Raw genomic sequence first — 72,089 nt, forward strand, 5'->3', positions numbered from 1 at the left:
TCAAATGACAGCATTTGAAAGAAAGTAGAAACAAAATACTGCCTTGTACAAAGTACACCCATGAATGACTCTAAACAATTTCAAATATTTCCATTTTAAAATCAAAATAATACAACTGTAAAAAAGAATGTATTCTTTCCTAAATTATACCTTCTTTCATATTCACGCAACAAGTTTGAAACGGGGTAATCTTGTTGGAATGTTTGGGTTTGCTTTTAGCTGGAGAAACAAAACTAGGGAAGCAGCAAAATCAAAGGATGCACACACTGATAATGTGTGCAGAGACATACAAGAGAACTCAGAAGTCTTTTTTGAATCGTGGCAATCTTGTAGGGAAAAGTGAAAGCAAAAATAAATTTCAATATCCAGATATACTCAGTGGTTGGAATAGCACCATAGCTATCAAATAAATGATGTTATAAATAGCATTGAATAAACTAATAGTGGTAAATATAAGACGCTACTTGACTGGCTCTGCACTATTAATCAAGATTCAAATAAATGCTTTGTCAATATATGCAAATGTTTGGATCCCCTTTCATTCAAATTTTGAAGAGATATTAATAAAACCCACAGAGTTTAGAAGAGAAGAATAGCAAGAACTCCCAGAAGGTTCCTGTATGAAAAATAAGAGTACTAACTGTTCCTGGAGAGAAATCTGAATCTATTTCAATATTTTTCCTAATTATGTACAGCAAGTAACGTGTTTTGAAAATTATGTCAAATGGGAGGTAATTGTTGCCAGAAGATGAAAAGGGTTCATTGTTAAAGTGGTACCGTGTTAAAGTGGTTTTATGTTGCCAACACTAACCTGAGTGCTCCAGACACTAAAAAAGTCATAACCAATATAGAAACCTAAATTCTACTAGTGGAATGAAATAACTGTGACTCTTTTTGCACAGATGCAAGAGCTGTCTATCATAAAATTCTGTATTCAGCTATCTTAACAGTGGATTTTTATTTTAATGTTCTGTAACAAAGGGATGATTTTGTTCATTTTGCAAATTTATCTTACTCTATTGATTTCAGTCAGCTGAGCTGCCAAACATGGATAGTGAAGTCTGTGCACTGAAAATAATCCTTTTTAAGAATATATAGGAATTAAAAGAATACTATATATCTGCACTACAGGAATCTGATTTAAAATGTAGAAACTCAAGTCTAGTTTTGGTGTTGTGAGAAACTAAAAGTAAGCAGATTAGGTCACATAACATTGATATCTATTAGATGGCAAATGCTCACAAATTTTTGCTTGATGAGAAGAGTCAGTCATTTGAAAGAGAACACCTTTCAAATATCTTTTCTTTGTTCATCTGTGTAACTTTAAAATGGCTGCCTTTCATATTTCAGTTAAAGATGATTTTTTTCACAGGTTAATGCAGCCCTCTAAACAACATTTACTCACGAACAGCCAGTAGCTATGTGGACAGAAGTGTATTTTGTAATGTAGACTCTACTACATATTCAAGAGGAAGAAGCTCCATAGACATTTACTTTTCCAAGACATGAATTTGGAATACTTTAAATTTGAAGTATTTGTCAGATTCAGTCTGTCAGCTTCAATACACTAGTTTACTCTGTTACAGAAACATAAAAGAACACTTCATATCTCAGTGCAAAGTAATCTTCCCTTTGTACCACATTCTCATCTGGTACCGATCAAGATAACTGAGGGAATCTCATTTGATGCCAGCAGATAAACCGGCTACAAGTTTTCTTCTTCCTGGTATATCAGTGAAGAGGAAAGTACTGGGTTCTGGACTTTTCTTCTTCCTCTTTTTCTCCACCAAAACTACATTATATTTGCAGTGATATAGTAGATAACAACACTATTTATATTGTTTTTAAAATTAAACCCTTTAAAGATTTCTATTTCTTTCTTATTTTCTAAAATAATCCCATTTTCTTTTCATGCTTTACTTTACGATTCGGATCTTCCCCTATATTTTTTTTTCCTTGACTAGTAGTAGTGTCCTTTTCCTACTGTCATTGCTATTGCTACAGTGAAATGTACTTCACGAAGAGTCACTCACATTTATTTCCTAATTGTTTTGCAGCTGCATTTCTCTTTATAGGTACAATGCAATATGTCTTTCAAACCTCCTTATTCACAAGTTTGAAATTTCTAGCATGCTTTGTTTCCTTATTTTGAAGTAAGAGTCATTTTAAATTAGGGCCAGAAGAGTCATGTCAGTACTGAGCTCTGTTGTATCACAATGCTGCATTTATACTTGACAGCATACAGTAGGTTGTAGGAACTGAAATGTGTTTCTCTTTTCTAATGTGCTTTCATTCCTGGTTCTTACTCTTCACAATTTATTTTACTCCCCACGGTTCACATTAATCTAGAATTTATCTAGTCTCAGCTTGACTTTGAACTGTCTGTTGTCTGAATATCCTAACTCCATGGGCTCAGCTTTTCACTTTCTTCAGCTAGTCTCTTTACTCTCCACTGGTTTGTCATATAGATAAATGCACTTAATGCATTATTATGGCTGCCTGGTGCAGCGGTGCTAACTTCCCCTACTTCCTAAGGCTAGGATATTCAGTATGTTCAAAAGTGATGCATTCCCATATTATCATTCCATGAGTATGATGAACAGGGAAGGGAAGAGCTGCTTAATGGCACTGAGAGCAGTGCCATTTACTGAGGAAAACACAAACACTTGCACAGAAGTAGATGGATATAGCAGTCCTCTATTTTATTTTTATATGCAAAAGTTCCTTTCCTAAGTTGTAACAAGCTTCTCCCCAAACTGTGCTGTATTCTTCCCACAAGTGGCTTCTGTAAGATGTTCTACAGAGTTTTGGACCAAGAACTCTAGGATCTTCTCTTCAACTTAGGCAAGATAACAAATACTTAGTAAAGAATGGGAAATAGATCAACAATGTAGATCAGTAATGTTGATCTATTTCAATAGATCATACTATTTTCAATAGTATTGCTTCTCACCTTTCAATAGTACAGGCATTATCAGACGTGGAGGCTCCATCCAAAGTCTTGCATTTAATGGACATCATGGGAACAATTCTCCATGAATTTACCTTTTTCTTCCTAAATCCCTCTATGCTTTTGATTTTATCCTTTGCCTGGTAATCTCATAAGAGGCCTCTTACATTTTTGTGTAATGAAAAGTATCAATCAGTTTACTTGCCTTCTCTATTTAGCTTAAATAGCTCATAAAGCAGAAAAAAACTAGCTTTTAGCATGAGCTGGACACAACACGTATTTGAAAATGTTAGGACATGAATTATCTGTGCTCACATAAAGCACAACCAGAATTATTTTTTAAAAAACAAAATTACTAGTCAATAAATATATTTATATTCTCAACTGTTTGACCAAAGTCATCATGCTTTCTGAGCTAAATGTTATAATCAGAGGTCATATCCAATTCTTAACCAGTTACTGCACACAAATAAAAATGTAAACTAAAATCCTTATAAACTGAGTACCATTTGTGGAAAACAAACAAACAAACAAGCAAACAACTTATTACACACATTATGGTTGCACAAGCTAATTTCTTTGTATCATAGTCTTCTGAATGGAGTTTTGCAAGTTATCTACTTTAAGCTCAGCAGTTTCCCCCTTGTTTCCCTTATTTGCTGAGACAAGAAAATTACTGGCATGCTAATACATCAGTATTTTAAATGCAGATTTTCAAAATCCAAATAAGGAAAGAGTTAACAGTTATTTTCTATTTATGGTGAAAAGTGCCAAGAGCTTGAAGAAAATGACATAAAAGCAAAAACCATAATTCTTGATCAAGAAAACAAACCTGCTCAGTGATAAATAGCCAAAACATCAGTGAGGAAAATGAAGAAGAGAAGGGATATAACTAAGCCAGAATCATTTTTTAGATAAATTCTACCTAACTACACTGACAGTGCAGCAGCATGTAGGAAAAGACAGATCACACTTAAAGGAATATTACTGCTTCATATAAAACCACTTCTTTTTCCTCCATACAAAATTCAACACCCCCCCCCCCCCCATCTCCAATCAAAAGCCTCTTAAAGTTGGCTCATAAAGTCAACATAGGACTTGTTCCTTCATCACTGCAAAGATGTTTATTGAACTCTCGAGTCCTAATCTTACATGCTATCAGGTTGCTAGTCACTCAGCAACCAGTCTGTCATCTTTACTCTAGTTATAAAAAGTTTTATAACCTTTCTGTCTTTAACTAAGGTTTTCTATCCTTTCACTCTGCTTCTGTGCTGGGAAATAAACCAGGAAACCCCTACACAACCCTCCAGCTTAAAACACTTAGAACTTGTATAGCAAGTACTTTATGCCCGGTACAGCTGCTGGCAGAGAAATTGGCTCCGATCTTACCTCCCACGTCTCCTGTAGCTCAACCGCTTCCGCTGGGTAGTTGTTTATTTCTCTTTTCCTTTCATATCCCTGACCTTTTTTCTAATGTGTTGAGCAGAGTTTGGAGTCAGAGTGATGAATGAGATGTGATGATGAGAATCATAGTGAGGGTGCAGCGTGCAGGGTTCTTTCTCGGGCAGCATAGTAGCAGACGGAGGAGGGGGGGAAGTGGAAATCTGACAGGTTTAGCTTGCTGACAGCCCATGTTTATAGGCTCTGTAAAGAATACAGATGAGACAGAGGAAAGGCAGAGACGACAATGACATAATAAATCTTAGCTACAGTGTTTTCAACCCGAAAAAGTGAAGAAATAAAATCAAGTTTGGGATGCTGTTAATGGTTAGGCTGTCACTGAACAGAACCTCTTCACTGTCTGTTTCTTTAGATGAGATTAATAGATACACTACACTGCTCTGTACATACTTCTGCCATCTGCACAGAAAATTGCAACCCTCTCTCCCCTTTGACAGACAAATACTTTAGGTAATGAGTTAGGCATTCCGGTTCTGATACACAGGGTGATGTATCTGCATACTTCTCCTAACCTAGAGGAGAATCTTTAATTAATGTTTCACAATGCTTTGAAGACTAAAAAATAAAAATAAAGAGAAGGGGTAAGAATAACAACCAGCCTTCATTATGAAAGCAAGAATCGCCTCTTCAACTGCTTCAAACATTGTATGTCTGACTTTAGTAGAGCTATGCCAGTTTATACCAGGTGAGTTTCTGGCCTCTAGTTTTTACTTGGGAAAAATTCCAAGTAAACTTTCAGTAAATTCCAAGTTGCTAAACAAAGACTTCAGAATTAAAGCTAATACCATTTTGTTAAATGCTCTGTTGTGTTTCTTTTTTTTTTTTTTTCCTCCAAAGCTTAACTACCAGATACAGTGAAAGTTGCCTTCACTGTTTTGAATACATGCAACATGAAGATAGCTCATCTGATGCAACCTGACCATCCACCTTAACTCCAAAAGGCTACATCCTGCAGACAGATTTTTGCAGTTCCATTTATTCCTGCAAGAGCTACAGCTTTTCACGATTCCCACAAGAGAAGAGAAGAGAAGAGAAGAGAAGAGAAGAGGAGAGGAGAGGAGAGGAGATTAAGCATGTAAACTATCACTGTAAATATTTTCATTATTTTTTAGCTATTATCATTATCATCACATAGCAATGAAAGACAGTGAAGGTAAGAGCAGCCTTATACCTAACTACTGGCAAGGACAGAGCAAAGTTCCTTCCTTGTCAGGACCTGTAAAATCTGTGTCCCTTTTCATTCATCTGAGTCCAGTGCTAGGAATGGGAATTACAATACTCTCCTTCCCGCTCTTTGAAGATTACCTTATTGTTGAATGTATTAAAGAAAAGCAAGTGGCCATTACACCCAACTGAACTAACAGAAGAGGTCAAAGAGTACTTCATGAATTACAATTTAGGCAAAAGAAACACACTGCAATATGCATGTGTTTTCACTGCTGTCTTCCAACAAAGACATTTACTTTCAGGCCAGCTTTCATGCTTTTAATAGCCGATTTGTTATGAGAAAGCTGGTTTGGCCTCCAAAATTGTGCCTGCCAACCTACAGGGCTAATCCAAACCAGGGCAGCTGACCCATCCATCAACATGCAAACAGAATACCCTTAGTTTTACACTGTGTGAAAGGAAGAAGCATAGAGGACAAAAAGTGTTGTAGCTGCTCATTAGACCAATGTACCCTCATTGAGCCAGGGCTGCGTGCTAAACTCATACAAAGTTAGACTTGTAGAAAGGGTAAGTTTTCATGATAACCGGACTTCTTTAAGGCACAGAAGAAACAGCACAATAATCACTAACCATTTCTGTGAGCAGGAATGATTCTCTTCCTGAACTTGGGCGGGGGGGTGGGGGGGGGGTGGGGGAAGACTTTTCATGTTAAGATCTCAAATAATGATTTTGAGGTTGCAGTAGTCAGCAATCTACCATGTATCACTTTGATAACATACATTAACAGAGTCTGTAAACTTGCTTAAATCTGCAGGTTAAAGAGATTTGTCTAGTATCTCTTAGAAAGACAAGAATCAGAAGCTGGAAACTCTGCTTTCCAATCTCCTGACCTAATTCTGACATGATGTTGCAGTCATGTGCCTGTTGCTTTTTAGCTGCTTGTCCTGAACCACCAAGTGCTGCATTAAATGGTGTATATTTATTAGCTCCTTTATATTTATGTGGAATGATGTTATTTCTTCTAATCTCTCCAGATAAACAGTAATAATAAAACAAAAAGAAAAATATTTACAATTACATTTATTGTAATTATTTATTTTGATACATTAAAATGCTACCAGCTCTTCTACCATAAAAATAAAGAGGATATAGAAAAGAAAACATTAAAAAAATAATAGATTTATAAACAGAAAGAATAATGCAAATGTATGAAATAAAAAGTAAAACGCCACAGGATTAATCAATGTAAATATCTAGTACACACCAGAGAACCAACCCTGTATATGTTCTCTGGAAACTACTGACAATACAGATTTTTCATGGTAGTTACAGTTCAATTTTTCCTGTATATCCACAATAGAAAATTGTCAAATTGACAAGCTAAGCTCCAAGCTTTTACTGCCCCTGCCAATCCATAGAAACACAGTGGAATAAGCAAGACTGATTCTTAATTTTGGAATAGGGAGTGAATTTTTTACAATCAATGTTGTATGGTATTAATTTTAGCTCTTCTGATCTGCTAACTTGTGACAACTGTGGCCTTTAATGCCCATGCTTGACCTTGCCCTACCCTTCATAAGTGTCATGTTCCTCTGAGATACAGAGCACCTCAAAAAAAAAAAAAAAAAAGGCAGCACACAAAAAAACAACAACAAAAAACTCTACAGTCAAAAAATCTTTTTGTATTGTTTCTTGCTTCTCAAATATTTCTCTCTGGGGGTGTAGCTTAATAGTGAGAAAAAATTTTGTGGTAGAAATATAAAGTGTCTACCCACCAAAAGTCAAGCTGTCATCTCAGCTGGGTGATGCTGACACTCCATGTAGTATTCAGCTAAATATATAATGAGCAAGTTGCTGCCTAAAAGGAGTATCATCAGTGTAACTATTTCATCCTAGACCTGGAGGCTACTTCTATTCTTCTTTTCAAAATAGGATTTTCACTCTTTTCAGACTTCTGCCTGAATAAGAAGTGACTTTCTTAGTCACTTCTTGATTTTTATTTTTAATCTATTACATTTACCTATTATACCTTGGTTATTTGCAGCTGCTTCTTCATTTTGTCTGCATTAATTCCCACCTTGCTAAGTGGGATTTTAAATTCTAAAACTGCAAGTCTATTTATATAATTAGGGATTAGGATGGCTCTGTTCAAGGTTTAGAGTAACTGGTGGTTCAACTTTAAAAAGGTGGATAGCAAAGAATTCTACCTGAGTGAAGTTTAGCTAATATCTTCTTAACATGAGGTTGGGCCTACCACAAGCTAAGTTCCCCCCGCAGTGCAAAGTCTAACAAGTTGGAACATCTAACAAAACTCAGTAGCTAATTAAAAAGTAAAAATTGTACCTTTTCTTGGTAGCATGATGTAGGGCCACTTTCTACATCAAAGACAGCAAGTTTCATGCTAACTTCTAGTTCAGAGTGGAATCAATGGAAATTATATCTGTGTAATGAAGGACATAATTCCAGTACTTAACATAAATCAAAGGGTTGGTTTGTCCCTGTATTGGCTTATTTACACTACTCGCTTGACATGGAGGGAGTAGCAATCGAATTTGGGAACCCAATTGTTCTGGGATAAGTTATACATCTAGCAAATTCAGCTCCTGCACTACCTCCTGTACTTTTGTAACATCACTAGAATTCTTTTCTTGTGAAGACCAAATGATCTCCCTCATGGGTAGCCCAGGAAGGATCTCTTGCCAGTTGGTGGTGTGACTGGATATTGATCCCTTTCTCCAGCTTTCTATTGCTGGATCTGCAGGCAATTTCTGATTTGTAGCAGGGAATTAGGCCGGATGCAAATAAAAGAACTCCTAGGGGAACTTCTCAAGGCTTCCTGAGGCCTTCCTCTTTTCACTATCAAACAGCACAGGGTAAATTAGGTTCCAAGAGGGAACCTAATTATCTAATCAGAGAGGCTTTGTGTCAAAAATCATAGTTTTAGAACATCACTTTGACCCTGTGTTCAAATATGTCAAACATACAGCATGTTTTTTTTCTGCCTATATTATCATGCAGTTTACTTGATAAGCAGCACAACTGTTTCTAGACCATGCATGGTTCGATAGTAATATCTGGTCTCCAAACAGAGAGTCAAAAAAGGCATTTCAGCTAACTGAACAGAGTCTAACCAGTTTAGTGAGATCTTAGGATAAAGCTAAAACCATTAGACAATAAATCATGCCCTTATTGCACTGATCTCCTAATCTTTGAAAACACTGAAGAGCTAATGCAGCCAGTTTTCTTGTGAAAAATCTTAGCATTGTCAAGGAACAGAACAGTGTAGCCCCTTTCTGCTAAAAGACACACTGTGAGAGGAATAGAGCAGAAGGACTCAGGCTGTGTATATGAGGTCTGCAAATGAATAAAGGCACCCTCAGAAGGGTTCAGAATTAAATAGTGAATTAAACAGTTGTGCAGTGAGGATCTCCGTATTCTACTGGGTCTAGAAAGTTGGGGTAGAACAGAAGTGCGTGTAAGAATGTGCATAGACTTTCTGAGGCATTTCACAGCCTGAAGAGAGGAGTCCTCAATGCTTCCTTATAAATCCCATATGACATATGGTTAATCCAAGGAATAAGATTTAGTTATGGAGGAAGAAATGCTAGGAGTCATCATAACACATAAAGGTTGGACTAGATGATCTTAGTGGTCTTTTCCAACCTAAATGATACTATGGTTCTATGATAAAACTTTGATAAGTTTTATCTGCATTAAATTGTAATGATTATATATATATATATATATATATATATATACACATTTATATATATATATATATATATATCTTTTTTTTTCTGAATTCCTAAAGGACATATTTTTGGACTAGTTGTAGTTTAGAAGAAAAGAAAGCTTAACCTTCCAACTTCGTTTTAGGAGAGAAGACTAATTTATCTCTCTCTCTCTTTTCTTTTTTCCATACAACTCAATATTTGATTTATAGAATATAAGCATACGAAAACTGAAAGAAATCCAGCAGCTTTTGAAAGGTCATGAAAAGGGAAGCTAGTTGGTTTGTGTTTCACCCACGCTGCTAAGACCTGACCTTGCATTCCTCTCAGTGCCATATTTGATATCGTTATCAACAAAAAGAAAAGCAGGAGTATAAAATTTATTTACAGTGCTTTATTTCTTATACAAATTACCAACTCTCAAAGATAAAACAGAATCTGAACTCAAGTCTTGGCAAGAAACATAGTGTTGCAGCTCATTAAATCAACTTGTATAATATAGCAGGATAACTGTTGAAAAAAATCTGAATTTGGTGTCATCATCTTTCTCAAAATAAAGTGTTAATGATTCCTCTTATGAACTTCTAGCATATGAAACTAACTTAGACAATCTGTTTTCTCTAGGACTAAAGACAGTAATTTCAAATATATAAAAAGGAATAAAACTTGGACAGCAACTTAACATTTGTCTCATTCTATCACTGGGTCACTGGCTCTTTATTTTTTTAAAGAAACTGAAGAAAGTACTGTAATAATCATCTAAACACATATGACAATCTTCAGAAAAACGGCTCAGTAAGTCAGACCTCACTCAGCAAAACTTTGCCTGAGTGAGGAAATTATGATCTGTCCCACTTAAGAATAACAATGCATCTCCACACTAATGAAAAATAGGTATTATCTATGTATATTGTATGTTTGTATATATATGAAAAACATGAACATGTTGTGTGTGTATATATATATGTATGCGCACAGACAGACATATACAAGTTCTAAGAAGAATCAAATACCTACAAGTTAATATATTAATATATTAATAGAAGATCCTGGCTAGGTTAGTAATATGCATGCATAACCCCATCACTAACCCAGATCTGTGTTATTGTGGAAAATGCCTTACCTAAGCTTAAAATACAGTATGCAATAGTACAGAACAGATATATGAAACAATTGTGTAGCACATCCAGCCTCCATGTCATTTTAGAGTCTGAAGCAAAAAGTGAGTTTAAAGGTAAAGAAGAATTTACCAGAAACTGTGGTAAAAACTGCAGCAAAAACTATAGTACCTCAGTTTCCAGTTGTGAGCCATCTCCACTTTACGAAGATTCAACTCAACCCTGAGCAACTTGCTGGAAGACAAGGGCTGCTGAAATTGCTCTTGTTCTAAGCCCTTCTCTAGTGTATCATGAGGATTACTCCTGTGCTGTGTGTATTTTAGCACACTATGTTTAAATCAGCACGCTCACACTCAGTATTCTGCTTTTGAACACGAAAGTTTAAGACAAAATACATGAAAAGAAGAATATGAGGGGCCTTTTCTGGTATTTAAATGCATATATTTCAACTTGCAGAGATGTATCAGCTTCTTATTGCAGCTTGCTTATTCTGTTTTCTATAGTTGTGTTTTCTTTTTCCGTTCCATTAATGATAAATGTCTTGAATGCCAACATGAACATACTAAGCAGAGTTATTAACATGAGAAGACAGAAATACTTAAAGCAATTTTGCTAAGTAAAGCAATGTTTTTATGTAGCTGGAAAAAAGTTTGCTTCTCACCCTTTTTTACTTAACAATTTTAGAATGCTCGGCATAACTTATTGACCTTTACACATATCCTATCCTTTGAATATCTGGAAAGCATAAAAAGATTGTAGTGTTTTTTAGAAAGTAGCTATGAAAAACTTTAACATAATGCATAATTATCTTTTTTTTTTTTTGAATCTGTCTCTTCTACCAATTTCTAGCTTCTACTCTATATAGATACAAAGCAAAAGTGAAACTATTTCTTCATGCTTCTATTATCTGGTTTATTCTTAACAACTCAGTCTCCTGACAGCTCAGATAAAAGAAATAACAGCCTATATATAGTCCCATAATTTATTGGCCAAATGACCATACTGATTTTGTCCTGCCTGGTTAATCTCTGAGGTGTCTCACAGGGAAAAAAGTTCTAGAAATCTCCAGAAAACCCATTACAGATGACTCCTATCAAAATAGAAAATTCTTCAGTAAATGCCTTTTCCAGTCATATGTGATGGCATACAAGGAAACTGCTGAAATTTTACCTAAAAGTCAGTAATTAATTTTGTACATTTTTTCATCCTTCATTGATGGTGTTAAGGACACTACAGCATTTTTACTGATTGCACCCAAACTTGAAACAAGCTGTCTTTTTTGCTCACACTGTTTGTTACCTGGAAGTTGTTGTCACTACAATGCTTCCCATTGGCCACAAAGCACAGAGCAGCTCTTACGCTCATTTTTTTCTTGAAATGAAGGAAAATGAAGGAATGTGTACGTGTCCTGAAGATAATATGAGATAAAACCCAGGGAGCTGATAAAATAAAATATCTGGGGGACTTTTGTGTGTTAAAAAAGAACAAAACCGGAAAACTTTGAAAAGAAGAATCAGAAACAAAACCTCTTGGTGCAGGGACTGAAGGACATTGCTGCAATTTGCAGTGACCCCTTCACAAACTCCTGAACTAGGGCTATAAAGAATGAGTGGAAAATGGCAGCACTGCTCAGACAGTCGGTCAAAATTCTGGCAATAATTAGACAGAGTCAGGCTGCCTTAGATCAACCAGGCTCCTGAGTCTATAATCTCATCCTTATTTTGCAGCTGTTTAGGTGTAAAACCTATACTCCCAACCCATGTAATCAAGCTTTGAGAAGAGTTACTTCTTTTTATTCAAGTACTTTACTCCCTATTAATATTTACACTTGATGTATGTCACACACAGCTAAAAACTGTACTCTTGGATGTACAGATCATGTATCTCTTTCTCAAGTCAGAGAACGATTTTACATGCTTAAGCAGGATGTACATTTCTGGGGTATCTGTAGGACATTAGAGAATCAAATAGTTGACTGGACATATATCTATTTGGATAGATAACTAAAAGAAGATAAAAACACGCTGTGTACTGGCATTTACTTTGAGGTCAGTGAATCAGTGAACCTCAAATCAATTAAAATTTAGTGAGCTGTAATGTTCAAACCATCAGCACTTAAACATTCAGGAAAGCGTCTGCCTTACAGGAAAGTTATTATTCAGCCACCACTTGTCAAGTCTGATAAATGACCATCCCTTTTAGCTTACTAAAATGTGTAACCACAGACTAGAGCTAATATTATCGGACTAAAACTGGTAAGAGCTATGACCTACACAGAAGGAAAAAGAGACATGCGTTTCTCTGTATAAAGTAGGCAAGAAAGAAGCAGCAACCATTTACATACTTCACACATCATGTATGGAGGCAAACATAACTATATTTCTTAACTATAGAAATAATTAAGTGAATGAACATTATTTTTAGAACTCTATGTATACTGTTGCAACAGTTCATTATGACTTCACTGTCTCACACATCCAGTTTTATGATATGTGAGAAATGATGTAGCTGCATCTTATTAAATTAAATTAGACACCACATGCAGCTTAAGCAATTGCTGTAATTACTCTGTAATTTCTAAAATATGTATAACAGGAATACACAAATGACATAAACCTCATTTTTATGTAAACAGAGTAATTAATACAAAAATCTCAAACTCTCCTGACTGTCAAAAACAATATGCTTGCAAACTTTAGGAAGGGCTGGCACAGTGCCTTGAAAGACTTTAGAAGAAATTGGGTAATCAGCTTTCAGCATAATAAATATATGCATAAAGCATGCAAATGAAATTCAATAGGTATTATATAACAAACACTTTAGGATATGAAGCTATGATTCACCATTTGTTTTTTTTCTCTGGATAATAAAGACTAATTGTGACTGTGCTCATTTAAATTGGAAAAAAGCCATCAATCTTATTATTAGAATGCAAAATGAGGGAGGTGGCTCCTACCACATCTATCCTTGCTGTACATTGGTGGACTGTTCTTCATTTATACTCCTACCACATACAGTTCAAGCTGGACAAAAGTTTGGAGTAAAACTGCTAAAACTAGGAATCTGAGTTACTGCTGAGTTCTTCCACTCTCTCAGAGGCAATAACACCACTGGTTTCAACAGTGTTACAGCTACATAAAATTGACTAATGCAATATAAAGTCAAAACTTTAGTGTGTATAAGATAACAAATTACAGTCATTTAAATGAAATTTGCATATTAGGGCCAAAGAAACTGTGAATATGATGAAGGACACAAACAGAGCAATATACAAATCTCTTATATTAAATATAGGGTGCATTCCAAATATTGCATATGCTAATTTGCATAAACATTGTGTTAGCTATTGCTAGTGAAACCCCACTAGTCATTACTTAGTCAATCATATTTTTGAGTTAATGGGGACATATGGAGATTATCCTGCCTGTATATCTTTTCTTTGTTGTTAATTTTCTGTACATCTTTCCAAGGATTGCAACACATAGGAGTGAATGATTCTGCTTTTTCTAGCCATTAGAGTGCTTTGAGGGAAAGGACAACTGATTGGATGAATTTCATATTGATTTTCTGTATCATGGCCTAGAAAATACTCATAGTGCTCTTTTACACTGATCTTTTAAGACTACATTAGGGGCAGCAGCAAAACTCAGGGACAATTGTTTTTGAAACTTATTTAATAGTAGCCTCAGGGACATTCAAAATGGGAATTGTTTATACTTGTTCTATAAACAATTCTTGTTCTTCCATATAATTTGTTCAGGAATTCATGATTATGGAGAAAATTTCCTTGAGCAGAATGCGCTGAAACCTGCAATTAGGAATAGGGCCACATCATTTTCTACATTTCTAAGACATTTCAATTAATGATAAACTGTATAGATGAAATAAAGTACATGAAATTTTCCACAAAAATCTTTCTAAACAGGAAAAGCTTTATGAAACACATAAACTATATTTTATACAGCTTATTGCTAGTATGAGTGCTGTTTTCAGAGACAATTCCTTTAAAATCACCCTAGCCTTGTTATCTGGTGGTAACCAGATTCCTGAAATCTCATAATTATTTTTATTTGCGTTATTGTAGTTCAGAAGAGTGCCCTTCACAGGCATGTCCATTGTTTACAAGCACTTCATGCTGCACTAAAAAGCTTGTAAACCAAATTGAAAAAAAAAAAAAAATCATCTTTATAATGATTTTACAGACATATAAGATGTAATGCAGGTAAAGATTAACCAATTTATCAAAACTCTTACAGAATGTCTCTGGTAGAGCCAAAATCATGACAACAAAACTACAAACCAGTGCCTTAAATATAATATGAAAAAGAAATTTCAAAATTCTCATTAGTGTCCCAGCCATAATGCTGTATAAAGACTGATCATCATTGCTTTCTTACTTGATTTCCAAATTCAACTATAGTTTGTCAGGGAAAAGAAAGACAGAAAAAAAAAAAAAAATTTGCTTTCATTTGCAATTATTCTATCACAGAATCACAGAATCGTCTAGGTTGGAAGAGACCTCCAAGATCATCTAGTCCAACCTCTGTCCTAACACTAACAAGACCTCCACTAAACCATATCACTAAGGACTACATCTAAAAGTCTTTTAAAGACCTCCAGGGATGGCGACTCAACCACTTCCCTGGGCAGCCCATTCCAATGCCTAACAACCATTTCAGTAAAGAAGTTCTTCCTAATATCCAACCTAAACCTCCCCTGGCGCAACTTGAGCCCATTCCCCCTCATCCTGTCACCGGGCACGTGGGAGAATAGACCAACCCCCACCTCTCTACAGCCTCCTTTAAGGTACCTATAAAGAGCGATGAGGTCACCCCTGAGCCTCCTCTTCTCCAGGCTGAACAAGCCCAGCTCCCTCAGCTGCTCCTCGTAAGACTTGTTCTCCAGACCCCTCACCAGCTTCATTGCCCTTCTCTGGACTCGCTCGAGCACGTCCATGTCCTTCTTGTAGCGAGGGGCCCAAAACTGAACACAGTACTCGAGGTGCGGCCTCACCAGAGCCGAGTACAGGGGGACAATCACCTCCCTAGACCTGCTGGCCACGCTGCTTCTTATACAAGCCAGGATGCTGTTGGCCTTCTTGGCCAGCTGAGCACACTGCTGGCTCATATTCAGCCGACTATCAACCAATACTCCCAGGTCTTTCTCGGCCAGGCAGCTTTCCAACCACTCATCTCCCAGCCTGTAGCGCTGCTCGGGGTTGTTGCGCCCCAGGTGCAGGACCCGGCACTAGGCCTTGTTGAACTTCATACAGTATCTACCCACCTTATTAAAAACTTGATAAAATGATATGACAGTTTCAAAAAAAACCCAAACTTTGCAATGCAGTGCATCCAACATGACATTATTTTCAAGGAAGTTTAAGATTAAAATCTACAAATAACACTAAACTATTACATCACGCTTTATATTTACTGATCTCAAAAAAAAAAAAAAGTATGATTGTATTTGTAATTTACAATAACTGACTTGTCCAAAGCTCAGGAGATGGAAGAGTGTCCGACTCCAATGCCTTATTTAGTGAACAAAGGCACGTCTCTGTAAAAAGAGATGTTCTGGTGCACAAGTGATAATTATCTGAATGGGAACAATTTATTTCTACCTGAAACCTCTAGTGCTTTTGCTCCCTTTTTCACTCATATGCCATCAGCCTTACTGTCAGTTAAAATCACTGCCGATTTGTTTCTGGCAGAGGACATATACGCAGAAAGTTGTCAGAAAAGAAAGGAAGCAAGCACATGAAAGAACCAGCATTGATAAGGCTGATTTCTCTTTGGATGGTGCTCGTTAATTCCACGGTTACGTCTTAAGGAGAAATCTTATCAACATTTGCAGGCTACTTGAGAGCTATATTAATCTGTGTACGCAAGGCAAACCCCTCAGTGTGCTTTCTAGAGTATGTTTTTCCTGTTTTCCATAAGTGACTATGATGATGGACTGCTGTTTGAGATTCCTTACATTCTGCAATATAGACATGCAGTTAAAATATTTCAAGCTTATTGTTCACATCCAAGTTACTTCAGAAACCTGTCTCAGATTGTGAAGGACAGACTGGCAGAAATTCACTTTAGAGAAAGAGACCAGCATTTCAAGTTTTGTTACTTTTGGCAACAGCTTTGCATAGTTAGTTACTAGGCTCCTTTTAAATACAACGCACCAGTAACTCTTTCATGCAAATTGGTCAATACCTAGCAATACAGAAGTATAGGTGATGTGCTGTGAAAATCTGTATCTGGGGGGCTTAAATTCATCCTGCATTCCATAATCAAAGAGAGTATGTACACAGAACATGGAACTACATCTGGATTTTAAACAAATGGCAATCTATTAAGGCACTTTTTTTCCCAAAGCATGACAAACTTCTCTTCTCATAGATTTCAGACAGCCTGAGGGCAAACAAGGTTGCTTGTCAATTTATAGCCAAGTTTATATCTGTAAAGGCCCCATGAGGTTCTAAGACTCAAACGAATGTCCATTTCTTTTATGCTGCACTTGGGCTTTTGAGACCCGTGTCCTCCAGGTGCATTAATGTTGTCTGAAACTCATTAACGTGGCAAGACAGAAATTATAAGTGATGGGCTGTGAGATGTTACTCTCATTTTGGGATTCTAAGAGGTAGGTAGTTTCACTAAAAGGTCTCTGTGCCATTAATTCTGTGATATTCTTAATAGAAAACAATATACTACAGGCAAACTAATGTTGAGCAGTGAGGGCAATTCCAAGTACAGTACTAAAGAAGAAGAACCTAACTAAGGCATGAACAAGTTTAGTGTTAACATTTATAGGTGGCTTACCAGCTATTCACATTCATTTAGTACTCTTATTCTCTGTATCCTACAGTTACATTTAAAATGCTTCTTTTCTTTTTACATTTTCAAAATATAGTTCATTTCCCTTCTCTGAAATACAAGCAATTTTGACTGTCATTTCTCAGCACATTTCTAACCCTGTTGCAATACGTCTCTCATTGCCATAAAGTCATTTAGAGAGGATTCATTTGTGGGACAGAGACAATTAGTCAACAGAACAGGTACTGTTTCAGGAAAATGAGGACCCTCCACAAGATTCCAGGTTTCCTTTTCCTTTCTAACCAGTTGAAAAGAGCAAAAGCAGTATGAACCATAAGACTCTTGAATGAATTTATGCAGAAGTAGACAATGTATTAAAACTCCAGCAAAATATTTACTGACTGAAAAGACCGAAGTAGCAGACTCCCACAAACATTAATGGATTTTAAATGGGGTCTCTAAATATCCTCTTACTTTAAGCAAAGTCAGGAATGCAAGCATGACTTACACGGTCACTCACCTATACCTTCAAAAGTCTTGTAGATTTAGGTCTCAGAACAGAATAATCACTTGAGGGCTCTGAGAGCTAGATCTCTCTATACCCATTATGGAATTTGCAGTAGGGAATTTATTAGTAGTGATTAAGGATGGAACATATAGAGGAAAAGGCAGATGTAGTAGAAGATTTTTTATCTGATGGTATAAACCATCATAATTATACAAATATGACCACTATAAATTTATTTAGGCTTTTCCACAGAAAAATATAAGTTGGAAGGGAAGCAATTAGTCCAACCTCCCACTAAAGCATAGCTAACTTCAAAAGACAAATAAGATTGGTTGCTCAGGCCATTGTACATTCTACCAATTTTCTTAATAAACATCTCTGTAGTGGGACACTCATCATAACATATTTTTTTTTTTTCACCTCAGATGAAATTCTTCAATAATGTAGTCTGTGGTCTTGGTGTATTCTTTTTGTGAGCTATGAAAACTATTTTTTGTAAAAACAAAATACAAAGAAGACCCTAGGCACAATAAAATCAATGCTAATGTAGGACAGAGAGAAAGTGGCAGTGGAAGTAATGTATCTTTTAACGCTGAAAATTCAAAAGAAGGAGGAAAGAAACAAGAAATCTATGAAAAAAAAAAAAAGAAAAAAAAAAGCTGTATTTAGCTTTCCATCTATTGTGCTCCCCTTCCATTCTCTGGCCTAATGACTTCTATGCACTAAATAAATAAATAAGTGAATTCTGTGGATATTTCTGTAATGATTTTGATCTTACTCATGACATCTTTCACTGTCTAAGAATAACCAGAACACACACAGTTTTATTCACGTTAAGTCTCATTCCTTGTTCAGTCTTCTCATAGCTACTTTCTCCTAAGACAATACAGGCAGTATGTGAGCTATGGATACACTGACTCATTAACTACTCATAATTTCCCCTGTGGCAACAGTCTGTCAGCTACTGAGATTGTGACCAATGCCTATGGTCACATACAGAATCACATCCTTTGTCTCATACAGAAGATGCAGAAGGGGTGCTAAGGATCAGAAAGGTCTTTTTACTTAACAACAGATCATTCACAAAACTGTCTTTGAAGCAGGATGAGTTTATTCTCACAGTAAGAGAAGTTTAAATATGTCAGATTTAGCAAGACAGTTTACAGGCCAAAGACTCTCTCTTGTGTTGACTCAGGGGTCTCAGGTTGTTTGTTCTCCACCCATCCCATGTCTGGAAATCGCACTGCCTTCAGCCCAGAGTTCCGTCCCTACTCAGAGCTCAAAAGCTATGTGCAAGAGAAGTAAAATCCAGAGGAAAAAAAAAAAAATACATCCGCTGAAAAGATGTTCTTCTGGTCATTTTCTTAGGAAAACTAATTACATTTTTGTTCAACTGACTATCATGCACTGCACGTTTAAAAAGGCTGCTCAAGAACACAGAAAAATTGCCACAGGGTAACATTACTGTACTAAAAAATGAACTTTTATGTTCTCGTTTAAAATCTGCTCTCGATTCACACTGCTGTAGCAACCACACCATACACAACCAGCAAAATGAATCTCATGCATCAAGGTAATGACCAGGCCCTTGGGATGATAAATAATATGCTACAGTATCTTGAGAAATGAGTAACACATTGTGCAGAAAAATGCACATGTAGCAGGCAGAGGCTTACATGCTTAAAACACACTAAACTTACTTTTAAAGCTGTACGTGTGGAAAATTTTCTCCAGTAAACAGAATGTTGACAAATTTTTGTTAATAACTAGCTATTTCAGCCTTAAAAAAAAAGTAAAAAAAAAAAATCAGTGATCAGACTTTTTTTTTCCTATTTCTTTTATAATTTAACATATCATTTTGCGAAGACTTGTGCATGACAGAAACATTCATATATTATCAAATGCAGCCATATTGCTAACAAAATTATAAATTCTTCTAAATAAGGATAATTTATTTTTTATTTTAGTATTACCTATAAGAGAATGTTCTTTTTTTTGGAGTTTCTAATTATCATCACACTTTCTAATGAAGTGTTTCTTTTGTTTGCTGTTCTTGCATGTGTTCAGCTGCAGAGCCAACCAAACAGTTGCAGGGTAAACTGTGTGAGTGTGCTCACACACACAAAAAAAGGAGAAACAGCATGATAGATAATTACACTGAGAAGGAGGGGGAAAAGAAGAGAGGACAACTGGCAATAATGAAAGGGGAAGCTTGAAGCCCTGGTAGTCAGTCACTATAAGGCAGCAAGTATATGGGACTAGTCAAGTTAGGGGTACTGTCAACATTTTAAGAATAAATTTTCTATCTTTTTTGTTGTTGCATAAATATTCTATTTGTCTGAGAAGCCAGAAGTTAGAAACTTAGAAACTCAAGTTACTTTAAAGAGATGATTAAGGTTGCTTTAAAAAAAAATTTACTCATGATCCAGTAATGATGTACATAAATAACAGATAAGCAGAATATAAACAAATAACTTTACCCTTAGAGGGCATGCTCAGAAATCAGAAACGTTCCCTGGATTCTCTTCTGATCCCTTATGAAGGAAACTTAACAGCTTGTTTTTTGGGAGATGTGAAAGCAAAGAAATCTCTGAGATTGAAATCTCTGAGATTGTTTCTATAAATTGGTATCTGGCACCACATATTTGGCCAAGAAAACACACACAAAAAAGAAATGTTTAATGATGACACATTTTTTAGGGATAAATCTGGCTACTTAGTTCACTGGAAAGTCTTTATATAGCTCAGGTAGAAACATTATTGTGCCTTAATCAATAAACATTAACGCAGTGCTTTTCTGTCTCTTATGTAATCGTCTTGGCTGGAGTAGCTGCCATTCAGAACTTTCTCCCTTTCCTTTCATTTCTGGTTTACACTAACTTCTCCTTTCATTTCTTGTTGGACTGTTTACATTCAATTAAGGATTTTCCCTTACATTTATCAGCAGTGTTTGATCTAAATTACAAGAAGAACCAGCCATTAGGCTTAGGTCATTCAGAAAGTCTCATTAGTTTGTTGATTATCCTCAGCGTTTTTGAGAGAAGGTTTCATTACCATGCAAACAGAAATAGCTTTCTTATTCAGACAGACTAATATTTAGTGTTCTATGAATTGTGCCATGCAACAATTAAACTCATCAGAAAGTACAAAGCAAATGAAATTCACATTGAACAGACTAGTTCTTGTTGCCATGAAGAGAAAAATGAAAAAATATGTTTGCTGTCATCTTTTGTCATCACTATTTTTAGTGAAACAGCAAAAAGCCCAACTTCAGACCACACGACAAAATGATGACACAAAACTATTCATTTGGAATCACTTGTCTGCATGTTTTCTTTCTCTGGGAGAATTCATTTCACAGTAACAGAAATACACAAGGCATTAACTACTGATGTTTCCAAAAGACCTGACCATAACTCATTTTGGCCCTTGAGGAATAAAGGTCAGGCCTAAGCTAGAAAAACAGAGAAAGGAATCATCAATCCACTGAGAATGTACCAGAGCAGAGGAAATATCAGCTGACAAGTTGACATAGTCAACGCTTAGACTGCTATGATATTTACACAACCTACTTCATGCGGACTTTAATTGGACTTTTCCTTTATGTGCTCTGAAATGCTGTCTTAACTTCCATATTTTCCCTGAGCATTTAGGGAGCACAATCTTATAACTTATGTGCTCATATTGTAAACCCTAACTTTAAGGCAGAAAAAACTCAGACTTACTAGAAGGACAGAAGAGAAATAAAAGGGAAACCTTTCCCTGTGCCATAGCTGGGTAAGCTGTTGCCCCTGTCTCACCTTCATTTCAGCAACTCGGTGTTTTTTCTGGGCTGTGGACATCTCTGCACAGTCTGTGCTCCTAAGGAAATTTTCTCATTTTGTCACACTAGGAACATGGCTCCATGTTTGCTGCTTTATTTATTTTTTTTTTCTTTTAGCAGTCTCCCAGTGCCTCCTGTGTGTTGTGCTCACTACTTAGCTTGGGACGTACACCAGTGCTCTCCATAGCTGCTGCCTGCATCCCCACAACACCTGCCCTGTCCTTCCTTCAGGCATGCTCCCTGGGCTACCTCCACCTCCCCATCCCTCGGGAGGATTTATCCAGCCTTGTCATTCCATTTAGCATGAATAGCACACAGAAATGTACAGTACCATATAATCTTATATAAATCATTCCATTCACAGGAAAAAAGACCCAGGGGTGACACCTTCTTTAAAATACAATACTCAATAATGGTTTACTGCTTCAAAGTGAAAAAAAGTAAGGAAATATCAATTTTCTTCTAGTAGAGTAGAGTGAATATATGACAATTACCAGTCAACGTAGAGCTGTGACAGTTTAGGCATAAAATCTTTTTTGGGTCCTGGATTACTTTAAACAATCAATGCCGATATCCCATATTGAGTAAAATGGACAGCTAGCCAAGCACTTTATTCAGTCATTCAATTCTGTGCTTATTTGATTACCAGAAGGATGCAGAGTGATCTCCCAGACACACAACATTAACCTTCAATCAATAACCACTTTAATGGTAGATGGACTCCTTTCTTCAGGCCTCTTCCAGCTGCATTACTGTGGAATTGCTATTTGGATAGTGATTAACATGCTCAATACATCAAAGATTAATTCCTGTTTACACTGGAAGATGCTGCATTACATATTTCCATACCACAGTCTCTGTCCTCTAGTCACGGACCTTGACAATGACAGGGTTTTGATTACTTTCAGAATAGTCTCCATGATGAACAGAGATTTGGTACTTGTGGTAATCGGTAAGGCAGAAAATGTTTAAAATGTCATAATTTGAAGGAAATTACATATTCTTTTAACTGTGAGTTGCTGGAAAGCAAAAGTGTTGGGGGCTAAGCAGATGGATAAACAAAATGCTGACGCCAAAACTTTTCCCCTATATATATATATATTTTTTTCAGTTTCTAATGCCATCAGGATTTACAACATAATTTAGAAGGCTGATGCTCTGGTAGAAACATAACTTTGTTCTTAGCTTGTCTTTGTTAAAATACAGTGGAAATGCATAGTCAGGTACCAAATATTTGAATAATTTAGTAAATAAGTGTTAAGTTCTTAGAAATACACCAGACTTAGAAATACCATTTATGAGATGTGTGCATTTTAATGACATTAAAATATGAATAATGTATTATTAAAAGTTATGTTAGCAAACTTTAAATATCACAGAGACCAGTGGAACCCCTTCCCTCTAAGGGGAGAATTAAGATCTGTTTGACATTCTCTTTAAAATTTAACCTCATTTACAAGCCAGGGCTATCAGCATTTTTTCCTGTGTTTAACTAAAATGGATACATGATTTTACTGATTAGGCAAATAATAAAACACTGTAAGTATTAGACAAGGTAGTTAGAAGACTATAACATTTAGAGATTTAGAGCTTTTTTTTTTTTCCATTAGTAAATCAGCAGATAACTCATTTGAAAATCAATTCTACTTCCTTACAAAACAAAACAAACAAAACAACAACAAAAAAAACTTCCTTGTTGAAATATGTTTAACACTACATTTTCTGTTTATACACTAGCTATTTGTTCCACAGCCAAGAACCACCCTCCAAAAAGTGTAGCTTTCCTCTCTTGCTAAAACAAGAGGTTTCAACAACAGTGAGAGCTTCTCGATCCAGGCGCTCCACTTGGCGAGATGAACAGAATGGAGTTGCGGCTGTAAATAACATGGGACCAGGCTGATAGGAAGATGCCTACAGTCCATGCCAAGCTCAGCTCTAAATCTGCCCACAGGACCATATCTGCAAGGTCACACAAAGAGATGACTTCTACTCAGTTCCCAAGTATAGCCAGACAGGCTGCCTTTAAGTTATTTATATATATATATATATATATATATACACGCACATGTATATATATATATGTATATGTATGATATAGTCCCCCATTCCAGGGATGAGCCTTTCAGAGATACAAGCAGGCAGCGACTTCACCAAGTCCTCCTCTTTTTTCCTCCTTCCTGAATCAGATATCATAATACCTTTGCATGTCATTTTTACTGTGCTTATTATAACAGTTTAGATGTATCACTCAATGTTTAAGTGGTGGAGAAAATATTCACTTAGGATTTTAAAACAGGAGTACAAGAAAGGTCAGACCAAGAGAATAAAAATAGTACTGCTGGCAGCAAATTAGTTTTGCATTTTGCCACGAGACATACGACACTATGCAGATGATTGGACTTTATAGCAATATTCAATGTGGAAACAGAAAAAAATAATGTATATTTCTGTTACTTGACATGTATCAGACACAGAAAATGATTCCTGTTTTTATACATGCAATGTTTCAACATATTTATTGACATGTATCATACTTATCTGAAGTTATTTATATACGCCTAACCTCTAATGTAATGAATGTCTTATTTGCATAATAATAGTAAAAGTGAATTCCATATGTAAAGCAGTGAAGCGAAATGGGCAGTCTGGTTTGAATAATAAACCTGCAGCCTGGAAGCATGTGATGGCCAGGCAGTAATACAGCAGTACTCCAGAAGTCTCTAATTTGCTAATCCATGCATTCAAGATACTTTGTTAGGAAATGACTGCTATATTTTACATTCAACACTTTGCCTTAATTGCACAGTTGTATGCCTCACAAGGCTTACAAAGGAATAAAAAGCTGCATTTTGTAATAGATTTGAGGGCAAAAGGCCAAAATTTGTGAAACTGTGAATGACGATTAAGTATTAATTGAAAAGTCTTTCTTGGTATAGACATTACTTGTGAAGAAATATCTGACTTATTTAAAGCCAGCTACTTCTAAATAATTGTCTATTCCAATAATATAAAAATTGTCTTTGAGGTTAAATATATTTTCAAGTAATAGCTGCTGCAAACAGAAGATGGCTAAGTGTAATTTGCTTTTTCACCTGCTTCCATCAGTTGAACTTGCCTTATTCACAGTGTATTTTGATTCCTTCTGTGATCCATTTACCTCCTTCAGGGAAGGTTCACTGCTAATATCAGCACATGATAGTCCAGCAAGTGCGCACTATCAAAGAGCTACCGATGCTGCTTGTAAAGGAATCAAACTGCAGTGCAGCATTCTTCCCCCATCCCAAGTTTACAGACAGTACCTTAATGAAATGAACTGACAGAGACAGATGAGAACTCAGTGTGACAACTACTTTTAGAGACAGGCTGAGCCAAAACAATTTGATGCAAGGAATGTTATGATCAATAACACCTCCTGGGTTTGCATATTCCATTATGTCTTGGTGACTCTACCTTGTTCTTTTCTTCTTCTTCATATCTTTTTATTTTATTTTATTTTATTTTTAATTAAATATGTTGCAGACTAATAGCAGTGATCAATTTTTACTACACTCATTTCTGGAAGAAAACTGCCAGTACCACCTTAATGTATCTTTTGTGCATGTTCTGTAAACTTAATAGTAAATGAAGCCATTTAAGGTGTTCTCATTTGCAATGTTAGCTAGTCCAGCTCACTGAAGGATATTAGTACAGTGAAAAAGATGATATCTCCTCGAGACATCTATGAAACAATAGGTAGAGTAAAATTATTAAAATAAAAGTTTTGTGTAACGGTTTCAGGCTAAGGAAAGTCACCATATCAAACTGCAACTCAGGTAAACTGAATTAATTAAATCAGCATCTAGCAAAGTAAGTGGAAAGTGTTACGCAATGTCACATTGCAAAACTCAAACTCTTACCTATCTTGGCAACCCTCCCCACAGAATGTATTTCTTTTCAACATCACTGTTTTAGCACACCACCTTTGTTATCAACTGTCAGCTTAAACATTGTGCTGCTTATTATATTTTGGGTACACCAGAAGTTTTAGTAAAATAAAAACAATTCAGGAAAACACTGTAATTCTGGCAAAGCAAGGGGTGGAGTGGGAGGGCATGACATTTATTTCTGGATGGAGCCAACAGTTTACCACATTGGAATATGTAATTTTTAAGTTCATATTTAATAGAATATAAATATAAAGACATTTCAATTGAAAATGAGTATTTTCTTATTTAGGAAAATGGTCAAGCGTTTACATTTTCCCTACATTTCCCTATGTCGACTGGAAAAACATCTTGCTGACTGTGAGATACATTTGACAAACATTTTGGTGTTGTAACATCTACACAGTTGACCAAGAAACCTCATGCCACAGAAGCAGATCAACTTACAGACTCTGCACTTCATTTCTATTTCATTTTTCTTTAGATGAGTCAGGAATTCTTTCCTCACGTAACCAACCATGGTTGATTAGAAACCCTGGTAAATAAAACAGTTTTCTGTTCTGCCATAAATTCGTTCAGTTTAGCACTTATTTTTCTCTCAGTAAGTTAATAATAGAAGAGCTCTATTCTTTCTTACTATGCAACCCAGTTATTGGATCACATAGGCAAAAAACCTTGCTGAGATTAGTCAATTTTATAATCTACTTTAGATATAGATATGTAATGGAAAGTAGTCATGGAGATCAATAATTAACCAGTTTGTTTTACCTGCATCTATCAACAGATAAATGTATAGCAAACCAAAACAGTCTTTTACAGTTCTAGTACCGGAAGAGAGGAGCAAAATTACATAAACATATTACAGATTTTTTTTTAATTCTGGTTTTATGAGTCTTTTTAAGGACAAAAGAAATCTTTTTTTTTTTTTTTTAATCTTAGAATTGCATTTTAAATGGCAACCAACAATCAATGAAATTGCTCAGACTGAGTCTATGCCAGGCTAGAATCTTGCACACTAATGCAGATTATAAGATCTTTAAAACAGAGACATTGTCATATCTCTAGTCTGAAAATAAATTCCATAACAGCTGACCTATAGATCTGAATCAATTAAAATCTCTCTATCCACTTTTCTTTGCTGATCTTCATCAAGAATTATTTTATGTTTAAAATAAAAAGTCTTGATGACTCCTCTTTCAATTCCCTGATGGGAAAAGGCAGGCTTACTTACTTTTAATTATTGAGAGATAGTTCTCATGAATATTAGTACAGTTATGGGAAAAGCAACAACAGCCTGTCTGTAGCATCTTTGTCTCTTAGATTTCCTGGTTGCAGGATATGTAGATTGCTGATGTCTTCATTCTTTAATGGACAGGAAAATATAAACCAATTTTTCCTCTTTTCACCTTCTCTGAAGTATCCAGCATAATTTTCCTGGTAGTTATATACCCAAATCAGAATATTATCATTGCTGTTTACTGTCTGCATTGTTTTAACGTCTGACAAGATTAATATGTTTTCAATGACAGACCTCAAAATGTATTTGTAAACGAGGAGTAATTGACTTGAATTATTTCTAATATGGTCCTGCAGAAAAAAAAAAAAAAATCAACCCCCAAAATAATACTTAGTGTGTGTGTGTGTATATGTGAAAGACAGATAGAAGAAAAAGAATAATTTGTAACTGCAGATAACACAAAGTCAGTGGTATGTTAATTCCAAAAGGAGGACATTTTACAAAGAAATTAAGATTGTTCAGTAAACTGGCTACATTTTATCCATGTACCCATTTGGTATATCCCATTAGTATAAATCAGTAGTACATGCCATATATGTGGAGAAAAACAGTGGCTGTTGAAAACTGACTCTGGGAAGGATTTAAGGGTGAATAACCAGCTAACTTGCTTACAGTGCAATGAAGCAATTGAAAAACTAACTTGATCTCAGGTGTATCTAAATAAATGGAAAAATCTACAAAAATTTCAGAGGGAATATGACCTGTACAAAATTACTCACAAGACCACTGGTTCATCAGCATGATTATTTCTGGAGTTACACCTTCTGAGGCGTTGAGGCACTTGAAATAGCCCAGCGAAGGCTTATAGAGATGATCTGAGGTGTGGGAGATATGTTACACGGTGAAAGACTTAGAAAACTCCTCCTACTTCTTCAGAGTCTGGGAGATGTTGCTCTACAGATACATGGTTTGGGACAAATATTACTAAGAAAAAAGATCCTTTAAATCAGGTGATAAGTTCATAAGGAAAAATGGGAACAAGCTGAAACCAGAAAAACTGGAGCTACAAATGAGGCAACTCTTATCATAGATAATTACAGCCTCATTGGACTTCAGCATCAGTGCTGAAGCTTTGAGCTCCATTTGATTGATTTCTTCCTAAGTCTCTGAAAAGTGTTAACAAGTTTCTCGTCTCCTTTCTCTCCTATTCATTATCTGTTACTACTTAGTTAAAAATAATAATAATAATATATGACGACTTACAGTAATGCATTGAATGAGATATTATACTGGACTGTTTCTGTCACAGAATGTAATTTAGATTTTAATAGTTAATATTTTTCGCATCTAGCATACTTGGGATGAGTTAGTCATCATTAGATTTCAATTTATGTGATTACCCACCTCTCTCTTATGTTTTCCTTAATTGACTGATATCACATTTATCACCGAGGCTATACAGAACAGCTGGTTCTCCAGAAAATGCCAGGCCCTTCAAGGAAGGGCCACGAATGTCAGACATGAAATTTGGATCTCAGTATGAACTTTTCTGCAGCTCAGAAATGTTTGGAAGAAGATGTCTCTGGATTCATCATAAAGAAAAAAGAACACTGTGGAGCTAGCAACTTATCAGTAGAGACGAAGGAAGATGGCTGTAGTATGGGAGATTCTGAAAGGGGCAAAATGCTATTTACATAAAACAATACAAATTTAGGAAAGGGTCTGGGCTCAAAACAAGGATGAACATGGTTTAGTACAGTTCCTCCATTTCTCACCAAAGTGACCAGACCAAGATCAAAACCGGTATAATATTCTGAAAGACAGTAACCTCTTTCTACAGCAGACAGGTTGGAGAGCACAGCAGCCAACATCCTACCACAGTCAGCTCAGGTTTTCATTGACTACAAACAGTTATCTGGAGAATTTACAGCTCTTAATTCCCAGCAGAACAGAAAACTGAGTGAGTAAATGGCAAAGAAATAAAAGCATATTTCTCCAAGGAGTCATCGTGAAGTCTGACCCTAATGGATCATTTATGAAACAGTTGATATTAAATACTCTCTGGTGGTGTCTGTCAAGCATGTAACATACGCTTAAACATTGATTTCTAACAAGTAAGACTTCAAAAATTTTAAATATCTGATCGTTTTGTGAAACTTCATAGATTGGCAACAATCACAAACAAAGAGTTTTACTCCCACGCAAACAACAATAAAGAATATTTTATGGTGTCTTTAAATGGAACTACTTATGACAAAAAAAGTGATGGCCAGGTCTGACTTTCTTCCCTGATGATCAGAACTGGCTTTTGATGTGACCTGTTGAACAAAATGACGTCTCACCATATGCTAATGACAGCAGGATGCGCTTTACTATTATATTTTTAGTATGAACAGCACAACATGAACACTTTACTGTGCAGTATATCAACATGAAAATTTGACAGTGGCTTTCCTAGTAAGATTTCCTGTGTGATCCATAAGAATTACAAACAGAGAATGCAATGTTTAACAATATTTAAGTTAGCAAAAAAGTACTCTCCATGAATATTTTTTGCTAAGTGATTTCCCCCTGCAAAACAAAAAACAACCAAGAAAAACAATGCAGGGGAAATGGGAAAGTAAGGTAGTTCCTTTTCCATATCTCTGTCGTATCACACAGACAAAATAACAACAACAAAAAAAAACTCCTACAACAAATAATATTATAAATATTATTTTTCCATGTAAGAGGTTGTAACAGTTTCCATAGAAACACTGTGGATCTACAAAGACAGAAAGGTTTGTCCTGTGAATCCATCTCATGTTACACAGCATGCAGAAAACCTGAAGACCTGGTAGATAAGTTGTACATGGTGCTTGAAGAATTTATCTTTAAAGAAAGACAGTATGAATACATAAACTGCTTGACTGGGTTGGTTGACATTTTGGTTAGGTTTCAGTCTCCTTTGAATTTCAAACAGAAGAATAAAAACAGCTCACTAACTGAGAACACAGCTAGAAACACATTAAAGGATGATATCACTGATCATGAAAAATAACCACTTGAAATCTTTTGTGAAAACAACACAACACTGATAGCAGGAATTAATAAAACAGATAAAGGAAACAGATGTGATACAAGGTGAGAACGAGAAAAAGTCCATTCACATTTTTTTAAAAAGAAACAAATGTTAATTTCTCTGCCTTGTGTTGAAATAGCTGTAGCACATGAGATTTTGCTACTCACATGCTAGCCAAACAAGATCATCATCTGTCTGAAGAGAGTCATCTTTTTCTAGGAACAAAGTGACATTTTTTTGTAAACCTCTAAAGACATATCTGTCACACTAATTTGGCAAAGGCTCTAGCTTATTTGTGTTTGTATGGAGAAAGTACTACATCTGGATTGTAGCTACTCCTACATAATTCTCCAGACTAATTGTTTAATTTTTGTGCTATGGTACTACTTCTGAGACAAACCTCTTCATCTGAGATAAAGTGCTGCTTTGATGACTGTTTTCCCAAGATTGCCTTTTAATTAGTTCACTGTTGCCTCCTTCATCTCCTCCCTGCACCACTGCTTAGGTCTGCTGTTTCATGGCGACTCCCCACTTCCCTCCTAGGTCTGGGGAGGGAAAAAACCTCATCCTGCCAACTCAAGCATGCTGCTTACTATCAGTTTGCTCTCCTACACCCTATCATTGCTAGCAAGACTTACCTCAGTCACTGACTCCCAAGTCAGTGGTCTATCTTCAAGGATAGGTTAACGCCGAGGTACCTTGTCTGTTCATAAACAAACAAACCAGCCAACCCAGAAAGCACTGCATTTCAGTTTCCTTTTTGCTTTGAGGTGTTTGGTGGACAGACCATAGTGTGTTGTTTTTTTTTTTTTGTTATATATATATATATATATATATATATATAGTTGAGTTGGACAAATACATACAGAGTATATGTTGGCAGTGTTTGTTGTGTTCTTTTCTTCAAAGACTTGGAATTTGCTAATTTGTTTACACAGCTTGGGCTACCATAAACAGTCAGATTATGCACACAGCATTATTTCTGACCCTTCACTTCTTTTTAATCCTAAAATCCAATTTGTTTTCTGAGTGTCCTAATAGATGGAGGACCAGGAATGGAACACTTCAGGAAGAACAAGGGGTACCTGGATAATTTAAATACATCTGTTCTCTTGTGCATGCAAAAATAACCTCATAGCTTTGAAGATAAATACAGCACATAGAAGCATAAAAGTTCTTTCAGAAAATGGAGACAAAATATTAATCATCTGTTTAAAATACTTCATATTGATCTTTGACACACTTACACAAATTAGAGAATGTTTCAGACCAAAGTATGAATGGTCAGCTATTTTTGTCTTTCTCTTCATCAGCTGCCAAGCATAAGAGAATTTTGTTTTCTTGTCTTTTCTTTATGTATAAAACTCTGGGCTAGACTTTTAGCAAATGTAGATAGGCACAAATGCCCTAAATTAAAATCCAGAGGTACCTATAGAAAGCATTTCTGAATTTAGAGCACTATTACTATAATAACCCTCCCCATGAACTGATCCTCAAAACTTAACTTTACATAAAGTTTTGGCAAGTCCAAAGCACTGTAGTAGACCTTGACTATCTATTTTATTCCTTCAGTAATACTTAGCCAAATTTAAGATTTTTCCTTGTGAAATTTGTAAATAAAAAAATATTTTTTTTTTCCTGTAACTAAACAATGATAAACATATAAAAGTATAAACTATTATGCTGAAAATACAGCTAAAGGTACAAATACTGTCTTTTGAATGTTTATAAATGTATTTGAAATAGAAATCATTTTATCATACAAAATCTTTTCCAAAGAATAAACAATATCTATCTCAAGTATAGTTACAGGAAACTAGTAGATGCACACCTTAAAAAGTTGATCAAGAAGGATATTGATGGTGTTAATGCCATTTCTCAATATTGATCTTCTAGTCAAATTTCATTGTGTTTGGTACTTTACAAATATGGAGAACATGACAGATTGCAACACAAAAATTTAATATGCAAAATACAGTATTATAGAATAAGGTTTTTACGTTATTCAATATTCTTGCTAGATGTCTTCGGATTGCTATGGAACATGGTTAACTTGGTTAGCTTTACCTATTTTTTTTTATTAGAAACATAAGCTGGTCTTGAAAGTGGTGATATGTTCATGCAGTAAAGGTTAGTAAACTCATTCTGTTTACAGCTCATTTACAACTGCTGTGTATTTACATTAAAAACATTAAAATAAAGAAGCATTAACATACTTCTTTAGATATGATGCACAACTGGTATAAATACAGAAGCATATAAATATGTACTTAATAGAATGTGAACAAGATTCAGTAATGTCTGTATATTTTTTTTCTACTTGCCAACATTATTCTTTAACTTTGGGTTCAATACATGTATCCTATCTTATAAATCCAAGCGTGTATATATACAGGGTAAAACTCATAGTAGTTTTTTTGCTGCAAATGGGTTTCTCATAATAATAATAACAAAAAAAAAAAAAAGCATTACTTCAAAGGATCTACAACTCTAATTTTGCCTTTATGTTAGTTACACCCAGTATGCTGTTTCTTTCAGAGCTGCCACCTGCAATGCTTTTATATCAATTGTTACACAATTAATATGTCAAAGTTGCTCTTCAGGCCTACTGAGATTTACCTATTCATTCTCTACTTATTTTACAAAATGCAGTACTTTGAACCTGAAATCAGCTAACAGATTTAAACATTCTGTACTTAATGAGCAAAAGCCTACCTCTGAACTGAACCCTAACAGAATAATTCTAAAAGTTATGGAATATAATCACAAAGCTGTAATTCAGAACAAATACATGTGATCATAAATCATCCAGTATTTTCTACGAATTATGCAGATTTCCAAACAGGGCTTTTTTAGAAAAACCTGATGGGTAAGAAAATTCATTTTCTAACACGCTCATGAGGAAGAGTAGCAAGCTTGTTGTTGCCTACCCAGTTTTGCAAACTTTCTTTCAGTTACAATGAATAAAAATTCTGCCCCCCCCCCAACTATTTCTGCAAACAAAACCAGTATGAAACGCAAATCAAGGTTTTAGTCAATTAGTAAGTTAACTAGACTTTTACACGCATCCACACTTCTTTTTTTTTCTTTGTGACCTGGATTTCACTAGAAACTTTCCATGTTTTGTTGCTGAAATTACAAGTAAATAAAATGTGAATTCATCTTTATGAGACTGTGTAATAAGATACAGAAATTTCGTTTCCCTTTAACATTAAAATATAGATTGTGCTACATCTAATACTACCTTTTCACTTAATTCTTTCCTTCTCATCCCTTTATCTAAAAATAATTCATATTTCTTTCTCTGTGTGCTCACGCGTGGGTGTGTTTATAAAGAAATATGTTCACTGCGTAAACTACACCTGAAGGCAGAAAATGACACCAGAATACACTAAATGACTCCATCAAAGAAAGGACAAATGCACAGAAAGTTAGTGAACTTCTACCCACATTGGCTCTCTTAGGTATTGCTAGACCCTTAAACTGTTTTTTACTGTACCAAGTTGTATGTCACTAAAAATAACTAACAGTATCTAGTGCACATATTAAAGGGCTGGGAAAATTGCATTAATAAGTAGCATCATATAACTTTGCATCATATTTTTTTCTCTCTCTAGGTTTTGGGAATTGGGCAGTGTTTTAACTTTTTTTTTTTCTTTTTTCACACACCATTCTCTACTTCTCTGCAAGGGTGTAACTTAGCCCTGGAATCCCATACACTGCAATATAAATTAAGATAGATCTGTGTTCTTGGCCCACAGCAAATGGCCATAACATATACATTCTGGTCTTCTAAAGAAATACAATACTAACTTCACCAAACTGGCAGAATCAGATGATGTCCAAGAGGCATACAGTGAGGTGAGCTGGTTTGCTGAAGAAATTATTTGATATAGTACAATTGCAAAGAACTGTTGAAGGATCTTAGGGGCACAAATGACTGAACAACAAAATGACACATGAAATTCATTATAGATTCATACAAAGTTATGCATGGGGAAAAATAAACCTACTTCCACAAAAAAAACAATAAACTCTGAGTTGACCAAGAGGAAGGACAGGAGAAAAAATAAAAAAGAAAAAAAAAAAGGAAAAGAAAAAAAAAAGTCAGTACTAGAAACATAATAATTGAGGGAAAAAAAAAAAAAAGATACTATCAACATGCTACGGCATAAATTTAAGTTCTTCCAAATCTTCTGGATGTTTTGAAGACAATAAGAACAACTGAAGTGCAACAAGGCTGTCGTACTGAGTATGACACTCATAGCAACTGAGTAGATTTGGACTCCTGAGCCTGCAAGGACTTAAGAGTCTACATACGATGGGGTCTTTTTAAACATGAGTGAAATGGAGAGGATGGATAGGGATCACGTGTTCACTGTTCCTCACTAAAAGTAGCCTTCATCAGTAAAGGTGGTGGGAGACAGACTCAAAACAAATAATAAAAAGTCATTCTTCCAGTGGCACTCCTCACTCAAGGTAATTGTGAATAGAAAAAGGTATATATCCAAGATTTACTAATCAGAAATCTCCTGGTGTCCAAAAATATTTGGAGACTTGAAAAGTACCTACTTTCCTTGTTCTCACTGTTATCTCACTATGCCCCCTGTTTAAAACATAGTACTGAGTTAGACATACCCTTGACTAAGGCACTATGGTTTATACAAACTGCATCATTTTAGCACCACTACTCTATATATCCTCTGACTTCTTCCCGTTTGTTGAGAGTGTGGTCTGTGCAATTTAGGACACAGACACAGGAGAGTAAAAATTACATTAACATTGCAAATGCTGTACCAGGCATGAGAAGAAACAGATGAAGTTTGTCTCTAAAAAACATTCATGTTAAATTTTGTTTGTTTGTTTGTTTTAAGTTAGAGCATGGGAGATTTGTTGTATGCCAGATTATTTAAACTCTTTTTACTATAACGTGATATAAACAACCAGAATGATACACAATTTATGATGTATCTTCTTTCCATTAAAAAAAAAGGCAAGGAAGTTATAAAACAATTTAATAACCTTATTTGATGCATCAAGAAGAAACTTTTAGGATAAGGTTATAATGTGGTATTATAATTTGACTTAGAAGACAGTCTTTCACATATTTCAATGTTTCCAGAGATTTTAATAGTCAGAAAATTTTGTATAGAGCATATGAATGCAATAACCATGAATGATTTGCAGTGAATAGTTCTGAATTCCCTTTTTTCCTTTCTCAAACAAACAAATAAACAAAACTCATACCTAAAAGCAAAATAAATAGCGTTTGAAATCTGAATGCAAATCACAGGTAATGTGAAACATAGGTCTATGGATGAAGGGCACTTAAAAACACTGGAATCCAGAACAAGAGAATAAAAGAAAGCAAGTCTTTGAAGTTACTGAGCCATTATTGATTGGGTTCTATGCTTCTCTGAATTAACTTTCAATGGATTTTACTGAAGAGTAGTTGCAGGATATTCTGAGTTTGTTTCTTGCTTTTGCATCATCCACACAGCTAGCCAGCAAATATATTCTGATAATGCCTGATTTATACAAACATATTTTAAACACATGCTCTCCCCCTTTGCTTTTGCTATTCTAGTTTGGCATGCTGATTCAGACAAGAGCAGGTGAATATTTTTAATGAAGATTTCATCCTATTATTTTTCCGTTTTTTTATTTAGATTTTATGCGTGTTTAGGGAAGAAAAATAGCTATTTTGGTGCTTTCTTTTTTAAAAATGTCTCCTTTCAGTTTCAACAAAAATGAAAAATAATCAGGATTTGAAAAAATTCAAATGTCTGTAGCTGTGGAAGAGAAACTGGGTAAGAAAAACCTAGCAGAGAAAAATGAAAGCAGGAATAGAAGATAAGGGGAGACAGAAAAATGAGCTTTTCTGTGAGAAGTAACAGATTGATGTCACCAGCACACAAGGAGATCACTGATGTAATCTTAGAAAATGGAAGATGTTGCTTTTTACTGACTATTTAGCACCCATAAAAGTTCATGGCTCTAAGTGATCACGTTCCATGGTAAGGGTGTTATCTGTCCATGCCCCCACGTCCTCCTACTTACTATACAAGTAAGAAAGGAAATAGTACTTTGGTAGGTTTTTTGTTTGTTTAAATATATATAACCAGATACTGAATTTAAAAGTAGAGAGAATAAACAATGAGAACAAATAGTAGCTTTTGGGAGAAAATACAACTCCATGAAATAGTTCTCAGATTAAGAAATTAGTGGAATAACTCTGAGACTACTAACTTAATCTATTTTGGACATATGGAATTGTGGAATAGGGAGTTAGGATGAAAAAACACTGGTGAATGAGCATGCCTTTATAAATAATAGCAACTGCAGAAACAAGCCAAATTATTCCCCAGAGTGCTAGACATAAGACCCCTGAGTGAATTCAGAGCTCATTTGAAGTTAGAGGGAAGATAGGGGCCACAGATACTTTTTTCCATCATCTTTCTCCTCTGTCAAGGAATGCCACACAAACAGCCCCATCATACACTGCTGCTGTTGCTGTTTAGAGGCTGGGCTCTCTCTGATCTGATGAACCATCATCAACTGATATGGCAACACAATGGCTTCTTAAAACCACCAGGTGGTGCATAAGCTTTAATATAATGCACAGACAATAATTTCTCCTGTCTGGGGTCTTTATTCTAATGTCAGGACTCTTCAAACAAAGAAAGCATGCATTTGACATTTAGTGCACTGCAGTTAATTAGTTCTGAAGATTTTTAACACACTGGGAAGGAAAAAAAAAACACCCCAACAGTAAGCATATATTTAGTATTCATATGATCTCAGTAAAATACATACTGAATAATCCCCTTTTGTCTCTACGTCTGGTATTGTATTGATTATACTTCCAACCTTGGCTACAAACTGTTTCAAAGCATGAATGTCTTTGCATCGCTGTATTGCAAATCCTGTAACAATACCACCTGCTATAAAAGTACACTGCCAGAATTTGTGCTAGAGTTATGGCAGGAAATTGTAATTCTTTAAAACACAGAACAACAACCTTTTATTTTATACCTTAATATATTGCGGAATTGTGAATGCCAAACATTACCTCTGCATGTTAATAAGATATTCAATTGGTTTGCTCAATTCGTTTTGATTTAGAGACCATGTAAGTTACCTTCTAGCTTGTATCTAGTGGTTGTGAAAATGTTTCTGTTAAATAGTTTGTAGATGGATTTTTTTTCCCGACAGAGCTCTTAGAACAGCAGTATTTGTGGGATATTACTTGCTTTTCTTTAGAATCAAAGAAAATATTTTTTTTTCAACAAAGATTTTTTTTGTGTGTGTATGTAAAAACATTTCCTGATTACTTTCATTGACACCAGTAGTTTTCAGAGAGTTAGCAGACTGACGGGGCAGTACTTGGTAAGCCAAACTAAGTATTCAGTATAGCTACCTTATCTATAAAAAAATAAAGTATGTGCATGATGTAAAGTATAGCACCGTGCTAAGAGTCTGCAAGTGAAAAATGAATGTGATGTATGTGTCTATGAAGATTCGTTTTTTTAAAATTAAAATGTTGAATTACTTTTTCCTCCATACAAATTTTCTAGTATGTTATGCACTCACAAATTTACTGTTTATGATGTTCTTTCACTTGGTATGCTGGCCACCACCATCATTATTATTATTTCTGTATCACTTAAGTGGGATAGTTATGTATCAGCATCATTGTGTTAATTAGATGCTGAACAAACACAGAAAACCGTTATATCATCATTTAACATGCTCTCCTTCTGAGCATTGGATGTGCTCTTTGTTCTGGTTGCAAGTCACTGCTGGCAAGACTGAGCTACAACCATATACTGTATTTTCAGTAACTATTTCTAGGTGTGAGGCTTTATCTAAGAGCAACAGTGGGCTTTGGATGTCTACTGGCAGGTATACCCATAAATTAAAATGACAAATAATAATAATAATAATAAAAAAATGTCCTGTCTGTAATGTGCAGGTTTAAAGAGTAGGCTCTTGATTTGTACAAATGAGATGTTTCATAATCATTAATTTTCAAGAGATCAGCAGGTCAAGGAAGCTACTGAAGTTTTGGCTTTACTCCCAGGGACTTTTTTTTTTTTTTTTTGTTAAAATGCATGTGCACTTAACTATCATTCTATTCAGTACTAAGTATAACAAAAATACCATATAATCAATGAAGAATTAATTTTGTAAGGTCATTAAGAATGACCTTCTTAATAATTGTAAAAAGCATATAATATTTCACTGAATAATGTACTGGTTATCCTGTGAATATTTGAGAAGTTCAGTCTTCTTCAGAAAGAGAACAGTTATGGGCTCATATAGACGCATAACATTTAAATTTTTAAGAGTACATCAATAACCTGGAAGATTCTGAGCTGAGCTTTTGGTGCTATACTACAAGAAACAGCATAAAGGTACCAAATCTGAACAAGTGCATATTGGATTTATCTGTTCTATCTGTAATTTTGTGGTTTATATTCCACCATCACCTACAGACTATATTGAGAGCTATACTGTATATGCAACCTTCCAACTGCTTATTCAATCAACAATGTATTCAACAACAGAACTGGTGAAAGACAAAATGACTATTTAACTTGAAGTTGCCTCAACTACAACAGAGCTTTTCTCCACAAGATTGCCCTCAACTGCCAAGTAATTACAGTATCACCATGAAAAAGCACCATCCAGAGTTATAGGTCTGTACAAGAACCACTCTAGATGGGTCTTAATTCTGCTGTGACATCTCTAGCTTTCTTCAAAAGGGGAAGTTCTGTTCTACTTCCTTGCACAGAGAAACAACTGGAAGGTACTAGTGCATTGTATACAGTAATTTTGTTAATTTATAGTTTCACTTTGTTCACTCTGTATTTTAAATTTCAGAACACAGCACACTGTCAATTACATTACCATACCAGTTTCAGGGTTGAAACAGAAGATCCAGGCCAGCAAACAGATCATAGATCACAGAATGGTTTGGGTTGGAAGGAACCTTAAAGATCACTTAGTTCCAACCCCCCTGCCATGGGCAGGGATACCTCCCACCACACCAGATTGCTCAAAGCCCCATCCAACCTGGCCTTGAACACCTCCAGGGATGAGGCATCCACAGCTTCTCTGGGCAACCTGCTCCAGTGCCTCAACACCCTCTGAGCAAAGAATGTCTTCCAAATATCTAATCTAAATCTACCCTTTTTAGTTTAAAGCCGTTACTCCTTGTCCTATCTCTACACTCCCTGACAAAGCGGCACAAGGGCTGGGGCTAGTCCCTGAGAGCCCCTCTCTGCCGCCCCTTCCTCCTCACACCGTGCCCTGCTCCAGCGTGGGGCCTGCCTAAGGGCTGAGGGAGGGAAATCCCTGCTCCAGCGCGGCCTCCTGCCCAGGGGCCACAGGGGGATCTCTGCTCCGGCACCTGGAGGCCCTGCTGCCCTCCTCCTCCTCTCCTTTGTTATGTCTACATCTGTAACGAGAGCAACTTGTCTTTAACAAGAGAAGCAAGAAGGTCCAGTGCACTTTGCTTGTTGGGCTGGCACTGTGTGTCTAGGAAAGACATTTCCAATAAGAAAGTCACCAGAAATTATCATGCCTGTGCTACAATAATTTTTCAGACAATTTAACCACGTAGCACCATGTATGCCTGTATGGACACTTACGGTAATAGTGTTAATTCTTGTCTTAATATAGTGGAGAACATAATAAAAATAAACATTAAGGAAAAAATAAACTTTCAAGAGAAATCTAGAATTCTTTCACCAATTCCTAAAACAAAATGTCTTCCCTCCCCCCCCCCCCCCCTTTTTTTTTTTCCATTGTGTTATTTCCAGGTAAGATGTTGATTTGCTCCTTGTTCTTTCCCTTTAGTGGGAGTAGGCAAATGGTTCAAAACACAGAGCACAGAATAAAATCTTAAGATTATGGGGGGGTGTGTGGGGGGGGGGTGTTCCCCTTCTATCTAGCGTTTTGCCCTTGACCAGATCATTTCAACTTTCTGCTTCTTCTCCTCGTGCCTGTTGCCTCTCTTTATGTAGGGTCAATTCAGAAGAGCAGTTGAAGAGACAGGGTGAATGATTATTTTATAAAAATGACAAAGAATGATGATAGTTTACCAGCACAAAGGTGCTTTACTGAACTGAGAGTTTACACCATAAACTTCTTTACCAGCAATTTTCTTAGTAAACATAACATGAATGTATGAGGTAGCAATGGCAATTCTTTAGTTTTATTTTCAATCTCTTGAAATACAGAATATTTTTTTCTAATTACTACAATTAAATAGTTGCATAAGAATATCACTGGAAAAAGAGTATTAAGACATATTTGATGTAATTTTCCAACAAACTTTAGTTATGTTTTTTGAGCAGTCTCTGAATCATTAATGGAAAAAAAAAAAGTTTAGAAATCTACTTTTTATTTCCAAACCTGAAGGCTAACTATAGCAATTTCTAAACTGTATTTTACAGCATGTGAAAAGTTTAATAATGTATACCTCTAAAATAAGCATACATACACAATGTCTATTGCAATTACTTCTCTTGTGATTTTTAATTCAATCTCATGCATTTTTAAGCCAGATTAACAGTTCTGAGAGTTTGATTTTGGCAGTAGCATATTGAGCAATACATGGTTCTGATCTTGTTTATACATTCAGAAATTGCAGTTATCCAAATTACTATTATTTAAAAGAATCAGAGGTTTTATGTGCTTGTTAGGAGAGACATTTCTCATGGACCTCAACATCTGTCTTTCAATATTAAAGACAACTCAACAGTGCATTATTTCACATGCTTCCGTATATCAGCATTGATAATCCTTTAACATAGGTGTTTAATGAAAGGTTGGATGTGGTACTTAAGGACATGGTTTAAGTGGTAGGGGGATGGTTGGACCAGATGAACTTGGAGGTCTTTTCCAACCTTAATGATTTTACGATAGCTTGAGAACCTCTGGGAGTTCTCTGAGAGGTGGAAAATAAATAACCAAATAAATGAAGTGGGATGAATATGGCCAGAACTATCCTCCATTTCTGGATAAACCACAACTTTTAACAGATAGCAAGTTCAAAACTGAAGATAGTCAAATGAAGAAATTATTTTTGAAAAACTGTCATAACTCATCTCAACTTCTAATATACATATATTATATGTATATATATATAATAATTATTATTATTTTCCCAAATAGGACTGAGACAGGTATTTGTGAAGATGATTAGTCTGAAATGATAGATATAAAGAAAAAACATTATTATGCACGACTTTGATTTTATGGTCAAAATACAATTCTTGTACTGAAAATCTAAGTTTATTTTCAGTGTTTCCTCTTTCTCTCTACCAGAGACAAGCTTAAGGAAATTCCATTACTGAGTATCTGATGTATCCAGGTAACAGTCAGCAGCATTTTACAATATCTAGGCCTACACAAAATGAGATCATTAACTTCACTGCTGTAATTATTACCTGTATTATTAACTGCACCCTTAGCAATAGAATTAAATTCTTATCTGTTCCAGGTACTGTATCTTAGAATGTTGAAGGTCCCCAATGGAAAATAGTTCTTTCACTAAAGGCTGAAGTGTTCCCTGTAATTTACTTCCTTTTGCTGCCTTATCTTGTCAATAGTATAAAATAGCTTTTTAGCAATGAGACTATGCCACACTGCAAAGGCAGTGGAAACTCTGTATACATTATCAAAGACTGCACTAGGCAGAATTTTACCAGGTAACTCTAAGAGAATGTCCCTTGATGTTGTACAGAAGTGATTCCGTAAAATTTCAGAGGGCTGGAACACCTCTCCTATGAAGAAAGGCTGAGAGAGAGAGCTGGGGATATTCAGCCTGGAGAAGAGAAAGCAGCTCTTGGTAGACTTTCTTGCAGACCATAAGCCCCCGTATAAGTGGGCTTATAAGAAGGGCAGAGAGACTTTTTACAAGGGCATTTAGTGACAGGACAAGAGGTAATGGTTTTAAACTAAAAGAGCGTAGAATCAGATTAGATATTAGGAAGAAATTTGTCACTTAAAGGGTGTAAAGGCACTGGAACTGGTTGCCCAGAGAAGTTGTTGGTACCCCAGCCCTAGAAATCTTCAAGGTCAGCCCAAAGGATTTGGGGCAGCCTGATCTATAAGAGATGCCCTTGCCCAGGGCAGAGGGGTTGGACTAGATGACGTTTAAAGGTCCCTTTCAACCCAAACCATTCTATGATTCTATAAAAAATTTGAGATGGGAGACTGAAACAAGAGACAATACCATGATGACCCTTGCTGTATTTAGGTTTTTTTGAAGATTTGCTACGCATAAAGCAAAGAAATGGCTAATAGTCTGGTGGCTCAACTTGGCCAAGGTTTCTCCCAGCAGTGTCCAGAAGCCACTGATGGTGCAGTTGTCTCAAAGCCTCAAGCTCTTCCCTTTACTCCATTTATCATTCTGCTCTTTACTTAATCTTTGACCATCTCTAATCTTTGTCTATTGAAAAGTTTTATTTCTCTTTCAAATCGATAATGAATATTGGCTCTGTAAATTTGTCTCTAAACTAATAAAATGCCCATTTAACACAATTCTTTTCCTCTATATACAGGAGGTACAAGTAAGATGATGAAGGGACTGGAGCATCTTCCATAGGAGAGGCTGAGGGAACTGGGACTGTTCAGCCTGGAAAACAGGCAAAAAAAATGCTCAGGGGGATCTCATCAATGTGTACAAATACCTGAAGGGAAGGTGTAAAGAAGATGGAGCCAAGCTCTTTTCTGTGATGTCTAGCCACAAACACAGAAGGTTCTGCCTGAACATAAGGAAAAACAACTTTACTGTGAGGGTGACTGAGCACTGAAAGAGGCTGCACAGAGTGGTGGTGGAGACTCAACACCTGGAGAAATTCAAAAGCCATCTGGACTGTGCAGCCTGCTGTATGTAATGCTGGTTGAGCAGCGGGGATGTTGGACAAAATGACCTCCAGAGGTCCCTTCCAACCTCAAATATTCTGTATGATTCTGTGAACACAAACTTCTTTTATTTGGGTTGCTTATTATTTTTTGCTCTATATAACTATCAAAACATAACACACTAGGTCCCCTCTCCCCCACCCACCCCCCTTTTTTTTTTTTTTTTTCAGAAGAGACATGTCAAGACTGATACAATGACATAAAAGGGAGGGGAGAAAAAAATAATTCAAAAAAAAAAGAAAGAACATTTTCTAATTTTTTTCTTTAAAAAAAAAAACAACAAAAAACAACCAGCTTGCTGGTATATCCCTGGGGGTATTACATTCAGAGTATTCTGCTAATAAGAACACCGAAACTTTCTGAATCAGAACCATTCTTCTCATATAACTTCAACAGAACCCACCCCTTTGCTGAGGACAAGCCTGTATTTCTTTTCTTTTTTTTTTTTTTTTTTTCCACAGAAGGCATTGTGGATGCAAAACTCAAACCACGGGCAGTGTATATGCGAAGTCAGAAGAGCTATGCTAGTTGAAAGTGGACCACTGTTCCAAAAAGCTCTCTTGTTATTTCCAATTTTTTAGAGAGCAGGGAGACATTGATTATAATATATACTTCAATAGGTGAACCTACGGTAAATAACATTTGTATGAGTTATGCAGAAATTATGAAATATATCTGTAGACAATTCAGTGAAAAAAAAAAATAGTATTGCTGGCTGCTGGATTTATACATAATTTGTTAGAGCAGGTAGGAAAAATGACATTTTGTCCTAGAAGAAAATGCACTAGCCACAAAAAAAGGTAGTTCTGACTTCACTCCTGATTTTGTTTACTAAGCACAGACAAAATTACAAAGTACAATACAGCCACAAATATTTTTGTTTTGAAGCCTTAAAATATACATAGCTTTGACCAGCAAAAGAAGGTATACTATAATTCAAAGATGGTGTATAAGGAAATCTGCTTTTTATTATCCAATTTGGATTACCTTCAGAGATAGATGCCAGATTCATTTATATTAAATGCCTTATCCACTAACTAAAAAATAAAAATAAAAAGGAATTTACTAATTCCCCCAAACTAACAAGTTAAAGCTAGTTCTGAAGGTATGAAGCATAGAATAACAAATTTCTCTGATCAGGGTTCTTACATCATTAGAGTATTAGGTATGAAATACTTAGGAATGTTTTAATCTTACAAAGCCTACACACTAACAGGACTCTTCGAAGATACATATATGCTTTCCTTCCCAAAATATTTAAATTTAGCACTGCTTATTAAGCTATCTAGCTTCCATTTTTTGATGTATTATCAAAAGACAACACATTTTCCTTTACTTTTCAAAAAAATCTGTTACTTATGTTATGACCAGTGACTTGTTCATATAGAAACTACTTCAGCTGCAGTGAAAATTAGGCTCTCAGCATTTTTTTTAAGATTGGTTCTGAGGCATAGACTATTCATAAAAGTGCTACTCAACTTCTACGTTAGGCCACATACTTGAGTTGCATGAAGATGACATCCCAAATCTTTTTCTAATACATCAATGTTCATTACAAAGTATCTGCAGTGGACTGAAAACGTTCGCAACTAGGTAATCAATATTTATGTTTTAATATAGGGAGCACATTCAGTTTCCTGTAACATTTCATAACCCTTCATTCAGGATACAGTAATAGCAAAGGTATGTAGGAGAACTGATGTTCGCCTATCCTATTTGTTGCAGAAGACTCCCCTCAAGAGTATTCTTACCTGCAGTATGACAAGCAGTCATATAAAAGTTGTCTAGTGTTACCAAACAGGATTTTAGCTACTCAGGCATAAGGCTCACAAGGTTAGCACACTTCAGAAATGAATCTGCCTGAAAATAGTCTGCGAGTCTGTTCGCAAATCCCATATTGATGGTGAACTGAACAGTTTGATTTGGGTTCATTATCAGGAAAGAATCAGAATAAAGACGTTGCAATATGATAATTCGAGTGCTTTATGATGATGTGCAGATCTATGATGGGGCACATCAGCACCTCATATGGCTCTTCTGGACACTACTTATCCTGAGAAATATTGATATAGGTAAAAACACACATAATTAAAACTTTCCAGAAATACATGCTTGTTTCTGTTCATGTGTGAAAATACATGACCTTCAAGGCTCCTTCTGCCTCTATATCCATGAATAAAACTGCTGCAGGAAGACTTGAATAATTTCATGAGTTTTTTGATATGTGACTAGAAAAAGGTCTATACAACTCTGCACTCTTAGAGGTCATGCCTTACACATTCATTCAATGCAAAAATACCTGGCATGTGTATAAGCTCATTTCCATTACATGACTTTATTTGCAGAACAATTTCTGGTATAGAAAATACCACTTAGTATTCTCTCTAACATTCAACATAGTGAAGTAAGCATTCAGTGAAATGTCAATATGGGCATTCAAACTACGGAAACAACTAACCATTTTACCAGAGCACAAACTTAAAGGTGAGAATTCTGAATGTAAGCCCAAACTGTGACATTAAAGCATACTGAAACATCCGAGGGAGAATCTGAGATGGAATCAATTTCCAAACAACAGAATCTTTCATCACATGATACTTTGTGTAAAGATAATATCCTACGTTCACTACATTATCATTACAAGTGTCATACGTTGTTTTCACAACTACAACTGCTCAGCTATGTGTTGTTCAAAGTAAAAATTGAGTAAGACAATTGTCTTTGCTATGCTTCCCTTTTCACATGTTCCATATGAATAAGAAGGAACCAAGACGGGTCCCTTGCTCAGCTGTAACTTGTATTATGTGCTTCTCTTATTTATGATTACTTGGATTATGACCCAGGAAGCTCATGTGTTTGCTTGCATCAGCATATTTTTTTCAGAACAATAAACCATTAAACCCACACAGAAATACCATTATAAAACATCTGATTTGTTGTAAATCCATGTGACTATTTATATTACTAGACAGTATTTTAACTCATTTAGGTCATACAATTGATTGTAAAGAATGTATACAGTTTTCCTATGACAGATACAAACCTTGCTTCCAGTGTCATCTAAAACTACTCAAAGACAAAGGAAGAAAAGTTTCTTCATAGAATTTAAGCTTTTGGCTCGGCCAAGTTTTGCTACAAATCCATGTTGGTCTGAAAGAAACAGAAGCTGTTATCAAAGTTATAGGGCTATGAGAGCTCATCAGCCAGGAATAACAAGAGTTTTTCTTACTCATATACCAGTGCACTGAAACCTGTAAATCTGGCATCTTTCAAGCTATTGAATTACTAAAGAATGCACTAGTTTAATTGGGATTCAGTGCTTTTCTTCCTCACCATTCTTTTCTTAATTTATTCCTCCTTAGGTATAATTAGATGCATCAAACTTCAGCTTCTGAATAAGGTCAAATAATTCTCCTACCTAGATGTCATAACGAGTCCTTACTGTGAATTTTCAGATAGAAATTTCTTACTCATCCCTGCAAGGGAGCCCATGTATTTTGAATTTGAATTCTGAATCATTCCTCAAAGTGACTTATAACCGATATGAGAAGGCTGAGCTAGGCTGAGAAGAACCTGAGATGAGCAGAGAAACTGCCAAGGATCATGCTTTAATCAGCAGGAATATACAACATTCTTACTAATAATGCCTAATGCAATACCTCTGGTAGAGGTAGTTTGGTCACAAGATTGTTTAAAGGACATTAGAGATCACAGCTGCTTCCTTTTGCCAATTACATTACACTTGAAACAAAGCTACTTTGCTAAGTAAGTTTCTGCATACGTGGACTGAAGCAAAGTGAAACTTCTGCCTTTAACAGTTATAATTCTATTTGTCTTCAAGCAAAAGACAAGTTATTAAGGAAATACCTATTTCTGAGCTGTGCCCAAAGTCACTGTTAATTAAAAAACAAACAACACTTCCCCAAACATTACAATTCTCTCCTCTAACAATATCTACATTTCTGCATGATTTGAGTCTTTTGACCATTCTTACTTACCTCTCATGAAATTCGTTCCTCCAGTGCCTCGAGAAAAAGAGAATTGTTGTATGAGGCTGGAAGAGCTTTATTTTCTGGTCTCTTTTGCCTAACCTCATCTCCCAAAAGAACCAAAAGACAGTTTGCCATCCCCTCCTTTGATCCTTCTTTATAGCATCAGACACTCCTTATAACAACAGCAGACCTTCCTCCTGAAGGTCTTCTTTCTGTCTGTCCTTCTCATGCTTTCTTTCTTTCTTTTCTATTATCTGTTCTGAAAGGACAGCTGGAATCTGATATCTAGAGCAAAAGAAATGTTAGCCTGGAAGAGGAAAACAATTCAGGACACGCTAAAGGGAAGACTCCTATTCTGTAGAAACTTGAACTCTGTCTTTGAGAACGTGAACCCTTCTTCCCTTTATTCTGCTGTTGCTCAATCTCTGAGAGACAGCATTATCATGAGATATAATATACCTAAAAATAACCAGGTACCTAAGGGGTAGTGGAAAATTCAGCCACTGCCTTATAGCTTTAAATTTTGTTCATAACTTATTCACAATATAGACCCTCAGAGCTCAAAAACAGTTTACGTTTTCCAAGTGTTTTCATCTTCACATTAATTTACCATTATAGATTTTTCTTCTCATGTTTCTTATAGAGAAAGTCAACAAGACTTTGCTTCACTTCAATTGTTATTATTCCTTCAGGGTCACTAAATACATATAGTTAATTTATATGTTTTACCAACAGACCAACAATATCTTGTGGTCTTTAGATAGATTTACAATTTTATGCAGCAAAAATCCACATACACGTATGTAGATAGATTACAGATTTATGTGTACTAACAGATACTAAGAAGGAAAAAAATATCAGAATAGACAGAAACAGACAATCAGCTTATGACTGATTCGTTCTTCAACTGCTTTTTCAGTTCACCTATAAATATATTTCATAAGAAAGTTTCTGGGACTCACTACAAATGCAAACATGCAAAGCTACTCCAAAAGATCCACTTAAACTACAAATATCTATTTTAAGCAGAATTGGCAGTATTAGGACTACATTATTACATATTACAGAGTAAATTTACAGAGTAGAAACTGGCTAGATAGTTGGGCCCAAAGAGTCGTGGTGAATGGAGTTAAATCCAGTTGGACACTGGTCACTAGTGGAGTCCCCCAGGGCTCAGTACTGGGGCCAGTTCTCTTTAATATCTTTATCGATGATCTGGATGAGGGGATCAAGTGCACCCTCAGTAAGTTTGCAGACAACACCAAGTTAGGTGCGTGTGTCGATCTGCTCGAGGGTAGGAAGGCTCTGCAGGAGGATCTGGATAGGCTGGACCAATGGGCTGAGGCCAACTGTATGAAGTTCAACAAGGCCTAGTGCCGGGTCCTGCACCTGAGGAGCAACAACCCCAAGCAGCGCTACAGGCTGGGAGATGAGTGGCTGGAAAGCAGCCTGGCCGAGAAGGACCTGGGAGTATTGGTTGATAGTCGGCTGAATATGAGCCAGCAGTGTGCTCAGGTGGCCAAGAAGGCCAACAACATCCTGGCTTGCATAAGAAACAGTGTGGGCAGCAGGGCTAGGGAAGTGATTGTCCCCCTGTACTCGGCTCCGGTGAGGCCGCACCTCGAGTACTGTGTTCAGTTTTGGGCCCCTCGCTACAAGAAGGACATGGAGGTGCTCGAGAGAGTCCAGAGAAGGGTGACCAAGCTGGTGAGGGGTCTGGAGAACAAGTCTTACGAGGAGCGGCTGAGGGAGCTGGGCTTGTTCAGCCTGGAGAAGAGGAGGCTCAGGGGCGACCTTATCGCACTCTACAGGTACCTTAAGGGAGGCTGTGGCGAGATGGGGCGAGGTGGGTGTTGGTCTGTTCTCCCACGTGCCTGGTGACAGGACGAGGGGGAATGGGCTAAAGTTGCGACAGGGGAGGTTTAGGTTGGATATTAGGAAGAACTTCTTTACTGAAAGGGTTGTTAGGCATTGGAATAGGCTTCCCAGGGAAGTGGTTGAGTCACCATCCCTGGAGGTCTTTAAAAGACGTTTAGATTTAGAGCTTTGTGATATGGTTTAGTGGAGGACTTGTTAGTGTTAGGTCAGAGGTTGGACTAGGTGATCTTGGAGGTCTCTTCCAACCTAGATGATTCTGTGATACTGTGAAAATGAAATCATATTTTATCCATATTTTATATTTTTCAGCCCTGTTCCCCCCAAGATGAGCAGAATATTTTCCAGCTGCATTGGTAGGTTTTTGGTTTCTTAAAGGCAATATGAAGTGTATGTTTAACTGAGCTCTGGAAAGTAGAATCCATAATGGTATCATGGGCATCTACATTAATCACTTTTAACAGCAAGTTTCAACAAAATGAATCTGAATTTAGTAAAGAATCCTGCTAATGATTCAACTTACTTTCCCAAAGTTGTGTTGGCACTTCAGTGCTAAGAGGCAAGCCATAAAAATTATAAAAAGTTCAGTCAGCAAAGTAATCAAACTGGTTCCCTGTATACATAAATCTATTGAGTAAGACAAAGCCATTTTTACATTGGTCCTTTTCACAACAGTGTTGCACAACATAGGCAGCCTCAAGGGAGCTAATTCTGTTTCAGTGAACAATTTCATTTTCAGCATAATTTGTTAGATAATTGTGTCTTTAAATTTAGTCCATGCATTCATTTGTTCACTTAATTAACTCTGATTTATTTTAAAGCTCTCTCCTTGAAGTTCTATTGTTTTTCATTTTGGCTTTTAACTTGCTGAAGATTACAATAGATTTTGAGATCCTTTGGAAATTGTGTGGATCCTACACACGGAACATTGTAGAAGTGTAAAGTTCTTTTCTTTTGCTGAACCAATGAGCTACAGTTTTCAGTTCAGGCTGTGGTAAGAACAATTTTGTAAAGGAATACCAGGTTGTAACTTGCCATGTAAGCAGCCTAATCTGTTTCATGACCATGTACTTATTGGATATACTTCTTAGGAAAAAGACAAGGAAAAATACAAATCCCATATTCCATAAATAACACCGTACTTTTTAGATCTGTATGCAGTGAAGAAGCACTAGACAGAAGAGCCCTACAAAGAGTTTAATATCTATGTGCTACATCATTTATAGTTCAGCTGGACACACATGAACTGCTCTTGTTATTCTTCATTTTAGACTGCTGCTCACAACAGAATCTTTACACTAACAGTACTAGAAAGGTATAACCATTTCATTGATTTGTTCTTAAGTACAGGACTGATTGAAGTTTTAGCAGGGTTTCTGTGGCAACAACACTGCAGTCCATAAATTGGGTTATTCACAGCTCAGCTCTCCCCCTTTCTACAATGTATAGATGAAACAATAGCTACATATTTTATTATAGTAATAAAGCATCAATTTATTCTACTAATAAAAGAAAAAACATAGATTATGGTGCTTCTTCTTGTCAACGACTTTCAGTCTTGTACGGTATCAAAACAGTTTTTACCATGTGCTACAACCACACAGCATAGAACTCTCTTTTGGTTCAAACTGAAATAATAATGGTCAGATGGGGAAGCACCTGGATGCATAGGAGAGATTTTCTATTCCTCTTCTGTGGCTCTATGTCTGTTTTTATAGAATCAGAAAATCTTTTAGGTTGGAAGGGACCACTGGAGGTCATCTTGTCCAACCTCCCTGCTTAAGTAGGGTCAGCTACAGCAGGTTGCCTAGGACCATGTCCAGACAGCTTTTCATTGTCTTCACAAATAGAGACCGTGCAACCTCTCTGGGCAACCCCTTCCAGTGTTTGACCACCTGCACAGTAAAAATGAAGGATTTGTGTTGAGATGGATTTTCATGTTTGTCAGATTGCATCCACAGTCTCTTGTCCTGTTAGTTGTTACCACTGAGGCTCTGACTCTGGCTCAGTCTTCTTCATTCTCTCCCATCAGGTATTTCTACACATTAATAAGATCCGCCCTGAGCCTCTATGCTTCGGCCTGAACAGCCCCTTCTCTCAGCCTCTCCTTGTATGCCAGATGGTCTGTCCCTTATACATGTTTTTTGCCCTTCAATGGACTTGTTCCAGTAAGTCTGTATCTTTCTTGCACTTGAGAGCCCAGAACTGGACCCATCACTTCCATTGTGGTCCGACCAGTGCTAAGCATATGGGAAGGATTACTTCCCTCAACCTGCTGGCAACAATCTTCCACATGCAGTCTGGGATGCTGTTGCCTTCTTTTCCAAAAAGACTCATAGTCAACTTGTCTAACACATTCCCAGGTTCTTCTCTGCAGAGCTGCTTTCCAGCTGGACAGTCCTAGTGTGTACTGGTGCTTGGGGTTATTCCTTCCCTGATGTAGGACCTGCTATTTCCATCTGCTGAGGGAACTTAATGAGTTTCCTGTCTGACAATTTCTCTAGTCTGTTGAGGTCCCTCTGAATGGCAGCATAACCATCTGGTATATCAGACACTCCTCCCCCTTTTTTTCTAACACCTGTGAACTTGCCAGGCATGTGGTCTGCCCCATCATCCAGATCATTAATGAAAACATTTAACAATATTAGCCCCATTGTTGAACCATGGATTTCTCCACTAGCAATTTGCCTTCAACGAGACTCTCTGCCACCAATCGTCACCCTCTGGACCTGGCTGTTCTGCAAGTTTTTAATCCACCTTGATGTCCACTTATCTAACCAGTCAGTCAGTTTGTCTATTATGATGTTATGGGAGAGAGTGTCAAAAGCTTTACTAAAGCTGAGGTAAACAACACTCACTACTCTCCCTTCATCCACTAAGCTAGTCATCTCAGACCTTTGAGATCATCAAGTCCAACTACCCACATAACACTCTAAGTCCACCACCAAACCATGTCTCTAAACACCACATTATCATGTCTCTGAAGCACCTCTAGGGATGGCGACTCCACCACCTCCCTGGGCAGCCTGTCCCAATGCCTCTCCACCCTTTCCATGAAGAAATTCTTCTTAATATCCAATCTAAACCTCCTCTGGCACAACTTGAGGCCACTGCCTCATATCCCAATCATTTGTCACATGAGAAAAGAGATCAACACCCTTCTGGCTGCAACCTCCTTTCAGGTGGTTGTAGGGAGCAATAAGATCTCCCCTCAGCCTCCTTTCCTCTAGATTAAACAAAGGTTGGTTAATCATTGTTACTATTTCATAAGCCAGTGTTGACTACTCCTGATCACCTGCTTGTCTTTCATGTGTTTATATGTGGTTCCCACAACTAGTTGCTGCATTACTTTCCCACGGACTGACATAAGGCTGACTGGCCTGTAGTTCCCCAGATCTTCCTTCATGGCCTTTCAGAATATAGCAATGAAAGCTACTTTCTCCCAGTCTTCAGAGATCTTTCCTGATTGCTATGAGCTCCCAAAGAGAAGGTCTAATTGAGAGTGGCCTTGCAATGACATCCATCTCCCTTAACACTCATTGGTGCAACCATCAGGCCCCCTTGACTTAGGTATGTCCAGTTTGTTTATATGCTCCCTAGCCTGGACCTCTTCCACCCTGATTGTCTTCCTTGCTCCAGAATTTTCCCTCTGGTTTCTGTAGCCTGGGGTTCCTGAATGCTGATATTATCAGCAAAGACTGAGGCAAAGAAGCATTAAATATTTTAGCCTTATCCATGTCCGTTGTCACCAGCAGTCTTCTGCACTCAGCAGGGCCCATATTTTCTCTAGTCTTCCTTTTGTAGCTTAAGTACTTGTAGAATCTGTTCTTGTTTCATTGTTTCCCAGATTCAGCTCCAGGTAGTCTTTGCTTTTCCCATATTACTAGCTAAATATGGCATCTGCTAGGACACCCAGACCTCTAGCCAAGAGATTAGCTACAATGACAGACATAAGAAAACTTTTACGTTTACTAGAAAAACAGTATGGGTGTATGCTCATAAATAGTGAAATAATGAGAGACAAGAGAAAATTTGTTTCTTTATGGACCAGAAAAAGTGGAATGAGGAGACCATTCAATGTCTGATATGCAGTTTTAGTGTATATGTTTATCAGTTGTTATTGAATAGATTTGTTTCCTGGTCTGATGTTTTAATATGGGCATTGTGACTTGACAACTGTTTTCGCAGCAAATTGCAATAATATGAAGTTTAACATTTTCTAGGAGAAGGCAGTGGGCTGGGAAGCAAACAGAGCTTCAATAATTGCAAAAGCAGCAGAAAAATATCTGAACACATATACTAAATTTAACTGTTTTAATATTTTGTTTTGTTTTGTTTTTCTTTTTCCAGTTTTAAAACTAAAAATGCCATCATCAGCAACTGCGGATCAGTTAATCTTTTTAACACTTTCACTCTGTGATCTTTTCTAAAATAAAGCATTTACTACATTAAAAGAGAGCCCTGACATAGAAATCTTACAAATCCTACTTGCTTTTGAAGGCATGCATATATACGGAACACCCTTATCCTTCCCTCCATATTCCCAACCATGGAGAAAGGATTGCATCATCCAAGCACCTATAAATAAAGGAAAGAGACTGAAAACATCTTTTTACTTCTTCTGTAATGTTTAGGGTTTAACCAGGATGACAGTTTCATGGTACCCAGTCAAAGAAAAAAGAAAATTCTCTTTACCAATAATTAAGAGAGTCCCTGTGAGTCACAGATTGCAACGGGATGATGATTACAGCCTGGAAATTCCATTTACAGCACTCCTTGAGCTGTGACTTCATGCTTGAGGTTACTCAAACAGAACATTTCCAAGTATAAAAGACAAAACTAACGCTCTGTTAAGTGTTGGGTGTTCCTTCCTTCTTCTGTGATGTGCCTTCTCACCTGTCAAAATCTGGTGCTTTTATGGTTCATCCAATCCTTTTCTTTACTTTCCCTCTTGCTCCCGGCACTTCTCTTGCTTCCCTTTTACCTTTCCCTCTCTTTCCTTCTTTGTCTAACACATCTTAAGTGTAACTTCCTTTGAGGCAATAATAAAAGTCAGATACAACAGGCAGAACAGATAGGTGTCATGCGAATACATGTCCTTACAGCATGACAGAAAGTGGGCTCCAAGAACAGCTAAAAATTATACTTGACTGAGTACAGCGTACCAGCCAAATGAGCAGCTGAGAACAAGTACTGCAATAAGAAACTTGAAATTCTGAATAAGAAAAAATATGTAAATCACAGTATGTCAGTAGCAATTGCTAAACTAAACCTCACATGAAGTGACTGACAAAGTTAATAAGGGTGCTTAGAGTCATAGCTTCTTGCAGCTACGTACTCAGTTTTGATTTCCCTTCACAAACATCACTCCTATGAACCTTAACTGCATAGACTCATGACAGTGAGGTGAATAACGCTACCATCTCCCTTTTAGAAACAGAGAACTGGATATCAAGATTAGCCAAAAAAAAAAAAAAAAAAAGGCAGCAAGACAGCATTTAGAAAGAATTCTCAAGGCAAGCAGTCTTGTCCTCAAATCCAACTGTAAGCCCATAAATACACAAAGTGAGAAAGCAAGTGCATTTTTAACAGTAAAGTCTCCCAAGTTCCTCTGCACTCATACAGAATTTCCTCCATTGCTCTAGGCCACTTAGTGTCTATCTTCATCCAAAAACTCCTTGAGAAGATTAGATTTACTCACACTTAGAAAATGAGCTCTACACAAATGTAGCAATGATGCCAGCTTTCATTCAGAGTTATTGTTACAAGAACCAAAGTAGTGCTGCCCTTCTATATACCAGGCTAATGGATAAAGAATTTGCATGAGAGGGGAAGGATGGCTTTAATAGCTTTTGCCTGAGAGGTTTCAGTCCAACAGAAAGTCTCATATTCTGGCTATAATATACACTATAAGAAAAGCTTTCAAGCGTTCTTGGATTTTATATTCCACAAAATAATGTAAATTTATTTATCCATTAAGAGAGGCATATAAAAAAGTAAGACTTAGAGAAGCACTTACAATAACGGAGACCTGCCTTCTCAGGGCTGTTTATGTGCTGAGTAATATACAATATTTGGTAAAATTACTGGACTTGGGCATAGAGTGCTGTTTATACCCACCCTGTATTTCTCGAGTCTTCCTTAGGAATTAGTGGGGAAAAAATCTCAGACAAAATATTCAGTTTGCCAGTACTGTTGTAGATAGTCAATAGTAACAGTTGTCAACTTTAAAAATATATTTTCTGAAAATACTTTCATGCAAAGACTACCAAATAAAAGTTCAATTTAAAATTGTATTACCAATTACTTGCATATAATTTTATTTCCAGACTTTCATAACTCGGTGTTGTCTCCGTAAGCCTATGCTAGCTCAGTGAGCTGCATAATAATTTTCTTTGATACCAGATTTTGACAACCAAGGAGCTATTATCAGAAAAGTTAGCAATCTACAGACAGCATACATACCCCCACATCTAACAACCACCCCATATCACCCACAAAAGGTTTTGATAAAAGGCATTGACCTTTAACCAACTGTTCTTTATTATTAGTGTACAACATGACATACAGATTTCACATAAAGAGAGAGACTTCTATACTTCTCTTTTCCTTCCTTAGCTTTTGTTCTCTCCAGTATAAGTGCACTTAGAATTTAAGAAGTCTTTAATCTTTAATTGGGTTGACTTCTACTTCATTCCAGAACACCTATTCAGGTGATACTGAACTAAGAAAGAAATACTATGATAGCAACACATATTTCTTCCAGTATGGAAGTAGTATACATGGACTTAGTTCTCCTCCCTCCAAAACATCCTCCAGCACTCTTCCTCTATGCCCACATTAAAATCAATGAAAAAAGAATCCCCCTCTCCCCAGAAGGACGAAAGATACTTATACTGCAATGATGACTTAATGAAATGATTGTCAAATTATGGCTTGAGAATCTCAATTTTTAAATCTATTCCTCTCTTCCTTCTGCATATAATAAACAGCTTCATCAGAAAAGAGTGTCATGGGAGGATGCCAAAACTCTTCAGTTAAGAAAAAAAAATATCTCAATTCTTTTACACAGAAGTATGGAAAAAAGTCAACTATTGCTGAACACCACAAAGCAGTATTACTACTAGTTGAACTTTTATTTGCTACGGAACAAATGAAAAAATGTAGCCATTAAAAAAGAAATAAACAGAAGGGTGAAGAACAGATTTAGCCAAGTCCTCACTAAATAGAATGCATACAAAATAAGAAATCATATTTATGATTTGATTCTTCCTGTGCACTCTGGCTGTCTGTTTTATAATTGTAACCCACATACAGAAAGCAGCATGAGAAAAACAATTTTTAACTAGTTCCATCATCAACTGCATGGACAGAAAATGCATGAAGAAAATGCAACAGCTTATTCTAATGAAAAGATTCTAGGAGCATTATGTGGAGACCATGGCTTTGAAATATATATCAGTCCAGTTTGTTCCGACATAATCTAGAAGTTCATGCATGGAGGCCTTACCAGACCTACCTTGAAATTTTCATCCAGGCACAGTGAATAAAACAGGATTTCAGCTCTTGCTTTCCATGTTGTGTTGATGTTTTTTAAGCTACTGAGGAAACTGTAGAGGGTATTTTCAAAGTCAAACAATGGAAGAGGAGAAAAAAGGCTTTCTTTGGAATTTATTATAGAATGAGGGTTTCAGAGAAAAGCAGCTCATCCAAAAAAATTATATGGGGGTCTCATTTGGACATCAGAAAAAATGCTACATGTAATCTAAAGAAAGAATGTGGTCAGAACATGAGAAAAAGACAACACAGAAATCACTGACTGAATTTAAGTCAGTTTTGCTGAACACTTTTTTCATTTATCTCAGCCACCTCTAGTATCAGAGTTTACACCCCGTATACCTACAACCCGGGTAGAACAGGACATACTCTACAGATCAATGCTTGGCTGAATGGCCAATGCTGCTGTTACAATTTCAACTTACACAAACACAGAATCTTCACGACAGAGCACAGACTTCTAGGGAGAAATGGAAGCCACATATTGGAAAGAGGCAACAGTGTCTTTGCCAGCAAGCTACCAGCAATCATGAAGTCTTCAACCTACATTGATCAGGGGATGCAGACCAAAGCCTGCAGGTAAATGTAGGCACAGAGGTAAAAGCATATGTGGCAGTGAAGGTAGCTCTCACACTACCCATGCAAACACAGGAACTAAAAGTAGTTGCAGAATTATGCCCTTACTGAAGTCACACGTCACATTGTGGGACAGCCCACACAACTGCAAAGCTACGTGAATGGAGAAAAACTCTTAGCAAAGACAGGCAGGATGGAAGAGGAGGGGGCTTCTCTCTGTCTGCTTGGGGATGTGTCTGCATGTAGAGGGAGGCAGCTGAAAAAAAATGCACAGAGGCCAGCTATGAGGGAGGTGGCAGGCCCAGGGAGACCTAGGTGTGCCAGGATCAGAAAAATGGGCCAACAAAGATGACATCATGGTTGGCAAATGCTGCAGACTGCATGATTAATAGGAGCAGGTAGCCAAAGGCTTCCTCAGACAACTGGGAGAAACTTCACAATTTCACATACTAAGGGATTTTGATTACTGATATCTGCTGGGAGCGCAATGTGACTGGAAGGCCCCACACAGTCAGATTTCTGGAGAGAGCTGAAGACTTTGTTTGATTGTTTTTAATAGAGCTGCTGGATGGGACAGCCAGAAGAGCTGGAGGATACACAGGATTATCAGAGGACCTGATACTCACAAATAAAGAACTTCTCAGGGATATGAAAGTCACAGAAGACTTGACAGCAGCAACCATGAGATGATGGAGTTTAAGGTTCTGAGAGAAGTGTGCAATGTAAACACAGAAACACAGCCCTGAACTTTAGAAGAGAAAACTTCAGCCTGATTAGGAAACTGATAATCAAGTTCACAAACGGGGACCATCATGAGGGTTGGAGGAACACAGAAGAGATGACTACTTTTCAGGGATATCCTTCTCAAAGCATAAGAACATACAAGAATATGAGCAGGCATGACAATAAGTTAGCTTGCCTGAATTCCTGACTAAGCTTAAACACAAAAGGAAGCATATATAAATTTGAAGCTGAGAAAGAGAACTGAGTAGGAATACCAAACACTGCCTGGTCATATACAGTGCATATTAGGAGAGTTAAAACTTCCTGGAGTTGAAATTGACAAGGAATGGAAAAAGCAACAAGATGGACTTCTACAAGCATGTCATCAGAAAAAGACAAGGAAATTGAAGACATTCTGCTGAATAGGCCAGATGACCCTGTAAGGAAGAACTTGGAAAAGGGTGAGGTGTTCAATGCCTTCTTCACCGCAAACTTCACTAGCAAATCTTATGTCTTGTAAACCCCTGTGTCCAATGGTAGAGTCTTGGAGGAGAGAATTATGGTCCTCAGCAGAGAAGGATCAAGTTAGAGACCACTTAGATAAGCTAAACATAGATAAGTTCCTGGGACTGGGCTTTCACGAGTGTTGAGGGGGGAAGCCTACATCACAGCAAGGCTGCACTCTATCATCTTTGAAAATAATGGAAGGTGCTCCCCAGTGACTGAAAAGGATTATGACCAACTTATGCAGAAAAAGCATAAGGAATATTCAGGATATTCAGGCTTCATGGGCTTTTCTTGGTCTTAGAAAATTAAGGAGCAAATACTCAAGAAAACTACTTCCAGAAATATGAATCTATGCTGGCTTGTCTCCAAGTGAACTGTGCTTTACGAAGGTGACTGCCTTTCGCAATGAAATGACTAGCTTTGTGGAGGAACAGGAAAACTGTGATGTCATTTTCCTCAACTTTAACAAGGGTTTCAACAAAGACTGTCATAGCATCCTTTGAAGTTATCTCTGGTTTTGAGCAGGAGTTTGGTCTAAGTGACTTCCACAAGCCCCTTCAGCTGCTACTAAAATAGAAAAGTATATCTGAACTGTACTTACAAGATTCCTTATTAAAGACATTTTCTACAGTCAGCCAGATACAGTCAGATGGTATTTAATTCCATCTACGTGTCAAGATGACTTTATCTTATTTTAGCTGGTGCTAAATACTGACCGCAACCTGTCTGTTCTGGAACTTAATGTCATCACATACTGAGAAAAAAAAATAAAAATACAGTGATCATAATCTAAGTATTACTTATGCAAATTTAATATATCAGTTTCTTTCTTTATATGGATCATGACAAAGACAGTAACAAAGCCATTAAGCCATTGGAAAGAAAAATAGCTTGGCACTCTGCAGGTTTTTTAGAGAAATGATTTTGCATTATGTAGCATTAATTGCAACAAAACATATACTTTGTGTAGCAGTAGCTTTTCAGCTCCTCATGGTAAACTGACAGGTGTAAAAAGTCATATTAACAAAACAGACACAAAAACTTCCACCAGCTATAAGAAATGCTTGAAAAAATATTATTAAAAATGTGCAACTACAGATAACAAGCTTGCTACTACAAAAACAGTGAAAGTGCAGCATAATAATATCCACAGTTAACGATATAGACAATTAACTATCACCAAATAATGCTTCACTGTTGGCCAAAAGCTCCCATACATAGCCAATATATTGCTACCCTTCAATCAAGACAATAATTAAAACCTTGGTTGGAAGAGCCATTTTTTACTGTAGCCTCTGCTTCCTTAAAGCATGGGGAAATTGAATAGTTTCTGGTGGTTGCTCACTACTCTACAGATAAAAGACAATTTGTTATTGTCTACATGATTATTTTCAAGATGACACTGGAATTGTATTTCAAAATGAGTACTATATGCATCTTGCTTGAATTTTGACAACATATAATCATTTACAACTGTTAATGCAAGTGTTAATTTGTAGAGACATCACTTTGCCTGCAAAATTAATAGAAAATGAGAATAAATACCTACTTCTAGCCAATTCTCCAGTTCACTTACTAGGTAAGATAGCAAAGAACAACACAGGTAAATCACCATGTGATCTTGAAACTCGCACAAGACAACTGTTTAACCCCTTTCATAACAAACTGACAAAAGATACCTCTCTCTTATTTAGAGGAAATATTTTTATTTGTCAGTCTTGAATATATATTAAAACATTGGTGTGTTGTTATCTCTGTAGCCTGTAGCTGAAAGGAGTTGTTTATATAAGACTAGCTACAGATTGCCCTGCTGCAGCATTTAAGCCCTTTTAAAGATACCAAAGAAGTGACAGTGATAGTACAGCATAGAGCCAGACCACGCCCAGGCCCCAGGGCCACCAGCCCCTGCCTCACTGGGGCCACAGCAGGGCTGGGCTCCAGCTCCCCACAGCCCTGCCCTGCCCGGTCATGGCCCCTGCCCAACTGGGCCCACCTGTAGGCCCATGACCCTGTCCAGCCTTGGCCTGGTCCTGGCCCCATGGAGGTGCTCCTGGTGCCCCGCTCCTGGTGGGTCACTGGGATGGGCCTTGCCTGCCGTGCCCTGCCTGGCCCACCTGGGGACACCCCGTGCTTCAGGACTGGGGGAGCTGCCAGACCTCACAGCACCCCAACAAGCATTAATGATTTATCTATCACAGTCTTAAATGCAAAACACTGTAAAATATGTGGGAAAATTTGTCACAAAATGTTCTATGGAGGACCGATTATTACAATGAATTGATAAACTGATCAGAAATGTGGCTTGTTATAAATAAAAACAATCAAGTTTTCAAATACAACCGGCTTGAAAATTCACAGAAAGCTTTCAGAGATCATTTGTAAAAGTGTTCAGAGATTCAGCAAGATGCACACACATGCTCCAGAAGCCCAGTATAACCTAGACCTTTGATACCAATCTTAAAATCCAAGTCATTTCAATTTCTAAAAACTTGTTCAAAATTATTATCTCCATTACTACCACAAATAGATCTGCAACAAAAATCACAGAATCCTAGAATCATTAAGGTTGGAAAAGACCTACAAGATCATCTGGTCCAACCATAAACATAGAATCATAGAATATCCTGAGTTGGAAGGGACCCATAAGGAACATCCAGTCCAACTCCTGGCACCACACAGGTCTACCCAAAAGTTCAGACCATGTGACTAAGTGCACAGTCCAATCTCTTCTTAAATTCAGACAGGCTTGGTGCAGTGACTACTTCACTGGGCAGCCTGTTCCAGTGTGCGACCACCCTCTTGGTGAAGAACCTCTTCCTGATGTCTAGCCTAAACCTCCTCTGCCTCAGCTTGACACCATTCCCGAGGGTCCTATCACTGGTGATTAAGGAGAATAGGTCAGCGCCTGCCCCTCCACTCCCCCTTGCGAGGAAGTTGTAGACTGTGATGAGGTCCCCCCTCAGCCTCCTCTTCTCCAGGCTGAACAGGTCCAGTGACCTCAGCCGCTCCTCATATGAGTTCCCCTCTAGGTCCTTCACCATCTTCTTCGCCCTCCTCTGGACACTCTCCAACATCCTTTTTGTACTGTGGTGCCCAGAACTGCACACAGTACTCGAGGTGAGGTCGCACCAGCGCAGAGTAGAGCGGGACAATCACTTCCCTCGACCGACTAGAAATGCCGTGCTTGATGCATCCCAGGATACGGTTGGCCTTCCTGGCTGCCAGGGCACACTGCTGGCTCATATTCAACTTGCCGTCAACCACAACCCCCAGATCCCTCTCTGCGGGGCTGCTCCCTAGCGACTCATCGCTCAGTCTGTATGTATAGCCAGGGTTGCCCCATCCCAAGTGCAGGACCCGGCACTTGCTCTTGTTAAACTTCATGCGATTGGTGATTGCACAGCTCTCCAATCTGTCCAGATCTCTCTGCAAGGCCTTTCCACCCTCAGCAGAGTCCACAACTCCTCCAAGTTTGGTGTCGTCGGCAAATTTGCTCAAAACACCTTCTAGTCCTACATCCAAATCATTTATAAAAACATTGAAGAGCACTGGCCCTAAAATGGAGCCTTGAGGGACCCCACTAGTGACCATCCGCCAGCCTGATGTGGCCCCATTTACCACAACTCTTTGAGCCCTGCCCGTCAGCCAATTGCTCACCCATCGCATGTTGTTTTTGTTTAGTTGTATGCTGGACATTTTGTCCAGTGGGATCCTATGGGAAACCATGTCAAAAGCTTTGCTGAAGTCCAAAAAGATCACATCAGCTGGTTTCCCTTGATCGACTAGATGAGTGGTCTTATCATAAAAGGAAATCAAATTTGTTAGGCAGGACCCACCCCTCATGAACCCATGTTGGCTGGGACGAATGACTGCATTGTCCCCCAGGTGTGCTTCAATAACTTCAAGATCATCCTCTCCATAATTTTACCAGGCACTGACATGAGACTGACAGGCCTGTAATTGCTAGGGTCTTCTTTCTTACCCTTCTTGAAAATTGGCACAACATTTGCCAGCTTCCAGTCTACTGGGACCTCTCCAGATTCCCAAGATCATTGAAAAATAATTGAGAGAGGTCCCGCGATGACGTCTGCCAGCTCTTTAAGCACCCTGGGATGAATCCCATCTGGACCCATGGACTTGTATGGATCCAGGTGGAGCAACAAATCCCGCACACATTCAGGGTCGGTTGGGTCCGTCATGGTCCACCGTCATGGTCCTCCAGCTCAGGGCACCCAGGGTCCCAAAGCCCATCATCAGCTTTGAAGACGGAGGCAAAGAAGGCATTAAATGTCTCTGCTTTGCCTATGCCCTTGTCTGTGAGGTGACCTTTCCCATCAAGTAGCGGACCTATGTTTTCTTTGGTTCTCCTTTTTCCATTGACATATCTAAAAAAAACCTTTTTATTGTCTCCCACAGACTTGGCCAGCTTCAACTCTAGTTGGGCTTTGGCCACACGAATTTTCTCCCTACAAACACGAACAGTGTCCCCGTATTCCTTCCACGTCACCTGACCCTCCTTCCAGCAGCCATACACTTCCTTTTTTCGCCTAAGCTCCAGTAGAAGATCCCTGGTCAGCCAGGCCGGCCTTCTGCCCCGCCTGCTTGACTTCCGATATTTTGGAATTGCCTGATCCTGTGCTTTTAGGAGGCAGTGCTTAAAGATGGACCAGCACTGATGGACGCCACTGCCTTCAAAAGCAGTTTCCCAGGGGACCTTGCTGACTAGTTCCCTGAGCAGCCTGAAGTCTGCTTTCCCCATATCCAGGGCTGAAGTTTTGGTGGCAGTTTTCCTCCTGTCGCCATAAATTTTAAACTCAACCACTTCACAGTCACTATGGCCGAGACAGCCACCAATTGCCACATCCCCCACAAGACCCTCTCTGTTCTCCAGCAACAGATCTAGGAGGGCATCTTTCCTAGTTGGCTCCCTTAGCACCTGCACCAAGTTATCATCTAGGTGCTTTATGAACCTCCTGGACTTGCTCGTGTCGGCCATGTGGTGATCGCAGTTGACGTCTGGCAAGTTGAAATCCCCCATAAGGACAAGGGGAGTTGATCTCAAGGCATCTCTTAGTTCTGCAAAGAATAATTCATCGGCATTGTTGTCCTGGCCGGGTGGTCTGTAATAGACTCCCACAACGACATCCCCTTTATTTGTTCGTCCCTTAATCCTTACCCAGAGGCTCTCAACTTGACCATCACCAACTTGAAGTTCCACACAGTCCAGCCCCTGCTTCACATACATCGCCACCCTCCCCCACCTCGCTTGCCCTGCCTGTCCCTCCTGAGGAGCCTGTAACCATCTATTGCAACACACCAGTCACAGGACTCATCCCACGAGGTTTTGCTTATGCTGATGATGTTGTAGCTGTGGGACTGGGCCAAGACTTCTAGCTCATCCATTTTATTCCTCATACTGCGTGCGTTTGTGTAGAAGCACTTCAAATGTGTCTCCCTACATGCAGCACCTTGTGTATCCAACCGAAGGACCTTCCTAGCACACAGTCCCTCTGATTCTAGCACACCATCCCTTAGCTTATCACCGGCATGCCTGGTTTTATCCCTTTCCCCCTTCAACTCCAGTTTAAAGCCCTATCTATCAGCCCCGCCAACTCCTGAGCCAAAATCCTTACCCCTCTCTGAGAGAGGCACATCCCATCTGGTGCCAGCAGGCCCGGTGTCGCGTAGACCTTCCCACGATCAACAAACCCAAAGTTCTGCCGGCTGCACCAGTCCCAAAGCCACGTATTAATGTGATGAGGCTACTTGTCAGCATCGATCCCCCCTATCAGAAAGACAGAGGCAAACACAACCTGTGCCCCTGGTCCTTTAAGTAGTCACCCTAAAGCCCCTTTTGATCACTCTCGGACTTCTCATTACTACCTCGTCATTACCAGCCTGAAAGACCAGTAGCAGGTAGTAGTCAGTGGGCCGTACCAGGCGATTGACTTTCTTAGCTAAGTCTCTCACCCGAGCCCCAGGGAGGCAGCAGACTTCCCTGTGGGTTGGGTCTGGATGGCATATTGGTCCCTCTGTCCCTTTCAGAAGGGAGTCCCCCATGACGATAACCCTTCTTTCTTTCTTGACAGAAGATGTAGCAATGCAGGGGGTAGGTTGCCTTGCCTTAGGCACCCTTTGCAACTGGAACGGGCTTTTGTCTACATCGTTGTTTTGAATGTCATGTTCTAGAGCTTCATACCTGTTATATAAGGGTATGTTATATAAGTGTAGATGGGAAGGTGAGGATATCAGGTCATGATATGAGGATAATAGGGAAATAGGGGATATGAGGATAATAGGGGTATCCTCATGATATGAGGATAACAGAGCGTGCCTATCACGCCGAGCAGGAACCTGCCTCCATTCCCCCCCTTGGCCTAGGTCCCCTCCTACTGCCTGGTGGGATGAGGGAACTTTTGTCTTCTGTGTAGCAGGAGACACTTGTGCTGTTGCAGGCTCGTGAGTCTGTCTCAGAGAGGATAGAGTACATTTCCACCAGTCACTTTCCCTCTCTGATTCCCTTATGCTCCTGAGGCTGCTCACCTCCTCCCATAGCTCCGCCACCAGGCTAAGCAGCTCTTCGACCTGGGCACACCTCCCACAGGCATACCCCTCGCTGCTGCTGTCAGATACCGACAGAAGACTCGGGCACACCCTGCAGCCCAAGACCTGGATGGCTGCGTGTTTCCCTGAGCCCTCGGTCTGAGTAGCCACATCGGTGACTGTGGCTGGGGAGGCCACAGGAGATGTGGAGGCCATGGTTTTCTGCCTGGTGGATACCATGGCCGGGTCCTCGCGAGCACGTTACAAAGCACCGTTGGGGAAAGACCGCTGCAAAAGAGCGACAACGGGCCCTCCCTGCTCACCCTGCCTGCGCGAACTGCCGTGCAAAGTGCCTCGCCTCGCCCTGTTTGCCCGTCCTGGTCGCTTGCGCTCCCTAGGGGCTGCCTTTGAACGTCGGGGGGGGCAGGGCGCCGCTGGCTCTGCCCAGGCCTTGTCAGCCTCCCTCGGGAGGGCTGCCGGCGGCTCTCTCGTGTGGCCTCGATGCTGGACAAAAAGCCCTGCCCGCCTCAATCCCCCACTCCGCTGCAGAACGCGTCTGCCCCGGAGCCGATCGCCTGCAACATGCAACATAAACAGCTGACACCCTACAAATAATATATGAAATGTAATAAATTTACTAAAAACTATATTGAAATACATCAAAAGCTCAACTGTAAGCTTGAAGCTGCTTATAATTGATCAGTATAAGTAAGGGGTAGGACAACAGCAATGTACATTTGAGAGAAAAATACATGATACTGTAAGAGGAGTGTTGCTTCCGTAAAACAGAGAATAAAGCACTGCTATTGCAGGCTATCATATGGCCTAATTTTCATGTGTGTGATATCTCATTTCCATCCAAAGAGTTTTATTATTCTTATCATACTGACAGTTGAACTAAAAGTACGCACTTTTCCTAAAGCTTAAGAACATGTTTCTTCCCAAAACTTTTTAAGCTTCTTACTGATCCACTTGGTAGGACCCAGAAATAGATTCAGAACTGGCATTTATCATATTACTTATGTAATGTTATTTTTCCCCCCATTCAGATTTCCACATAGTGCTTCCACCTCAGATTATTAGTGACTTCACATAGTTCTGTATTTACCTTTTTTAGCCCACTCCTTGCCTCAGTCAACAGAAGAACTTAAATGCCTCATAGAAAACTCTGTGGGAGGAAGATACATTATATCTTATTGCTTGTTCATAGTGCCTCACCACTATATTCCTTGTCACCAGCTAAGGGAAAGCTCTGGGTTAATAGAACACTATTATAGCACTTAGCACTTCTACATTCTACTGTCCAACTTCATCATCTTTCAGTAATTTTGGTATCTGTCATTGCATTATTGTCTGAGTGCCACTGAAAGATGACAGCACCATGGAGGTGTATTAGACTCAGCACAGACTCCATAAAGATGAATTTTCCTACTGTGACAATTTTGATTTATTCAAGATTTTCCCCTCCCAGTCTGATCTGCAATCCTGAAATTGTATACAACCTCTGAATCTAAGTAACATTTTACTCCTCCCCCAAATTCAAGGCACTTTATATGATTCTACACTGACATTTTGTACAAGATATTTCCAACTAAGGTCTTACAGAGATTTTATTATTAATTTTTGAGGAAGGTATAAAAAGCTTTAGGAGAGGCAGAGCCATGGGGAAGCATCAGAGAATTCTTCTCACTAGCAATACCCCAAAACCTCACTGAGACACTATTCTTCAATTCTCTCAAAGATCTGTAGCAGTTGCAAGCACATGGTTTGCTCAGCATGGCACAGATATTTCAGCTTTCAGAAAGAAACAACAAATTTCAGTAACAGGAAAAACAGCAAACAATATGATGAAACATTTACTACAAAAGTAAATGCCCAGTTCAGCATAGAAGAATTTACGCAAATCAGTGTATGTCAGGAGAAGCTACGTGAGCTTCAGTTAATATTCCATCATACTCCACTTGTATAGCTCAAAGTCAACAGGCCCAACTGATCTTGATATGGTAAGTTATGAAATACAAAATGAGTTGCAGATTTCAAAGTTCTTGCTAGATGGGATTACAACCAGAATTCATGGAAACTAGCATCATCCTTTCTGGCTAGTTAATCTTATCAGCTCTTTGTAACATATTTGTTACCTTACTATCAGTGACCTTAGTTGCAAAACTTACAAACTGCATAATATGATAGTGTTTTATACAATAATATATAATACAATTAAATTTATAGAGCCACTTATTCATTAATGGAAGTAAACCAATGTAAAACACCACTTAAATCAAACAAGTGATAAAAAGTCTAGATGATTCATGGCTCAAGCCCAGTGTCCAACAATACATGCTGGAAGAGAGAACTAATACAAAAGACTTAAATAAAATGGAAAAGCCCGTGATAGATAAAACACATTTTTCAAAGGTGCTAAAAGAACATCCTTCAAGGCAATTAGAATAGAAAGGGTCTAGCAGGTGAAAACTGGTTGTTTTTTTTAATGATTGAGTTTTGAAGTGTGAAGCTCCCTGATGACTGGATGCACGTAATACTGTCAGTGGTAAAGGCAATACCTCAGAGAGTAGGATGTCATATGAGTTACAGCTTTAAGTACAATTATTGACACTTTGTATAAAAGCAAGTCAATCAAAAAAATTCTCTTCTGATGTCACCAGACATTAAGCACAAGGAGCCACCCCATGGGCTGCATTCTCATGCCTGGTTGTGAGAGAAGTGGCAGCTGTCCGGTGGCACAGAAATATTCAGGTCTTTTCCCAGTACAGACTTGTATTTTCACAGAAAAATCATCTTTGAGGGATCATGTTTCAGACACACATCCATTATGTTTGACGACAGTTATCTAATGGAAGATTAAAACAAACTAAAATTGTAACTCTTTTTTTCCTGTTATTCTTTTGCCTCCTGATCAAATGAAATGTCACTGTAACTTGCATAGTCTACGTTTAAAGAGAGTTTCTGTTGTTCGCAATGAGGTCTGTGAAGCACAACTGAAAGCAAAAGATACCACAGGACTAAGGTGTAAAACAGCACACTGAAAAACAGAGTATAGAGGGCATAATGTGACAAAATTCAGTTTCTTTCTTTTGTTTCCTGCTCCAAAATTACTTAGTTCAAATGATTCAGTTCATACTTCAGATGATATATCAAGGTCCATTCTGACTAAAACTGAGGCTTGACCTGTAGAGTAGTTATCATCCTTGACAAGACAGGAGATAGATTATTCCCTTTATAATATCCTTTATTTAAAGCCTTTAACCTTGCAAGAATCAGACTTCTACCTCATCTCCATATAGGCTGACTTGCAGTCTACCCTAAATCTCATCTCTAGCTTGTCTGCATTCCAGGAAACAAACAAACAAACAAAAAGAGAGTCAAAAGGTCCTGAAAAGCAAGCATCAGAAACCCCCAGTTCAGGCAATGCTGCATTCCCCAGCCTGCACGGTGGAAAAGAGCAGTTTGAGTGAAACACGCAAAATTAGAAGGGCCACTTATTCCTGGGCTAGCCATGAGTTCTGCATTAAGTTCTCAGTACAAAACACACCTTGTCATGAAGAAAGAACAATTAATGGCGAAGTACTGCCTTTCCTAAAGTACAAACAAACTGCAAGGTACGATATTGTCTTAAACAACTTCGCTCTCAACGTACCAGCCAATGCAGCAGAGGAGACAAGGGAGCACACTGTATCAGAGCAATGTCTGGAGCTCCTTGAGCCCGAAAGAGAAGGTGAAGAGATGAAACCACATTCCTCACTCCTCAGGCTGCAAGTCCATATGCATCAGAGTAAAACATTGTCGCCACCTTCACACATAGGTAACAGAAATATTTGCTCTTTGTGAAAGAAAGCAGAGGATGAACTCCCTTACAAGTACAGCTTTTATTTTTATTTCAGATAACAGAACTGAGAAAATTGATAAAGTCTTGCTTTTTGCTCTTTTAATGAACTGCTGAAAAAAAATGGCATCATATCACTGCTTTCCTGGAAGCATCTAAAGGTATAGACTGTGAATGTTAGAATTTGGGTTGATGTAATTCAAAGAAGATTGTGTTTTGTACGAAGACGTGTGTAAAAATGTATTGTTAAATTTTAACATGCTTTGACATAAATCTTACAGAAAAAAGTAGTGAAACCGACAGCTAAGACAGTCTTTGAACAAATCCTGACACACTCACTGTCTGAAGGTTTTTTAAAAAATTACTTCCCAGTTATACCACAAACAATAGGGGCTTGAAGTCAGGAAAGCTTTAAATCATTTTCACATAGTCTATGCATGCACAACATGAAATATATTCAAATGTTCTTTTTCTGCTCTCAGAAATCACCTTCTGTCAAATGCTTCTGTTCTTAAATGTCTCTAATCATGAAGACTTCACGCTTCTCTACACACACTATTTCATTGGTATCTTTCCGTTATAAGGTTTTTAACTACATGTAACCCAACTTTTTCTCGCTATAAAGAAAGCACTTAATTCTTGCCCTGCTTGTCCTGAATATGGACAATATGTTATTCTCCCCCATTTGCAGGAACTTTAACTTCAAAGGAAGATTCCTCAGTCTTCAGATGAGTCTCCTCATCTTCTCTTCTTTTGAATTTAAAGCCATGCTTATTCAAAGTTTCTCTTGTAAGATGTGTTTTTTGTTTGTTTATTTTTATTGTTGCTTTTTGGCTGGTTCCTTGTTTTTTTTTAACCAATTAGACATGTTATTCTTGTAGGGAAACTCCTCCTGTTTTTCTTGTAGTGTAATTTCCAAAACATTACAAAAGGATTACTGAAGCTAAACAGGGATGAAAAATTGTCTCACTAGCTGTATATAGACTCACAGAATAATTGAGGCTGAAAAGACACCATCAGGTTTCTTCTCCAACATCATGCTCAAAGCAGGGTAAGCTGTGAGGTCAGGCCAGGCTGCTCAGGGCTTTTGCCAGTTCTGCCTTGAATATCTCTGAGAGTGAGGGGAAATCTCTTCCAGCCATTGCTTTTCCCTTGTTCACCAATCCATTCATTTCATCGCAGAGAGTAATCAGGTTGGTCAGGCATTTATTCCTCTTGATAAATCCATGCTGCTTGTTCCCCATCACTACCATCTCCTTCATGTGCCCAGAACTGGCCTCCATGACTTTATGATTTTCCCCAGAATCTAAAGAGCCACATCCATACCGTAGTTCCCTGTATCATCTTTTTGGCATTTTTGACAATGTGTGAAAGCTTTGCTTTTCCCCATTCTTCAAATCATAACCCAAACTGTACACCTTCTATCCCAACGCGATCAGTTTCACCACTCCATTTAGTGATTATTTTTCTGGTTTTCATTGTTATTTTGAATGCCGATGCTAGTCTCTTAAACACTCTTAATTCTCATCTGTTGTGTAGATAGCAAATTTATCTATAAACCCTATGAGCGCTATGTATTTCTATTTGATCGCCCATAGGGTTAATGACAATATCGAGTAGAGCTGGGTCTAAGGCCAGAGCAAAGTCCTTATGACACACACTTCCACTCTGAATGTGAGCCATTTTGTCATTATGCAGAACAGTTCTGCAATCAGTTCTGTGCTCACTCTTTGTTGATCCATCTAGATCAAATGCAGATTAAAATAGCATATGAAACAGTACCCAAATCCTTATTTAATCAGGATTTATGACACCTACTGTTTCTGCTCTATCTGTAAGACTACTGATTATTAGAGAGCTTTTACATAATTTATTCATGATCTGTGCATTTCTACCATAATTTATTTTTTAGCTCTCATTTTTAATTTTTAGAACTCAAAATGCTACAAGTTAACTCATCAACGAACTGGAGCCGTTGTCTATCGTTATTACAACATGTAACAGATTATGTTGATTCCATCTGTCTCCTTTACAACAGCAGCCTTAACACACAGATTTTTGGGGCTGCTTAGGTGATGGCCTGCAATATATAAGAAAGGAATTGACGGATTTTGTTGTTGTTATTATTGCTTTTACACATTAGTGAATTTAGATTGCCTGGATTTTTAAATGCTCATTGTGAAACATGTTCAATAGGCCTATATTGCAATAGCAGGTAACTGAACTATCTTTTTGAAAGAGGGTGGCAGTACAACATCCCAAGATGGGAAGCCAAACATAGAGACAGAATAATTATTCACTTGTATGTAACCTGTCCATAGCACTTCAATTTTGCATTGCTATTTTTCAGTATTTTCAACAAAATATATTTGATATTCAGAAGAATAACATTTTGTGTCACTGCATTATATGATTACATATTTGATCTAATAACCACCAAACTAACGCAACTCAACCACATTTTCATTGGACTTTCACATTCAAATGCCTTATCCTCTGTTTTACTTCACCTAAAACTCACATAGACATTAGAAAAATATCTGTTTCCTCCAGGTGTAGTGAAAGTGAAAAATCCTAAACTGTTGCCATTGATTTTTAATCTACGTTGACTAAAATTCCTTGATTTTAGGAATACAAGTCATGCACAGTGTATGAAATGGGCTCTATGGGCTTATTTCTCCTTCTAGTGAAATATTTTTTTAATAGATTTTACTTAGAAATATATTTCAGGAGACTTATATACCTGATTTTGTACAATATGCATTTTATTATTTTACAGCATTTTGTACACATCTATTTTTTTCCTCCATGAAGCTTGACTGCAATTTTTATATCACGTTTTATGGACCCGATAGTCTGTAACAATCTGATTTTCTTTAATAGCCCATCCTGGAAATGCATATTTAAGTAATTCTTAAAGGATATAACGTGTTATAATTGAAAACCTCAGCTCCATTCCTTCCAAAGCTCATATTTTTGTGAGTAATACCACTAAGAACTGTGAGATCAATGTGAGGCTTACCAACACAAATAAAGCTTCATAGAAGCCATATGTGTATTACTGATGTCCATATCCGATAAATAAACACAGCGTTGGCCTACATAATGAAGCATACTCACTAGGTAAGAAACAGTCTGCAGGAAAAACAATAATAATAATATTAATAATCTAAAAACACCTTTAAAGCAACCTTTATAGATTCTCACACAAATTAACAGGGTATTGACATACTCACATTACCCTTATAAACCCTGAAAGGGTTATACAGAAATATAGAACACTCTGTGGCCCTCCATGGTCACAGAGGATGTGAACCTAAGAGCTGACAGCACAGAAGAGTAGGCAAAGATACATAAACTGATCTTGGCTTATTTTTGTGATTTACTATCCACTCTGAACAAGTTCCATGTTCGCAGCATATGCAACCAGCATAGCAAAGCAATTTTACCAGACACATTATTCCTTTGCCACCTGGCAAACAAGGACATTTCAGTAGCAAGGATGAAGAAAACTGCATCAGTACAGCTACTGATTAATGACAGTCCCCTTGGAGAGACAAAAATTGTGTGGGTGAAACATATATAGAAATATCATTTTATTCCTGATTGCATTTGTCTACATTTAGGAATAAGACTGGGGAGAACCTGTGCTAATTTTGACTGCACCAAGTGTTGAGTAAAGCGTTACAAATTGAAAAATTTCTAAGTCAATTCCACTGGTTCTTTTAACACCTTTGCAAGATGCTGGGCT

The sequence above is a fragment of the Cygnus atratus genome, chromosome 2 (assembly GCF_013377495.2).
Source record: "Cygnus atratus isolate AKBS03 ecotype Queensland, Australia chromosome 2, CAtr_DNAZoo_HiC_assembly, whole genome shotgun sequence".
NCBI lineage: Eukaryota > Metazoa > Chordata > Aves > Anseriformes > Anatidae > Cygnus > Cygnus atratus.